The sequence below is a fragment of the Manacus vitellinus genome, unplaced genomic scaffold, assembly GCF_001715985.3.
Source record: "Manacus vitellinus isolate BGI_N305 unplaced genomic scaffold, ASM171598v3 scaffold_70_pilon, whole genome shotgun sequence".
Classification (NCBI taxonomy): domain Eukaryota; kingdom Metazoa; phylum Chordata; class Aves; order Passeriformes; family Pipridae; genus Manacus; species Manacus vitellinus.
In genome coordinates this window covers 1,965,858-2,037,946 of record NW_021940754.1, presented here as the reverse complement: position 1 = coordinate 2,037,946, position 72,089 = coordinate 1,965,858, and the positions used below count along the sequence as shown (strand labels likewise).

At 43.1% G+C, this 72,089-nt stretch overlaps 2 protein-coding genes across 4 annotated transcripts in view; both read right to left on the bottom strand.

The window, feature by feature from the left end:
* The window catches only part of VPS54 (VPS54 subunit of GARP complex), a 47,321-nt gene extending 34,695 nt beyond the window's left edge, over window positions 1–12,626 (bottom strand). The window contains exons 1-5 of one of the 3 annotated variants that reach the window (XM_018084407.2): window positions 12,530–12,626; window positions 3,601–3,762; window positions 2,652–2,757; window positions 2,516–2,560; window positions 957–1,035 (exon numbers count right to left, since the gene is read on the bottom strand). In XM_018084407.2, coding sequence (XP_017939896.1) covers window positions 957–1,035; window positions 2,516–2,560; window positions 2,652–2,757; window positions 3,601–3,736 — 366 coding nt within the window. In that variant the 5' untranslated portion in view covers window positions 3,737–3,762; window positions 12,530–12,626. Of the gene's footprint in view, window positions 1–956; window positions 1,036–1,929; window positions 1,977–2,515; window positions 2,758–3,600; window positions 3,763–12,529 lie in introns of those variants that run through there. The other 2 variants (XM_008929020.3, XM_018084408.1) reach the window with 2 other exon arrangements.
* Window positions 12,627–27,977: 15,351 nt separating this feature from the next.
* On the bottom strand, window positions 27,978–70,407 carry PELI1 (pellino E3 ubiquitin protein ligase 1). Its single transcript, XM_029964401.1, has 7 exons — window positions 70,362–70,407; window positions 36,198–36,342; window positions 35,559–35,688; window positions 33,873–33,974; window positions 31,699–31,896; window positions 31,399–31,587; window positions 27,978–30,435 (listed from the first exon to the last, which is right to left on the bottom strand). The coding sequence occupies exons 2-7, from the start codon at window positions 36,266–36,268 to the stop codon at window positions 29,869–29,871; spliced, it is 1,257 nt and encodes a 418-aa protein (XP_029820261.1). The 5' UTR covers window positions 36,269–36,342; window positions 70,362–70,407; the 3' UTR covers window positions 27,978–29,868.
* Window positions 70,408–72,089: the final 1,682 nt, after the last annotated feature.

The following is a 72,089-nucleotide window of genomic DNA, read 5'->3' as shown; positions in this document are numbered from 1 at the left end:
AGTTGAACTATTGCCATAAAATCTTGAAATTCAGCCTTGCTACAGCTGCCCAGTTCTGAGCTCCCCAGTACAAGACAGACCTAGACATACTGGAGTGATTCCATGAAGAGCCACAGAGACAACTAAGAGACAAGGAGGAGAGGCTGAGAGAGCTGAGATTGTTTAGGCTGAAAAAGCCCAGGGGAGATCTAACCAATGTGTTTAAAGATCTGATGAGAGGGTGTAAGGAAGACATAGCATGTTTTTCTCAGTGGTCCCCAGTGACAGGACAGAGGGCAAATGGGCAGAAACTGATAAATGAAAAATTCCATTTGAACATAAGGAAATCCTTTTACCATGAGGGTGGTCAAACATCAAAACAGGTTGTTCAGACGGGTTGTGTAATCTCCATCTGTGGATAAATTCAAAACCTAACTGGACACTGTCCTCCCACTGGTGACCCTGTTTGAGCAGATGGTTTGGACACTGGACCACCTTGAGATGTCACTTCCCACCTCAGCCACCCTGTGATCCTCATAGCAGAGGCACAGGAATGGCCCTGCACTGCTGTTCTTCACTGCCAACACAACGGCTGCCACAGATTTGATGCAACAGTTTCAGTGGATGTTAAAATAAAAAGCAGTTAAAGAAAACACTGCTGGGGACACAATGACCTGCCATGAATGCAAACATGCCAAGAAAAAGTTTCAAAGCAGATATCACAAGCATTCTGACCTATAAAATATCAGCAATGTTCTTGAATAATTCTAGTCAACCATGCTTGAGTTTTCAATTACTGTTACAATGAAATCATCACCAGCTACTACTGCACATGAAGCCCTTGAGCAAGTAACAGATGATCAGTATGTTATAGAATCAATAATGAATAACACTCATAACATTCATTATTGATGACATAACATACTCATACAAAAAGACATTACTTTTTAATGACTAAAGGACGGCTTTGACTGTACCGTGTGTGTGTAGTAGAGTCCTGCCAAAGGTATCTTTAGGAGTACAAATATTCTTGCATCTTTCATGAACCTTCTCTCTCTGCAAAAGAGAAAATATATTAAAGAATTATTCTGAGGCTTAGAAACCATTTTTAAAAAATAAGTTTTTTTCTTTCAAGTAGAACACTCAGTGAAATACAACTGCATTATGCCAAATAATTCTGACAAGTTCACAACATTATTTTCTTCCTTTAATAAGCTCAGACAGTTTGTCCAGGTAAAAGGTACCAAAAATTTCAACCTACAGTAGATAGGTTGTTTTTTTCCTGTATCTTTACATTTGAAAGAAAATGAACACAGAAATTATTGAAGAAGTGTAATAACTTCTCCACATAATGATATATAAACATAGATCAACTGTAAGTACATAAACAAACATTTATTTGATGTCTAGTCCAGAAATCACACTAACACACAATGAATGCTTTTTCATTACTAAATTAAATTGGATCAAAGTAGAAATTGCTTCCATATCTTACTAATGAGTACCTTGCTGAAACCACATATCTTGTTTCATCACGCTGAGCTTCAAATTTCATACACCACCAGAGACCATAGTGGTGAGAAATTATGTTTCTAAAGAACACCAATGTTAACTAGATTTCTGCTAGAAGCTACCCCACAGGTCAGCTCCCTGTTTTCAAAATCTTCTTTCATTTAGCAGTCACTAATGAAGTGCTAATTTTACAGGATGAAATCTTAAACATTTAAAATGCTGAATATGTGAGTTAATGGTGGCAATAGTTCAGTTGTTGTTCAGTTATAGACAACTCACTTCCAGTCTTTAACTACAATTACATAAGTAACACTTCTGCAGCTAATTCTGAACCAGCAAAAAAATAGGGAAGTTACAAACCAAGGAAGCAGAAAACAGCAGGAGACTTCTACATGTTCTTTCAGTGAAAGAGGAAAAAAAAAAAAGAATACTACATACTTACTGACACCTGTATTTTAAGAGTTTGTAGAAGTCTCCTACTGGTCCTGGTGTCCTTAGATGTAGCTTAAACCTTCCTGTTACAAAAGAAATCATCAAGATAATAGGCCTATTTATAGCTTAAGAACTTCATGTATAAAATGTTTAAATGTTTAGATTGAAGAGACTTAAGAAAGTATCTTCAACCCTACATGCTGCAGCATGTAGTCATTTGACCCAAAGGTCTGAGAATGCTTTGCTGGCACTGTAGAGCCCAACCACTAAACAATTCTCACAGAAAAAAAAAGGATTCTGAATCAGAACGAATAAATATGAACTGTAAGCCTTGGTGCAGAGCTCAGTATTCAGAGACAGAAACTAAAAAAAAAATATATGAAATTGGCTTGGGACAATTCAGACAGCATTTTCCACATGATGGATACTGAGATTATAAAACAAGAAACGTCTAATGAAGGCCCAACAAACACTGAAAAGCAAATTAATTATCAGCTAGCTGTATGATGGACTACTAGCAGGGACATTCTAATTAGAAGAAGGATATCTTTCTGGTCCCTTGCACTATGAGCATCTACCTGGGCATTCTTACCGGAGTGATTTCCTGTTGGTATAATGCAAAATGTTCCTTGGTGATCTGTGGGAGGTAGAATGAAGGCGTGACTTCAGTGTCCACAAAGTCCACTCCCCATGTTTTTGTAAAGAAATCAGATTCCCTTTTTGCTAACCTAGGATCATTTAGTGCTGCTGGGAGATTGACTTTGGAATGATAAATAGTCCATCTTTGCTGATCCACAACTAGAGATGGGCTGTCACATAAGTTACTCGGATCGCCTGCAGCACAAAAGACAAGAACAGTTTGTTAAGGTCAGAAACAAAGCTGTAGTTCTCGCTAAACTGTGGTTCTTAAGCCATGTTTTCCCAATTAGATAGTGGATTAGCATGATCTATGCAAAAGACAGATGATGTTCTTCGGCAACACTTCAACTTGCACTGCTATCAGATTAGCCAACACAAGTTTCGAACACAGTATTGGTGTATTGACACTCATTAAATAATTTAGCTCAACAGCATCAGTTTCTACTGAAGAGAAAAAAATTCGAACCACAAGCAGATTTCTAATATTCTGAACTTGATCAGAATGACAGCTGCAATTCATTACCATTATATATCATAACTCTGAAGATCCCACCCCACCCACTCATTTTTGTAAACTAAGCTTTAGTGCACCACAGCAGCTGGAACTGTGACCAAAACCTGGTTTTATGACAGCACTAGAGACTTATAACAGTACTGTAGACAAGTCTCTTGCTTCATAGTGCAGAAGGGCTGGGACGTTTCACAGAAGTAATGCAGCCAGACTCCAAGCACACTGGACACATCTGCTGCAGGCTCTGAAAGACTATACCCCCTTATTGCACGGAGCATGGATTACAGCTGCAATGTGGAATCACACCCCATCTATAATGGGACCACCTTAAAACAAGCTGCAAATAGCAAGTCTCTCCTATTGCTCCAAAGGGACACTGGGTGGTACAAAGCAGAATTACAGCACACTTGGACAAATATGACTATGGCTCAGTGCACTACACCCGCTACAACAAATGCTGACTGAACAACTGCAAACAGTTCAGTAAATTTAACTGCATTCTCACTCTCCCTGCACACCAACATTACCTGTGGGTTCCTTGGGACACACATCAGGCAGTGACTGCACGGGGCGAAAGCGTTTCGTGGCATCCATTTCTTTTTTAAAGAAAGCATCACTGCTGTTTGACTGAGGCACTGGTGAAGAACTGTGGCTTGATGCCATTGCATAAAATCACCACTTGATAAAAGCTAAATAGGAAACAATAAATATCAAGGCTTTAATAAGGCTCTGCTGACACACTGTAGCAAAACAATGACATTCCAGTATTTTTTTTAACTGCAATACTTCAACTGACACATTTCAACAACAACAGGAGAAAGTTTACTTTAAACATAAAAATAAAGGCAGAATATAACTTCATAGTCTGTTCCTTCCATACCTCTAGGTTTGGAGGATAGCTTGTTCTTGTGCACAGCACCAATAAAATGTTACATTAAAAAGAAAAAAAAAAAAGTCTTTCAGGTACTTCTTGCTTTCTTGTCATAGTTACTGCAGCCACAGTGCACACATTCATAGTAGAATTTCCTCTCAAATATCAGGAAATTTGGAACTTGAATCAGGAAAATTGATAATTCAACTTTTCATGGTTGCCTAGTAAACTACAGTTTATTTCACCACAAAAAGTATTTGCACAGACAAGACAATTAAAACACAGATCAAAAAGCTTCAGAGTAAGGAAAGTCCCACTAATTTTCAGTTCAATTTTAAGCTTCCAATTTGAAAATAAACAGCCTCAAAAAATATACATCAGGGCTGAACTTAATGAGTTCTTTCCATCTGTAAACAAACTGCATTTCCATCAAAGTATCAGGCAGTAGTAAAATGCAGAACTACCAGAGGTCTGAGAGTTTATTAAAACCCTTAAACAGGGATGTTTATTAAAACGCCCCCATAATGTACAGCTCAAAGAGAGTCTGTTCAAAGGGACTGATCTGGATCCTCGCCTTTAAGGAGAAATTAAATGCATCCAGCAAGATCTTAGCATTTAACTATCAACCCTTAATGGACACCTAAATTACTTACTACCCTGTGAAGGAGCACAAAAAGATAAAAGGCCTATTTTATCTTCAATCACTGAAGGAGGCACGAAGAGATGACTGTGCCTCACCCTGTCAGATTCTAACAGCATCACACACATTACAGCAAATCCCATTTGGAAGAGAAAAAAAACCAAACTTCTACATTCTGAATGAGGTTGAAAGTGTCCTACAGAACAATTCTAAAGACCAGTTAAGATATACAAGTACAGCTGTAATAGAGCATCCCAATGAAGAGGCCCATAGTAAAAAAACCCTACTGGTTGATGTAGAGAATTGCAACAGTCAGAAATAGAGAAAAAAACCTTCCCAGACATCTGACATAAATATCATAAAGCATCGGTCTCTCTCCACAAAAAGCCCCAAAACCTCCTTTTTCTCTACTACTTCTATTGCATGTTCATATTTTTATGTTCTTCCCTTGACATTTCCAAAGCAACTTCTTTCTTCATGAAGCTCTTCCCGGATGTTTTGGGGTGGTTTTGTGAAAAATCTAGGTTGCTAAAATGACAGTGTTTTGTCATAATATTCTTAAAAAACACATCCAGTGCTCTGTTGCAATGACCAAGTCTCCCATAGGCATAAAGTAAATTTATCTGCACTTGGAACTGCTTCAGAGTGCTGTATTTGCAGCTTTTCTCCTGTAAAAGGCTCTGTAATATGAGACACAGTCTGCTCTAGCCAGATGTATGAGCAACTAGGGCAATTTGTAGAAAGCACTGAAATCTTGTACTCTTGCTAGCAAGTCTTTCATTAAGCCTTGCTCCTTCCCCACAACAAAGTACCACCTAAAAGGACTGTCTAGGATGTGAATTGTCTCAACTACATAAATCTGAGTGGAGAAAATGCTAACTGTATTATGCTAGTCAAAGATTAAAAATAAATTTAGAAGACAGTTTAAGACTGAAGTCTAGCTCAATACATCAGCTTTTCAAAAACAAACTATGCCCACTCTTGCACAGATATTTTTGTTACTTAGCACCATAAAATATTCACTGACAAATCTTAAAATAGAATGAAAGGAGTACAATAAAATATCAGTGCAAGCAGTAACCTCCATATTACTGAGTGAATTTAAACAAGATATAAGGCTTCACAGGCAGAGGCCTTCTTAAGTGGCACGCAATCTGATGCTGTACTAAATTATTCATAGTTAACAGCTATTCTAGTATCCTCATAAGTCAGGACCTTATGGATAATTAACCTCAATGAACAGCCACATTTGCACAGGAATAAACCCATCTGTACTGCCCCAAACCAGGCATTCCTCAAAATGCAGTCCTTAAATTAGGCAAGGAAGTGTAGCTTCAAAGAGAGAAAGAAAAATGGACAATAATGCCTGAATTAAATTCAAATTAGAAAGGAGCATTTGCCAAGTCCATAAGTAGACAAAAATCCTGCCCCACACCCAAACCCTCCTCTGTGCACTAACTCTGCCCACAGCTGGAAAAGTTTCATTTGTTCACCAACAGAACAGTTGTTCCTTCTGCTCCACTACAAAACATTCTATAGACAAACGAACCTATAACCAGCCTCCTGAATCAACATTTTAAAATATGCAATAATACACAAATTTGCTGATTTAAACATACCAAAACAAACGAAACGCAATGTTAACACAGAACAGAACTGCTGCAGAATATTTTAACTCGTTCAACTTCCCCTGCAAGTGAAAGGCAGGTAAATGCAGTTAACTGCACAAACTGTGCAGAATGAGTTATGAAATGGTGACTCCCCATGAGTCTCTTACTCAGAAGAACATACGGCCACAGTAAGAATATGCAACCGTGTAACTTCATGACATCAGTATTTAAATTGTATACAATTATGTGTTACATAAACTGTGTTCTCTCCAGTAATCACCATAAGTTACTCACATTTTGTCTAGCAATGTGTATTAAACTAAGACAATTAAAAAAAAAAACAACTTTAGAGGTTAGATACAAGAGTAATGATGGAATCTGGAGCCCATGATTATGGTTTTAGTTACAACACGCCTTCAAATATATTACATCTATTTTGTACACAATGTATTAATTTCCTTAGTTAAAATTAAATTACACTGTTACTGTAATGACTTAACATCGCTGAAGTTAAACCAAATGAACCGTGGCAACAATGAAAATATCTCTGATGGGTTGAATTGACAGTTTTCTTACAGTCTGAACACACGAAGGGTAACCTTTCATCTTACAGCTTCCTCTCTAAAAGCATTCTTGTTCAATAACAGGCTCAGCAGCTGCGGTATGACACAGCTGTACAACTCACAGCATGGAACAAAACGGCTGCCATGACGAAAGTAATAACCACATGCTTGGGTATTTGTACAGTCAGCAAAACAGAAGATCTGTGCAGTTAGTAATGTATTAATCACATGACTCTTAAGAAGTTATTTCTGTGATGACTACGCTCTGACTCTGGAGTTTCACACCCGAGGTTTCAGCTGTTGGAAGAGAACACAACAAACAACCAAGTGTGTTACTCAGAAGTAATTGCCCAGGGCAGTTGTAACTCTTGTTGGACTTGTACAAAAGTTCTTTGGAAACTGTCTCTCCATATTCCGAGTGTTATTCACATGCTTTGTGTCTATGATGGTGAGTCTTCGCTACCGAAACATCCAGTACTATCACAATATAAACACCTTATTAGAGAAGGTGCAAACTAAGCCTTGTCTATTCATGGATACTAACTTCATATTTCTTTATTTTTGGGTAGATTTTGATTAGCATTATCAACCAATTTTCTATTTCCTACTTAAGGTGACAGTTTTGCACAAGTTAATAGATTTTACTGGGAATTTTCACGTGTGCATACTTTGGTTTCTAAAGCTTTAATTTGTATTAACAATGCAAATTAGAATTTATTAAGCCAGCATAATCCCTGCAAGGTGCCTGAAGTCTCCATTTATGCATTAAATAAACTTATATTTCTCCTTTCCCTGCGCTCTCCCTCCCAAATGAAAATAAATCTACAGCCCACTAAGTAATACCTTCGACTTAAACTGGCAGTTTTGATAAGCTAGCTGGTACTTCAAAGGACACCCAGGAACATGGAGTTTATAAGCTTCAGCTCTTCAGACACCTCTAGAACCTGCTCTCCAAACTTTACTTCGGCTTCAAAAGCAGTCATATCAGAGAAGAGACACTAAACACCCAAGGGAAAGACAGCGGGGTTCCAACTGACCATACAGCACTGTGCAAGCTTCCCTTTAGGTATTCCACATTGTCTGCTGTGTGCCCATTGGACACCAGCAGGTACTTTTGAAGAGGTACATTCTGCATCCCAAAAGTAAGGCAGGAGAAGTTTCTCTGTGAACACAAATGGCACGGGAAAGTCCCCGCTGCTTTTCACGGCTTTGGCAACAACAGGGTGAAATGAAAACATTGCAAGTACTGTTCTGGTTATCCAACACCCTTTGGAAGAGAAAACCATCAGAAGCCACACACAGATTAAGCTAAAGCAAAATATTTCACCTCTTCTAGAAGACATCATAAATACCAAAGATCCTTATTAAGAAAAAGTATACCTGAAACATAACTAAAGGAGAAAAATGCACAAGGGATTCCTTCCAGGGCCTCAACAGCCAATAGCATGTTGTTATTGATCCAACGTATTTACTGTGTCCTCAAAAGTTTAGGTTTCCCTACCTATTATTGTGCAGCTCTTTTTGCTAAATCAGCAGGATTTACCCTGTAACAGGGAAGTCATGGTACGAGCAAAGTACACACCACCTTTGCAAGACAATGCGAACCAAACTGTGTTAACACAAGCTTTCAGGTTTTTTTCCAACCACCTAATAATTCCTCAGGCTGAAATTTCCACACTTGTCCCTGGTGCCCTGAGACAGACATCCCTATTTCAGAGGAGGAGCTGAGAAGATTAGCGTGGAGCAGAAATGTTGAAGCAGTTTCAGAGAATGAGCTGTAGCTGTTCTGCTAAGCCAAGCTCTTTCTGAACAACCTACTTCCACCCTGGGCTTTCAGACTAGGAAGCAGATGACTGTCAGGGGGATGATGAGGCTGGAGTCAGAGGACAGCTGTGACTTGTCCCCATGACAAGGCATCTACATTTGGGGCACACTCCAACATCAAACCTCTTTACACGACCTGGAGAGGAGCCTGGGTCAGCCTGGCCTTTCTGAAAGCCTAATAGATGTACATATATTTGTATTCATAAACACATGTGTATTTTAGTGCATTTTGCACATCCAAATAGTATCCCAAATCTCCTGTTCTCACACTGAGGGTGTGAACTTCTCTGCAAAGTTAGCAGGAGTGACAACCACACAGATTAGCCTTGCTGGGATGAAAGCAACCCAACAAGGAAGCTGTGTATGAGTTATCTGCCTTTCTCATCAGCCCTGCTTAGCCACATGTGCTGTCACAATCCAGCAGATTCTGTAATTCCTCAGACCGTGCTGCATAATGGCGACTGTGGAAAAGCAAGAGCATTTAAATAGCTTAAAGAGTAATGCCACCACCCTCCCCTTAAATTGTCTCTTTCATAAGGGCATCTCAAAATGCTCTCCTCAAACAGGGAAACAGGGAAGAAAGAACAGTAATCTGACTCCAGAGAAAGAACTGGACAGCTGCATCCTCACTGTAAAGCATCACGGATAGACTACAAGGCCAGGATAAAACATCTGATTTTCATATTATTATATTTTGTATTTTGTTTCTTTTGTCCTCCCCAGCTGAAGACACCACAACAGCAGATGAAAAAACCAAAAACAAACACAAACTAAAAAAAGCTTTAGTTGAGCTTCACTTCTTTAAACCCAAGAATAAGATCCTCTGAAAAAAATTACCCGAGAAGGTCCCATCACTGAATAACTTCTTCTGACATTTTGTCAGAAACTGGAAAGCAATTATCTCCTTATAGACAAACTATCTGGAAAAGTAGTATTTCACTTTTGTTCAGGTACTGAATAAAATAATTACATGAAACATCTGTGATGTACCCAATGTACCAAATGTACTTCCTCTCATCCGGAAACCCAAGCTCCCAGCGCTGAACACTAATTTGAAATCGGAAGGCAGCTTCTCTGCTGAAGGAACAGACCTTTCTACAGCTATTTAGGTCATTATGCACCAAGTTCTTCCATGCCAGGGGTGCTAGAATCATTCAGAAACCATCAGCAAAGCAGTAAAAATATACGCCAGAAAAGGCCCGCGGTTAGTTGCCCACACTTTCACACAAGATGGGAGTGAAATCCTTTTGTACTCATTTTTTTCAGGCATCAGCATTACAGCGTGTATGATCCTCTTGGAAAATGGTGAAATATGAGCATCTTCTCCAGCTCCACAGAGGCCCATGCAGCTGAACAAAGACCATGGAGCCCCGGCAGGCATTCCTGCTACAAGTCTGTCACGGGCAGAGACTGCAGAGCAGTGACATGTGGAGGAAAGGCAGAAGAATTTCACCAGCCCCAGCAAAAATCCCAACACTGAGGTCCTGACTGCACAACAGGAGTCTGACAGAAGCTCAGGGCAATTTGCATCAACAGCAAGTTTCCCTGTGCAGCCTCTCTGCCTGCTGTCTTCAGCAGGGTTAGGCTCGTCTGAAACCAATCTTTCGAAAATGTGAATTTTCATGAGAATTGCATCTTTCCAAAGCCTTACCCAAGCCCTGAACTGCAAGTAGCTATGAAGGAGTCAAATTAAAATACGTAACACCTCTGACATTATGCATAAAGCTGAGCCCAGAGACCATCAAAAAGCAGGCCCAGCATACCCCAAATCAACTCTTACTGAGCAGTCTTGACATAGGATGCCAAGTCCACTGGCATGAGGCAGGAAGTCACTCTACAGGGCAGGTCCTCAGCAAACAAGGCCATCCAAACTTCAGTTTGGTGAGAAACAGAGTGTGCCACCCACGTTTGCTGATAGTTCTCATGGTACCTAATACCTGCCCAACAGAAGGTCAAATGAGACTCATCACCTCTGTTCACATCACCTCCTTTTCATCCCTCAAATGGCTTCTACTGACACAAAAGATAAATAATTCTATAACCTAAAAACCGGGATGGTTATGCTGCATCTAGAATGCCAAAAAACAAATGGGAGGCCTTACACTGCTGCTTACAGCAACTGTAAAACTGGTGGGAACTCCCCTGGCATATTGCAAAGCATCAGATACGCTATTCCAACTCTAATAACCCATCTTAAACATGCTCCCACACACAGCCAAAGCAGCTCCTCTTTTTATTTTTTATTTAAGAATCAGATTGATAGAGAAAAAGTTGGGATACTTCAGCTATTACATATGAGTACTTCGGAACATCTGATCAGTAAATAGATCTGCCATTTTTGACTACGAGGGAAATACATCAACAATTCTTTACCTTTTGAAAAGAATACTCAGTTCTTTTTTTATTTTAATCTAGCACCTAGGTGAAGTGGATGCAAAAAGTTAAAAACATGGGGAAGATAAATCTTAAATGCGCCAGTAAATATTTCTTTGGACTTAATCACATGAGGCTCCAGAAACACGTATGTAGAGCCTCCACATTCATGCTTATCCACTTGTTTTTTCTGTTCCATTCATAAAACAAGACGAAGAATAAACAAAGTGTAAAGAAAAAATAAACCAAAGGAAAACTGAGCCTCCCAACTGGAAGGATAACATGATGTTTGTGGCCCTTCTCTCTTCTTAAGAGACTCACAGTTCCTCGTTTCCCCAAAGTCTGAAAAGGAAAAGCAGAAGTGGCTTCTACACAGAGTTGCTGCCCCAAAAGAAGAAATAATATGTACATGATTCCATTTCCCAACCTCTTCCCACCTAAACTGCCAAAGAGCAAGTCTGCAGTCTGCTTCCTCCACTCTTTCTAGTGCCTTCTGACACCTTCCAGGCAAACAATATCCTCCTTCAACCTTGGAAATGCACATACTCTTCTCCTCCCATGAGGTTTGTGCTGTCAACAAGGCAAAATTCCAACACACACACACCAGACTCCTGCTACAGAGAAAGATGGTACTGAAGACACAGGGACACTCAGGACAGATCCTGTTACTGGCAAATCACATGGCAGAGGTAGAGATGCTCCTTGGTGTGCAACCTTCTGACCCCACTGTGAGGCTGCCTACATGATGCACAGTGACTTTTGCTTAAACAGCCATGGATCTCCTGTCTGTTAGTCCATTTCAGGCATTGTTTTCCTAACCAACAGAAGCACTATCCTATCCCCAAAGAACTGCAAGGGAACTGTAGCTTTTGCCTATACTACAGTTTGGCCAAGAGTCACACTGACTCCCAGGCAAAAATAGTAATTACTGCAGCCACTACAACAATTAATGTACTACCGTCAGGTCTTTTAGTAAGAGTGTTTTTTCACAGGGTTGCAAAGCAGATGTAATAGCACAGCTACAAGGAGGTCCATAGGACTTCTCATTCACAACTTCATCAGACAGGGTACAGGTAACACACTAAAGACACTACCTATGCTTGAAAAATCTCAAAAAACCCACATGTGCAAGTCTGAAGTCCAATGATTATTTTGATGTATACTCGATGTCATGTAAAAGAAACCCTAAGTATTTAGAGAATATAAGAAAAACAGAGAAGGAAAAGAGAACCAATAACATACTAAGGCCTAAACCAGACAGTCGGAGAGGGAAAGTTTTGGTTGAGCGTGCAGAAGGCTGGTATTTTACACACACATATGGGTATTTCTCTCAACAGGACACACTGTGCTTGAAAAATTACAGTAAGGGAAGGCAAGAAATTACATTTGCCCATGAACACAATTTTAGGATCATTTACAAACCCGGGAACCATCGCAATCCTAAATGGCTCATGGAACCAACAAGCCCTCCAGCGCTCCGCAGCCCAGTCTATCCCACTGCTGCTGCCATGCGCCAGCGTTACAGAGGAAACCCCAAAACACTTGCTCTAAACCAAAGCCAGGAGCCGGCCATACCTTAGGGAGAACACGCCGGGAGTATCTCCGGGAGGCCGTCGTCATATCTGTCCCCGCAGCATCGCCTGGAATGCTGCCGGGGGCTGGGGACCTGCGGGGGGAGAGTGACCACATGAGGGAGGCCCGGCCTCCCACCGGCACCTCCAAACACGCCGCGCCGCTCCCAGCCACGCCGTCCCCGCCGGGGGTTACCGTGGAAAATCCGAACCGTGGATTTGCAGGAAAGGCGCAGAGAAAAGCGGGCAAGAGCGGCAGCCACCCGCCGCCGCCCTCCCTCCGCGCCGCCCGCACCCCCAGGCGCGGCGCGTCAAAAGGGGCCCCCGGGGAATTAAACCCTTTCCGGCCGCTCCCCGGCGGGAGCCCCGGCTGCGGCGGGGCGGGAGCACGGCGGGCCGAATGCGGGCGGGCGGGCCGGGCCCGGGCGTCCCCGTGCCTCACCTGCGCGGGTCGGGATGCGCGGCTAGCGCGGCTCCTCGCCGCGACTGTCGGTGCCCGCGCGCGCAGGGCGGCGCAGGAAGCGCCCGGGCGGGGGGCGGCGGGGGAGGGAGGAGAGAGCCGGCGCACCTCTGCACGCGGGGGAGAGCCGGCGGGCGCGCGAAAGGGGCCGGCGGGCTGGGGTCCGCCCGTCGGGAGAGGGGCGGCTGAGTGTGGCGTGAGGCGCGTCCGCGGCGGGGGCGCCGCCGTTTGGGGCCCTGCGAGTGAGCAACGGCTTGTGAGAGCCCCGTCAGTGCCCATCAGTGACCCCATCAGTGACTCACATGAGTGACCGCAGGTGCAGCTCTGACCCCGACCCCACAGCCACCGCCGTCCCGGTGGTGAGATCCCCCCCTCGGTGACCCACAGCTGCAGCACCAGCCGTCGTCCCCCGGGTGGACGATGGGTGCTGCTCCACAGCCGGTGTTATTCAGATTTATACTTATTCATTCTTCATCAGGTCACAGGAGATTCTCAAGTACGGGGACTCTGTTAGGTCACAGTTAAGCGACAGCAGCCTCGCGCCTGGTCGTGCCTTAGACAATGATTAAATCCTCGGCCACGGTGGCACAAGGAGGTTCTGATTAACAGCAGCGATTCTCGGTATGTTAAATGGCAGAAGCGTGTGAGCACGCGGCCGTGGGCTGTGTAAATGGAAGTGTGTGGAAATCCGTGGGGTCACGCCTGGGCTCGTGGCTCACTAAGTCGTGTTCGTGTCTGCCCCTGTGCTGACACCAGACAGACTGGGCTGAGGATGTTGTTTTGCTCCTCGGTGGTTATGTTGGCAGACGCTTGCTCCGTACAATTTGTTTTGCAGACTCAGCAGATAACCCCAAATGAGTCACCAAGATCAGGTGCTAAGAGCCACAGGGACTCCTGGACTTCCTTGGGAGATGTGTCCGACCTGACCAGTGTTTACCCTTCAAAAGGATGAGTTTAAAGAGCAGAAAATGTGACACTACCAGACAGAAAGACCTGTTTATTATTACTGTTACTTCATAACTGTGGCCTTCAGTGTCAATGGTCGTCACCACCACTGCTGCATGTGCATCCTTTATACCTTTTGTAGACAAGCTTTAGAAAATAAAGATGTACTTTCTTTTCTTCAAAATTGAATCCTTGGCTTTCCGGAATTATTATCAGCTCAGCACAGATCAAACAGACTTTATTGGAAGCTGGAACAGCAAAAGCTGTCAAAAAAATCAACTATGTTAAATTTTAAATGCTTGTTAGGAAGCCAATGGGAATTTCCCTCCAGCAACCTGCAAACGTCACTCACAATATTTTCATAGCATGTTTTCCACTACCTGGCAGAAATCTCTTTGTGCCTTACAGCCTCTGCTGTGCTCAGACTGCAGACACGCATTTGACACACTCCTCATGGGCAAAACATGGTGGTTTGGGGTTTTTTCTTGTTTTTCTTTTTTTTTTTTTCCCCTTGGGGATCACATTAGTTGGCGTCTGTCTGTCTTCTAATCCCTAAAACCTGCACAGCAGCAATAAAGTGAGAGATCATGAACATAAGGTAAAACTGATCCCTGTGTATCGATCCAGACAGCAGAAAGACTGAGTTTGCAGGATTTGGTCATGTGGATAAAGTCAAGGAAATCGAAGAGGCTGTGGGAGGGAGGGAGGTGGTGTTGGCCCTGTCCTACCTGCTGTTCTGCTTTTTGTCACTTACTGTTTTCCCAGAGGAGTGTCCTCAGCCACGTGGATTAGGGATAGCATTCCTGCCTCGGCATTGCTGCCAGCTGGCTGGGGGTGTCCCCATGGCTTCTGCAACCACTCGCAAGTGAGTCAGAAAGTTTGGATTTGCCCAAATCATGTTCATTGTTTGCTTTCAGAGGTCTGACTTTCTGGAATTGAACCTGGGAATATCTACATAACTGCTTTCCATTAGGAAAGAGACAGATGGGAGGGGATCGGAAGGGAGGGGCAAAAAGAAAGGGAATCCCCAGCAGAGAAGCAGCTGTGGGTGATTATTAACTACAGACACTGGTTTTGAAGGGAAAGCCCTTCCCACAGCCTTGGTGGCAAACCAAGTTTCCCCTTTCCAGCCCTATGGGTCAGGCTGAGGCTGAAGGCCAATCCTGCAGGGTGGATACTATTTTCCGTGCCTCCCTTGTATGAATCATGGACTGATCCACTTGCTGCTGCAATGTGTTTGGGTCCTGGTGAGCAAACTGAGCCAGAGCCAAGTCCAGTCATGCAGGACTGACCTCAGTGCTCAGCTGGTGAGGTTCACATCACCGATCTTGAAGCATCTTCACTGAGTCAGGGAGATACCCTGCCGGGTTCATCTCAGTTGATTACTGAGAGCAGCTCTAAAAAAAATTTTGCATCAGTGGTTTAGCATGAAATGTCCTTTATGTAGAGCTGGGCTTACCCCACAGTTGACATTTGCCCAGGAAGCCCTGATCTGGCTGAAAAACGTCAGGTCTGTGTTTCTCTTGCACCAGAGAGGTACATTCAAATCCAGTGATTAATTGTGTCAGAGACACACGGGAAAGCCATACCCTGGAAGTGACCTTTTAACCATGCACCCTCCCATGACCTTTAATATTTTCCAGTTGCAATGAAAAGAGTCTTGTTATCTGCTCACACAGGGAAAGTAACAAACTGTTTGATTTTCTACCTTATGCTTCATTGACGTTCTCTCTGAGCTGAATGTTGTTACTGTTCTGCTGCATTTTGTATTAACAGCAAAGCCCTCTGTTCCCCTTGAGAAAAATAAACTAGTGCTGCATCATAGTTGTGGATTAGAAGGAAAGGGTGACAGCCAAGCAGTTACCTCCTGCTGCTTGCTTTTCTGACTGTCACCTTTCAGCTAAACCCCGTGGTGGCAGTGACAACACCAGTCCAGCCTGAGATATCTCCTCCCCTCTGGACCGTAGGATACTCAGTGGGTGATTTCTAGAGACTTTGAGAAGAAAGGCTGCGGTTTAAAGCATTAGAAAACCTCCCCAAGGCACGTGGAATGGCTGGCATCGTGAGCTGTCGTCTGAATGTGCTGACGGATCTCTGCGGGTAAGAGCAGCCATTGCTTTACCAGCAGGGTTGGTGAGGTGGGGGAATTGTGAGTCAGCAAACCACAGTTCACTTGATCTGCCCCTTCAAGTACAGCTTCTGTCCCTAAAGTCTGCTTTTATGGTGGCATTTCAGTTATCTTTGCTTCCTACTGATTGCCAAGGGCCACGTCAGCTTTGCAGGACAGCCGCGACTCAGCCCTGCCAGCGCTACAGTGCCCGGGTGACATAAACCAACAAACACTCCTGGGCATGTGGGACACGGTCCTACAGAGAGTCTCTAAGGGAAAAAGTACGGTCCCAAGTAGTTTTAGCCAGGAAAATATTTCTACCGCTACTTTTTCAGCGACATGAGTTAAATTGGCATTCTTGCAAAACAACAGAAACATGACGGGGGTTTTTCCTGCGCTCACACAGGTTCCGGAGTCTTCTGCGGACTCTTCCTGGGAAGGAAATGGGAAACAGTGGGTTTAGTGCTGTGGAAAATAAACAGTAAAAAGAACAAAGTAGCTCAATGTTTTCCCAGATATGAGAGAGAGCAAGAGACAATAAAAAGTAAGGAAATGCTTATTACTGCTCAGTGGCAGAACCAGCAGCCAACTGTTGTAGCAGCTGGGTTATCTCCAGGAATATCTGGGCTCCTTTCTTGGGATGCTATAGTGTTTTACAGGGTCCTTGGTTACAAGGTCCTGGTACCACTAGCTTTCAGAAACTTCCATAGGAAACCTTTGCTTGGCTTGTACTGCAAGTGAAAAAATTAGGAAGGTACTGTGATCCATAGGGAATATGAGGGAAAAGAGTGATTAAATGTAATTAGAGGGCAAGTCCCCTAGGAACCCTGAGTGTAGTGGGTAATCTTGTCTCTAAAAGAGCAGCATTAAACAATGATAGGAACAACCAAACTTCGAGGAAAAGCTCTCCCTGGAGGAAGCAAGGGATATAAAAGAAATATGTAAAATAATGAACACTGCAGAGAAAGCAGATGGAGAGTTTCTGCTCTTCTTGTCCTAAGTGATGCGAAGTGATATTAAGACTGAATTTTTCATGCCGATAGCAGGGAAGATATTTCCATGCCTTGTGTAAGTGGAGCGCGGTGCTCAATGCCACGAGAAACCTTTCCAGACAGGAGCTTAGGAAGATGCAGAGTGGGATGGCAGTTTTATAGGGCAACATTTCTGGCTCTCAAAATTAACACAGATGACAATTTTGAAGATTATTTTTATAATGTCAACCAAAGGCTAACTATTATAGCTCAGGGTCAGACCTGTGTAGAGAAGACATGACTGGCCTACATCTACACTCATGGGCCACCACCTGACACGGCTCTTTCTGGGACAGTTTCTTAATGGACTCCATGAAGACACTGTCATAACCTAAGGACAACCCATAAAACTGGGATGCCAAGTCTCTCCTGTTGCTCCTAAATGCTCTGGCACATATTCCTCCATGTTCCTCCTGGCTCTAAGTCGTTCCTCAGCACGTTAGACATGCTGCATATGTGGCTACATTTCACGCAGTTTCTTCTTGGTTCTCTCTGTCTCCAGTAAAGAGGCTGTGTAAAATTAAAAGCTCTTTCTTCTGTATCTGGATTGAGCCCAATTTATCACATAGCAGTTTATTCTGATGGAGTACATTAATACCTGAGTCATCAGGGGCTCTGGCTTTTTTTATGTCAGCTTTCCAGGCTAGCTTTGTTATGTGCAGTGCTCCCTTTGAATCTGGACACTGCCACCCCAACATTACAAAAGGAGGGATTCTGGTGGGATGTTTTTAGGAAAGTGTAATGGGAAACAGTCTCATCTGAGCAGCACCTCAGGCAAGGAAAAAGCTCTTGCTTCTGAGATTAGTTGTGAGTCAAAATGTGTAGTTTCAAAGCGAGTGATGGTGTGGAGTGAGAACGAAAGTACAGAAAAAGCAGATCAAGTTGGTGATGTCTAAAGAAGGTAACAAGGAAGCAGGGCTGGGATCTTATGGACTTTCAGAGATCAGAATTAGATTATAGACACCACAGAGTTCACTACAGGTTTTATTTTAAAGATCAGAGATAAAGGCCTGGAATTATAGATGTTTTGAGACTTTGCTCTGCTCTAGGTTGCAAGATCTGTGGGCAGAGGTACAGCCACTGGCCAAGTTCTCTCACACACACACCCTGCTGAGAGGAAAAACACACACCTTTCTGCATTTTAAAATTCTGTAACTGAGAGGCTGTTGAATGATGTGGGTGCCCAGATTAAACAGAGGGAGCAGCACCCTGTCCCCTCACTGCAGGCTCACCCAGCCAGCAGCTTTCTAAATAGTGCCTCAGTCCTCTGTCTTTGACCTTGAGTGGAAGTCGCAGGGATTAAAGCAGGTGGGGACCACAGGGAGGATTCTCTTCCTCTAAGGGCATGATAGGTAACAGCCATTATTAGGAGAGGGATCTGTGTGGAAAGCATCACCAGATTTTTAAGCACACAGTTCATCTTTGCTTGTCTTACCCCGCTGTTGCCCTGAGCTCATCACAGCTTCGGTGTGACTACTGTGATTTGATTTAGGTCAAACATATTTCCAGGAACCGCTTTGCGTGACAGCAGAGGGCAGCCTTTCCCCAGACTTCCAGAAATGACGAGTACGTGGATTTCAGACAATCTTTTCTTGTCTCCTGGTGTCTGCTAGCTGCCAGCAGAAGCCTCCGTAGGAACAGAGCAACTGATTCAAAGCAAGCAGAGATAGAAACAGCACTTCAAATCGTATCCTTGCATTTGCACAGCTTGGCTTCTCACCGGAGGGTGATCAGCTCTTGCACCTCCTCATTATTCATCTAAGGTGATGTTTCCCTTCCAACTTATATCAGAGTTCAACATCAAAGTAATTAAAAATCCACGCTAACTCTTCACCTTGACAACAACGCATAACAGAAAATACATCATTCTTGGTGGGGAGTATGTCAAAATCAAAGTGACATTTTTCAGTGCTTGACATGCTGCATTAAAAAGCACCTCTGTTAAGAGACCTACGCAGCTGGCTGAATAAACCGTGGTGTGGGTGAGGCCTCAGATTACTTCATCTGCTGGTGACTTTTCAAAAGAGCCTCAGATATGCTCTGTGGATTCACCCAGCCCTGAAAAGCAAGGAGAAAAGTGATCAGCACTCTAATGTCCTGCCCCTTTTTATTCCCTGCTCGCAGAGCCAGAAGAGGAACACTTCCTGGGACAGGGTGTTTTGAGATGACCAGGGCCAAGCTCTTTCTAACATCTCCTGGATCCTGTGGAAGCATTTCTTATTACCACATGGCAACAACCTTGTCCAAACTGTGTTTTTGTACTTACTTGACTGATATTAGTCTGGCTGTTTCACAAGCACAAGAAAGATGCAAAGATGTCTTCTTCTGGGAGGTTGCTCCTGATGCAAACACAAAAGAACACAGATTTACTTCTATGTAGGATCTGCTTTCAATTTCTACTTTTTATCCTGCTTCTGTTCTCTCAAAACATGTTAATGGCATCCAGATGCTTATTAACACGCTTCATAGTAAGAACCAGAGACAGGAAATACAGGCCAGATGAGGAAGAGAAAAGCTTAAACAACAGTTAAGAAAGCTGAGAGGAATCCAGAGTCAGCAGGACCAAGTTAAAATTTACTCTGGAGCCTTCAAGAAACTAATCAAATGGTTGTCAGTGAGTGACAGTATAAACTCCAGGGGACAGAAGAGGTCCCACAGGACCAGAGAACCTATTATTAATACTTAGAGGGACATCCAAATACAGCATTAATTAATATTAAAGGCCCACATGAGCCTTAAAGCCACTGCTATGGGCTTACAAAAACAGGCCGTGTCTAATCAGCTCCATTCCTCTCTTTGATAAGGCAGCTGGCCTGGAAACTAGGAAAGGGAAGTCACAGATGTGCTGCATCTTCACTTGAATCATGCTGGCTAATGCAGCCACCAAAGGAAATGGCCTAGACAGCATTACTGGGAGGTGAACAGGCAATCAAGTTGTTTACACTCAAGGTGTAACATTCACCACGTCCCCGGCTCTGTCTGTCCCATCAGCCACTGCCACGGGAACATCGGCTCCCAAAATCTGACTGAAGAGGTGGGAGACTGGATTTCTGTGCAAGCACCATGCGGGGTGGGAGTCACAGGGAGACATTTATTTTCACACAGGAAATCACCATCAGCAAGGAAATTACACCAGGTCAAGGTCTTGGAATTCTCGAGCATCTTTTCTTTACAAGACATACGTGCAATTCACCCCCAGTTCAGCTTTTAATGAAAGAAACACTTAAAACACTCTTCTACCAATCTCCCCAGCCCACAGAGCCTACTGCAGCCTGCTGCTTCCAGCTGTCCCTCACAGGAGCCTTCTCATCCTTTGAAAGTTGCCCTCTTCTTTCCCAGCTCTGCAGAGAAATGTGGCTAACTAGGGATCTCAAGGCCATTCTAATGCTGTTCTCCTCTCTTCCTGGCTGCATTCATTATTAATAGCTCATCATTAAATGTTAATACATTGAATATCAGAGGTTTAAGGCTTGTTAGGCACCTTTTCTCCCTTTTTTTTCTTCCAGGTCTATTTGTTGGACAAGTTCATTCAGTGTCACGCTGGGGAAGGTGCTGATCGATAACAGACACACCTTTTGCAGGAAGCTGCTTTTTTGCTTTATTTCCAAGCTCTGCAGAAGTGCTTGGAATACAAAAGCTTTTGCTTGGAGCTGTTTCTTTTTCTCTAAGAAAACAAACCCCAAACAGTAGGTAAATATTGGGTCCCAACTTGCTCCTTGGTTCATTTTAGTAGATGTGAGTTTATGAGTTCTATCTTTGTTCACTGATGAGTTGGTTTCACAGGGAAGATGGGCTGTGTAGGACTGATCCTAAGGCAGGATCTGTCCCCCGAAGAGTGTGAATGGTGGGTGCTCCAGGAGAAGCACTGAAGGCCATGGTAGGGAGAGAGCCTCTCCATCATGTTTTTCAGGATGGAATTTGCTCCACCCCCATCCCAGGGGTGCAGCAGTGACACTGTCAGCAGCACTAATATTTGCTTGCACAGGGTTGTTTCAGTGTGGATCATCCCCCTCACCTTGCAGTTAAAACCTGACAGGAGGACTCTGTAGAAGATCCAAATTGCTGAATGGTCGGGGCTCAGGCACCCAAAATTGAAATGCTTCTCTGTGGGCAAAAACGTACTGAAACAAAGAACCATCGGGATATTTTTCCTCAGTGGAGGAGGTGGGTAAGTCTTTGAAAGGACATACAGCACGTGGGACATGGGCAGGGACCTCCTCTCTTCACTCAGCAAGCAGAGGGGCCTCAGGGAGGATGAGGTGAAGCTGAAGACAGAGTTCAGGAAACAGAAGCAAGAACCTGTCAGTCTGGCAAACACAACCTATGAAGAAAGATCAAAAGGACTGCTTCAGCAAAGAGAAGAACAGGCTGAGGAGAGACATGCTGAGAGCCTTAACTAGGTAAAATGCTGCTAGAAGGAGCTATGGCCTCCACGTGCTCTCAGTCCTAACTGCTTTAGTCCTAATGTGCTAAAGATGTCCTTTTGGGGGGCTTTAGCTTCAGGAAGAGGAGCCATTTTTTCACTAAGAGGATGGCTGAACCAAGGACCAGGCTGTCTGGAGAGGCTGGGGAGTCTCCATTACTGCAGATTTTGAAAGAATAAGCAAGTGGCATGCTTGCAAGCAGCATTTGGGTAGAACTGACCCTGCCACGGGGCAGACTAATGAAGGAGAGGACCTTCCATGGATCTGTGGTTACATTATGAACAATATGTTCTTAAATCAGCTCATGCAAAGGAACTTGCATTTAAAACTTGCAAAAAAATTGTTTCGTACAACCTGGGAACTCTTATTGGTGGTGGTTGTTTATTTTTTTTTCCCTTTGAAATAGTGAGTCAATTCCAGATACACTGATGTTTTGAGTATTAAGAGCAGAGTTGGGTTAAATATTGCCCATCCTAGGGACTCCCAGAACTGCTCTTCTCTTCCTCTGCTGTGTCCTGGGGAAGCCCACCTCAGACATACCACCTTTATTCTTCTATACTGTGAATTAGCCCCTAAATTACAGTCTGAAACGTTGTTTGGGGCCAGCAGAGCCTAAGCCTCTTGCGTGATACTACTCAACGTATTTTTTTCACTGCAGAAGCATAAATAGAGCCTGGCTTTATTAACCATTAGCCTATAAAGTTAAAAGTATAACAAAATGCAGGCACACGTGGTCTATAAATATATTTATGCTGTTGTGAGGAACATTAACCCCAGGCCTCCACGGTATGAAAAACACTCCACCATATAAATGATGAGCATTTGGCAATACTGGTGCAGGGACAGGGGGACTGGTTGGGTTTTTTTTGCTTTGGGGCTGGCAGGGGCTCTAGGCAAGCCCCACTTTGGCAGAGGCACTGGCCCCTGCTCCAGCCATGGCTTCCCTGGCAGGCAGCTGCCAAGGAGTTTGCCGTGAGCGTGATTCATCATCACCCAAAGGTGCTTGAACACACCTTCTGCTTCTCCTGCTCCGGAACAGGTGGAGTGAGATTTTCAAGTGATAAAAGAGTGACGCTGGCAAAAAGTGCTGAGTAACACTGAAAACCCCCGGAGCGGTGGTGGAGCCGAATCTCTGGCATCGCTTCCCCTGCCCCCTCAGGAAAGCTGCTCTGGATCCACTTTTAACGTGAAGAAGTGAAAAGGCATCACATATCCGTGCCCCGGGTGGTTATGTGGTATTTAAAGACCCGCTGATTGATTTAGCTCCCCTTCAGAAGTGAAGCAAGGGCTACTTCAGTGACCTGAGGCCCTGGCAGCTTTGCTCTGCTGGTGTGTTCACAAGCTGGGGGAAGGGGCAGAGGATGGGAAAGGTGCCCACATCCCTGTGACCTATCTCAGGCAGCATTTATCCCCCAGCACTGGTGCAGGGTGACACCACAGCCTCATTCTGTGGTGGGAGCCATGGACATGTCCCCTTTACAGGGCAACACAAGCTGGGCAGGTAAGACCATGACCTCTCAATGCCCTGCAGCTTGGAGCCTTTCATCCCCTCTGGAGTCATAACTCAGGTGACTGTCCAGACAAAATGAAAGTGGGCACACCTGCACCACAGTCCTACAGAGACTTTGGAGACTGCCAGCCACTGTGCCAAGGGGAAGCACAGGCCAGAGAGAGGAAGGAGGCCAATTAAAAAGCCAGGCTCTGCCTCCGTGTTGCTCAGGGCCAACTGAACAGTTGATGGCATCGCTGGAAGCTGCATTTGCTTTTAATTGTCCTCGTTCCACTGAATAACTAATTCTCTCCTCCTCCCACACGACAGAAAAAAAAAAAAAAAGAGGCATGGGATTTTTGGAAAGGATGAGTTGACTCAATTCCTTTCATCCAGCACATGACAGCGAGCTGCAGTTTTTAGCTTTGCATCCAGGCAAGTTTAGAATATCGCTGCATGCGTTTGTTTTGTTTCAAATCTTCTGGGATCAGCTAAAAATATTATTGTGGAGAGATGTAGATATGGAAGCACTAAAGGCTTCGTATTCATCCAGCTCCTGAATTACAGCCAGCCAAAGGAAATTACCCAGGTAGATCCCTTTTGTAAGATGGTTATATTAAAAAAATGATTTTACATGTGTCAGAGGGCTGAGAAGTGGGAGGTGCTGGGAATCTGAGCATGATCCAGGGAAAGAAGTGTATTCCTTCAAGCCAGAGACAGGCTTAGCTCATCCTTCATGAGCTGTTGCCCAGGAAAGCCATTGCTCTCTCCTTATCCTTGACCAGCTCGTGTTTCCAGCCTTTTCCAGGACAGACTGAAGGGAAACCCTATCTAGGCTGAAGACTAGATGACCAAAAAAACCCTCAAAATACATTTTGCAGGGCCTGAGTGCAGACAACATGGTTCAGTGCATTAAAAGCCACATATTTCAATAGAATCAGTTAATAACCACAGCAAACATGACGGAAACTTTCAGATAAGACATTTGCAGAGAAAAGTGAATTTAATTTTTTTTTTGGGGGGGGAGAGAGGGGATGTTTTGAAGCAGAAACAAATACAGGGGCCAACAGAATGAGATATAAACAAGCAGACAGTTAATCTTGGGAGTTGGTGGTAAAGAAAAATACACCTAAGGAAGCTTTTCCCACTGAGTGATTGAACTGTACACTGCACTTACATCTACTGTCTGACAACGTGAACTATCATTTCCTCCCTCCTCCCTCTGTGCTGTTCACGCTTCGTGTGGTGTTCCTGGGGAATCCTCAGGAGTCCAGTGTGCGCTCTGCAAGGGCTGTAGAGAGGAAGCCTTTTCATGAGACCTTTCCACTACAACAAGGAAAAACAGACAAATCCTGGCACGAGTTCTAACTCCAAAGGACTCCACTCTCATTGTATTTCTGAAAGGCAGCAGATCTCCAGTACCAATCTCAGTACAGGACTGGTATTACAGACATAGACAAGGTAGAGGAAGGAAACTGGAGCACATTCATAATTTACTCTTGCCTCAGAGCTGTTTAGGGACACTAAATCAGCCAAGTATTCAAAATAAAAACATCACAATATTGCAGGCATTGCCAAATTACAGAGGAGTTGCCTCTGACAGGAGGAAAGTCCTTCTGGACTTGATCTCTAAGGTCATTTGCACCCCTGCAAGGTATCTGAGCCCCTGTATGGTAGCGATGGCAGAACCCAGGACCTGCCGGTGCCTTTGCTGCTGCCAAAAACACATCCCCACCAGCAGAGCCAGGCAAACAGCACAGGTCAGCAAACAGGGTGACTGGTGCTGGTTCCCATTCCCTCCTGCCAGCCCTGCAAAAGGGGCAGTAGGACAAGAATGGAGAACTGGGCACAACAGCAGCAAAATCAAGAGTGGCAGGGAGTGGGCAGGAAGCTCCTGACTGCCAGAGCTGGCATTTTGCCTCTGGTTACTCATCCTCCCTTGAGCTCAGCCTTGGGAAACACAGCCCCAGGCGATGCCTTACCTGATCCCACACAGGCTTGTGCCAGGCAAGGTGAACAGGACCTGCTTCTGCAGGTCCTTGCTCCTTGTGGCTGCATAATGGAGTGCATCTGCCAAAGATGGAAGGCAGGAGGATGGGCAGCAGCTCACAGGGGGTCCAAGGCAAGAACATGAAGATTCAGGCACTGGGGCTTACAGCTAATGCCATTCCCTAACGCTGCCCCAATGCCCAGGCACGTCCAAAGCCACCAGCCCCGCTGCAGGCTGTGTTTGGGCTGGCTGCTCTCACAGAGGCACCTTAGGCTTGAAGGAGTAACAGCCCATTTTTCCTGCTCTTCAAATCTGCCCCCTTTTTGCTTTCAGGACAGGACATGGGACCAGATCAGACCAACAACCAGTAGCACCCAGCACAGCTGAAGAAGGAGGCAGCTGTTCCTTGTGCACCCATCAGTGTTTCCCCGGCTCAGCTTGTGTCACCAGCTACGTTTCCATGGGATACTGCTCCCAGCAGCACAGCCACCTAGTGCTGTTCTCTGTGAGAAAACAGGGGCCTCTGCTCTTGCTGCTGCCCTGGAAGCAGCACCTGGGAAGGGGCAAGGTCTGCTGCTGCCCCTGCAAAGGCCACACTTGCCAGAGAACCCCTGACCCACGTCACAGGAACCATCACAGCTCCTGCAGAGATGCTTTTCCAGATCTTCTTTACAGGATGCACAACAGCACTTGTTTAAGTGATCTCCTGCAGCCACAAAGGAGCCTTAGAAACTGCATTTCTAGGATGATCACAGCCCTTGGTTAAAGCCAAGCGCTACGATTAAAAATAGATGAGCTTTGCCAGCATTTTTACAGAAAAGGGATGAGCCAAGACTAGAACCAGGAAATGTGGTCTAATCCAACAGCAACCAGGCCTGATCCAGGCTGAAAGACAGCATGCAAGTAGCTGTAGTCATGATGATAGATTTATATTGCAAAACTGGATATGTATTTTTAGAATGGAGCCTGGAAAGTGTCACTTCATAAAGCGATCAAGCACGGCACGGCAGGATCATTATGAGATTTGCAGAGCACCTTCAAACACAGGAGTCTCCTGAGGTGACTTCATCATGCTGTCAAACCTTCCAGGAGACTAGGCTCATTCTTGCAGGTGTAACAAGCCTAGCACAGATGGGATTAGACCACCTCATCCACAGCCTGCACCAAACAGCTCAGAGCCACAGGTCCCACAGGTGCATGTGGGACTGCTCCAATCCAATGGCTGGGTTGGCCAAGGAACCAGAGCGCTCCGTTAGTGCCAGGCTGCCCACCCAGGGAAAAGACCCCAGGAACCTCCCCAGCAGCTCCTGCCCTGCTGCCAGCCAACACACTGAGCTGCCCCACTGCTGCTTTGGGGGGGAAAAAAACCAAACAAAACCCCCAAAACAACAAAAAGCCTTTGTTAGCCAGCTGCTGTGCCAAGCTGCTGCCTCCTACCACTGTTCAATCCATGCAATTTCTTACAGCTGAAGAGCAAATTAAGTTAATTAAATCACATCTCACTGCGCAGGACAGAGCAGCCATGCACAAACCAGCTGCAGAACACTGGCTGCTGATTTCCAGAAGCACTTCTGCAGCACTTCAACAAACTTTAAGGCTGGAGAAGCACCTACACCTAACCTCATTTTCACATGCACCCCCTTATCAATTCCTCCTAATGGCAGTGCTCTCCCAGGGAACAGTCCTGTCCCATCTGCTGTTTGCATCACCAATGCTTCTGCCAGTTGAGCAAACCTTTAAAACCAGGTGAAGGCCACAGATCCCACCTGGGGCTGGTTTTTGCAGGTGCAAGGGGCTGATTGAGGCTGTCACAAATGGAGCTGTGGTTTGTCTCAAAGCCAGCATGGTGCCGCCTCCTGCACCTCGCCCAGCTCCAAAATTTGTTCAGAAGCAATGGCCTTAAAGTTCAGAGTGCTTCAGTCAGCTGGTTGAGTCTAAGGGATCATTTTACTTTTAATCTGATATTCATTTTACCGTTTACAGAGGACTATTGTTCCTAACAAGAACAGAAGCCTGGCAGACCTAAAACAGGGAACCCCAGTCAGAGCTGCTGCTATTAGTGATGGAACTTGCTCCTCAAGTACTCAACCTTTGCTATCCTGCTTTTGACAGTGGGATCTCCCCATATCAAGCATCTGAATGCCCATGTTCTGCCCTTTTAAAAATGGGATTAACAAGCCCAGCTTGGGTCAAGAGAAGTATGCAACAGGCAGAGAGCATGGGGCAGACTCTGAAGACTGACCTTAGCCTAACACTCCCCAGAGACACAGCCAGTTGTGACACCTTTGTATGGGGAGTCTCTTTCTGGGGGGGTGAGGGTGGTGTAGGAAAGTACAGTGAAAGCAGAATGTATCATCTTAAAGAGGGTAGAGGCTTAAGGATGGCTGCATGTTGGGCGTGGATCTTTCTTCTTCCCCTCTGCAGTCTGATGTGCCTCTACCCAACGGCACCACTGGCTCCACACCAGCCTCCAGCTGTGCCTCCAACACAGGGTGAGTACATCGCTCTCCACACTCCTCCTACCATCCCCTGCTCGGTCTGTGCCCACGGTTCAGCTCTATGTTACTCACACTGCTTTGCAGCTTTCATCGTGTCCTTTTCTGATTTTTCATGTTCCCATAGTCAACAAGATCAGGGCCACGGAAGTGTCAACCAGATTTTGTGGAAGATGGAATCAAGAGTTCTTATCGCTTTAGAAGAGCCCAGACATTTAGTTCAGGTTTTGCTCACATTTCAGTATTTTTAACTTACTCGGGGAGGAGATCATTTAACTGTGTCTTTTAAACAACACTCTCACCTTTGTTAACACACAGCTAAATATAAAATATGTTAAGAGGTCACATCTGACAGGAACCATTCAAAGCCATGACCAGGAAAATGTGCAAAGTCTTTACAGCTGCTGCTTTTCTGTGCTCTTAACCCACATGCACAGTACAGACACCTTAGGTGACAAAAGAAGGGCCATCCCCATCTCTTGGAAACAAAGCCACAGACAATCCCAAATTTCTGTTTTTGAAAAGTGTTTACTCATGTAGTTTGAATAAATTAATTTGCAAATAAAAATTAAAACTACAGTATACTATAGTTTGAATAAGATGATTAGAACAACTACAATACAGGGATTTCTTGCTGCATAAGTTTCATTACTTAATGCATATAATCTGCAATATGTCAAAATCAGTTATATTTCTATGGAAAGGGAGTAACAACAGTTACTTGTACATGACAGCTAACTGAACTTATAGTACAGGTTTCCTGACACATGCATTTCCTGAGTGAACCAAACAATATATATAATTTCTTTTTAAAAATGGAGAAATAATTGACAGTCAAAGTAAGTAATTTATGACATCTAAGCAACACAGGTTTCTTTAAACCAAGAAAATTTTAGAACAGCTTCAAAAGAAAAATGAAAGCTATGCTATAAAGTACAGAAATTTGCTACTGTCAATTAATTATACAGTACATATTTTGGGAAAAAAAAAAAAAGTACGAAGCTGGCCGAAAAAGCTCAAATCAACCCTAAAAAGGTCAGGTTGTGTGTTTGCCTTGAAGCACAGTGAGTCAGCAGCAAAGCTGCATGTAGTGCACTGGTCTTTTCTGGTGGATATGGAGGGAATGGAAGGGGAGAGAGGGGAGAGCAGAGAGAGACCAGTTAACCAGAGCCCAAGCACAGCATCCCACACGGAGGGGTCTGAGCCCAGCCCAGCCCCAGCTCCCTCCCACAACAGACAATTGTGACCAGCTGCCCAAGGGTGCTGGGACATGGGCACACATCCCCTGGGTACCAGGCTCCACCTGTGTTCCAGCTATGGCCTCGATGAGCATCTGCACATGGTAAAAGCCCCCACGTACCAGTCTGAGGGTGGAAGGCAGAGCATCCACCTGACAAACCCCTCCCAAGCTGGGATGTGGCCAAGTCACAAGTTACTCCCCACACTTGTGCCTGAGTGCCTCTGCCTCTCCCCTCACCCCCACCCCAAACAGCAAGGAACAGAACAAGCCTCCTATCTTTCAGGTCCGTTCATTTTAACATTGGAAAAACCCTCACAAATGTCACTAATGCTAAATAAAGAGAAGTGTTAGCATGAAGGGAGAAAAAAATCCTTAATCTAGACTAAGTTGCATATTCAAAGAGTCTGGTAAATATTCTCCTCATAGCCAGATCTTGAGTACAGTCCTACCAAAAAGACATTTTAAGAAGTCCTTCTTCGCTACCTTTCGACACGGTTAAAGTACAACTTTATGCCATCATAATTTGCATTAGCTTTGTTTAAAAAGCATTTTAACTATTCTAAGAACTCAATATTTTAGATTAAAAGATTTTTCTACCATTTCCATCTCACGTTCTTCTCCATCCAGAACTACTCTACACATCCAACTGCCAGATGTAACACACTATGACCATGCTACTCTCTAAACATTCTACATATGTTCAATAATAAAGATAAATAGAAAAGAGTTAATATACATGTTATATTTTACAATGTTTGCATCCAAGCTGTAAACTAATGTTCTTTGAACTTTTTACCCTCCATATACAAAAAGAATGAAACAACTTTCAAACACTTGTGGGCATGTGATTCAAAACCATTAAACGGAAGGCATCGAAGTTCACTCTTACAACACTTCCTTCACCTCTTCAGAAGTAGTTATTAACTAAAAAAAAGCAGGAGTTCTCCCCCTTCTCCCCCCAATTTCTTCTATTTCCAGACTTTTCTCAACAGAGAGGGATTTAGCTGTTGTAACAAAAAAAAAAAACCAAACAAACAAACCCAAAAATTCTTCATCTTAATGCAAACCAGCAAAGCCCAGAGAATATGAAAAAACAGTTGGTTTAAAAATCAGAATCGCTTAGCTTATCAGTTTACTGCAGTCCTTGGTAACACCTGTGTTAGTCAAGAGGTCCTTGGAAAATGAGTCTGATGTAGCCCTGCTCACCAGCCAGCTGATGGGCACAGAAGGGACAGGCTGCGTGGAAAGTGTGAGTACCGTGAGGGAGAGGGATTTGGGACCAATATGCAGTTGTCTTTTCCGAGCACACGTGTCCGCAGGGGCTGAACGCGTGAGTCGGAGGTCCGGCGTCCACGTAAAACCCCGCCTCGCACCCGAGCCACAGCGGCACGTAGGGCCCGACGGAGCGGCACATGGGGCACTCGCGGTCCTTGCCGTCCCTCTCCTCCTTGTTTCCCCAGTTGTGGTAGCCGTGCACGTGGCCACAGTTCAGGTACACCCACGGCTGCTTTTCATCCACCACATCTTTCCTCTTCATGCTGGGGAAGGCCAGGGTGTTGAAGCCCACGGGGCACTGGGGCCTGGCCGCGTTGATCTCCTGCCGCAGGGCCTCCAGGTGCTTGACGGTGGGGGTGCGGGACAGCCCCTCCGCCGTGCGCCACAGCAGCGTCGCCCCGCACAGGTCGATCAGAGACCCGTCCTGGAGCTGGTTCGTTTCGTTCTCGACCTTGTGGTGGACAGAGACAAAGAGAGGTGTCACCTAAGGGTGCCTGAAGAGGAACATCGTGCACTTCCATAGCACAGATCCAAAGTTTCGAGCAGTTCCTGACTGCCTGTATAAGATGCCCATGGAGAGCCCAGTATCAGCTTCTCCCTCCCCTCTTTTTTTTTTCCTGAAAAGAACTTCCACCCCAACGTCTTAAGAAATCGGTGTGTGCATTAAAATAGACCGCATTAAGTCATGGAAAGTTCCTCTCCAATCTCAACTTCTCTCAACCCCATCCCTACCTCAAGCAATCCCAACTATGCTACTTCAATTGAGGAATGGCACAAGCCTTCCCTAGTCCTCCATCATATTTTAGACTGTTTTCTTCAAACACACCTTTACACATGGCCTTCCCTTCCTTCAGAAAGTCACCTGTTAGTGCTCCAAGATAAATACTTCACTGAAAGTGTTCAGTGTAGCATTTCTTTTTGCTGAGAGATCCCAAAACCAATTATCTCCTGAAATATCACCAAAGCTTTGTATACAAGAGGAAGGGGAAAACTCAGAATGCAAAGGTGGGAATTAATATCCAATGAAATTATAACTATTCCTTATTATTCTATAAAAAAGGAGAAGTGGGAAAACCTTCAAAGCATACACTCAAGAGGTAGAATCAGAAAAATACTCTTTAAAATGTGCACAGGACTAGGGCAGTTTGCAGAAGTACATAGTAGACCAGCAACTCAATTTAGAAGAGCAGTCTAGATGTGCAATGAAGTACTAGTTTGCAGATAAACTCAGTAATTCAGGTTGAGCAAGACATCTTTGTGTATGAAGACAAGACACACGGAAGTCGGTGTAACTAACTGCAGAGGTGACAACTGCACTGAATTACAGCAGATTCCAGCTCTATGCCCAAACTTTACCACTTATGGCTGTATCCATTTTGAACAGGTTGCATAAAACACTGGTCACTGCTCTCACCATCTTTCCCCTCTGCTGAGCCGATCTGGTTTCACGGAGGCTGAACACATTCCCACACACAGAGATCTCTCTCCACACCCCTGGCTTGGAGTCCTCTGTGAATCCATTACGAGGATGCATAACAAGAACCCCATTTGTTGTCAGTCCATCCATTTGCCCATCTGATGTCTTCCACTTCGCAGCTTTCTCCTAGAACAAATTACATCAATGAGAACTTTAATTCTTCTGAAGCGGAGCTATGAATTAATTTTAAAATAAGCCTGAACTGAACTTCTGGGGGAGAAAAAAAAGTCTCCTTACCCCAAGAAAAATGTTTTTCGAGGAGTCGAATCCTGCAGCATATATTCTTGCTGTGAAAGGAGGGTTACGTTCACATATGATTCTGCAGGCAAACCTTGATATAGTGCTCTGCACAGACTGTGTATCTGAATTACTCTGACTTCCAGGAACTGTGTCTGTTACTACAAAGTCTATCGGGCTCTCCGTTGACCGACCGATCTGGAAAGAGATTTAAAAAAAAAAACAAACGGTCAGAAGTTTGTCTTTGGGTCTGGGAATATTCAAATTCGAAGCACTTGTGATAATATAAAAATCATGATGTTATAGTTTAAAGCATTCCCCTCCACCCATCTAAAGCCTAATCCGAATTAATGAATTATTCTGCCTTCAAGTGATCACAGTTATTTTGAAAGCTGGGTATGGCCAACTAAAGGAAGGGGAAGTAAAATGATGTAATTAAGTGAATTCTGAGATGATTTCCCACTGAAGGCCTTCTCATCAGAGAGGTTACACTTGGGTCAGGTGGAAGAGCTGCAGCAGCACCAAACAGCCAGGAAACAGCAGTTAGAGGGAAGAAAAGTGACATTCAGTCACTTTGCATGCCTGCAATATTCTGAACAATGCCAGACTAGTGGAGGTGTAGATGTAGGAAAATTAGATAATGTGAGCTGTCTCTTCAGCTCTGGTGGGGCACTGAGAAGCAGCAAAACTTTTGTTAAAGACCAGGTACAAGGTGCTTGTGGTAGAGAGGGGTTATGAAAACACTCACAGAACACAAGAATTCAACATCTGACAACAATCAGATTTTTCTGGGAGCTGGCTTCTTTTCAGAGAGTTTTGCAGTCCCACACAACTGTACTGAGTATCTGTACGGGTATCGCTGCTTTTCCAGTCAAATCACCTTGTCCTTTTTCTTTACAAACTAAGGAGAGAAATAATATCCCTCTCCCAAACATTCCCTTAGCTGGGTTTAAAGCTCTTATACACTACTACTCACTCACTGCCAAAGCTCTCAGGCTCCGTGAAAATAGCGGGTTATATTAAGACTGATTAACTGCTGAGCAGGACAACCCAAAAGCTTGATGTGCTTTTTTTTGGTGAAGGCTGGAGAGCTTTCATGAGACCAAAACTGCTTTGTCAGAATGTATTTTTCTATTGCTTCTTAGGCAGGATAACCCATCAGTACATGGGGATTTGCCAGGGGCAATTTCAGAGCAGCACACATGCCACAGCATGCCTGAAGAGAGAACACTCACACAAACAATAGCTTATGCTGCAGTGAGTTCATTACAGTCCTTTTGCTCTGTTGTAAGTATTTGCAGTTGCAGAGCAGCTTCCTCCACCACTTCCCAACACCTCCCACCTCCTTAGATCTTGCAGTGGCGTCACAGCTAAATGCTGTGACAGCAAAACTCCTTGCCATAAATTAGTGACAGTAACGGGGGGCAGGGGGGAAATCAATGCAAGATCAGTCTGGGAATCAGAAAGAACAAAGCACACATTAAAAAAAAAACAAACCAAAACAAACCCCTTCCTTTTGAGAAAAACAGGAAACAATTATAAGATATGAGTGCACACCACAGCTGTAAATGTGTTTGTGGTCCCTTCTCAGACACACAGGAACTGCAGCAAAGTTGCTCTGAACTGCCAGTGTCAGCACTGAGGCTCCTCTCTCCACACCTCCCAGCACTTCAGACATTTCTGGGTTTGCTTAAAGAAGTTCAGGGTATTTTTCATATTAGTTGTGCTAGAAGCTTTCCTGTGTTTCCACACTGTATTTCTTCTACCCTGTCTCCAACTAGCTGATCCCAAATCCCTTTGTAAATTCCAGAAGCAAAGTTCCAAGTGCTTAAAGAGAACTGTGCGCTTTATTCTTCATTTAGCAGAGAGGGACTAGGAGACAGGTTACAGGACTTGCCAACCAGCAATCAAAGGCAAAACCATAATCCTGTGCATTAGTCACACCACCCCCCCCCAGCTTTCACCTTTGCCCAAGTCTAAGAGAGATGCACAGACACAGTCTTGTTCATAGGATGGCCTTGGGAACAAAACAGAATTAAATTGTTCCGAAGAGTAAAATGTAGAAACTTGACACATGTGAACTTTTAGGTCTGAGGGAAAAAAGCCTTCAGAGAGGATGCCTTGTTAGAAGCCCACCAGAAGTGAGAATACACTTACATGTTTACTTCACATACCTGGAACATATCTGTGTTGCTGTCATGTGTATATTCAACTACTACTGTCTGGGCCCGAGACAAAGTGTAAGATATGCTGTGTTGGTCCTTATTACTTATTGCCTATGGAAAAATGCCAAATATTATTGAACCAGTGCACAATGACTCTTCAATATACAGCAACAAAGTAGACTACATAGACATCCATATCTATATAAAAACATCAGGCTCCTATTCTGCTAATTATTGCAGATGGTTGTTAGTAACATACCTGTAAGTTAAACTTCACAAAACCCTGTCCTGACTATTAAAAAAAAAGCTGCAGGACTGATTCAGCAACAGACCAAACTGGTCTCTTCACCACATGCTGCAACAAAATACACTTAACCAGGGCATATTATTAGTCATGTTTTGTGTTAAGGCAATGCTGGCCTTAACACAAAAGAACAAAACAACCAAATGCAAAGGCTAAAACTGAATGTAACACCTTTGTGGCCATCTCAGCCTCAACCTGTCCAACAGCAAAGTGAGGACTGAAACTTAGGGACTTCATTCTAAAAACAGGACCCAAGCTCATACTAAAATCAGTGATGACTGATAACATATATAGACTAAAAAGTGGTGGTAAATAGGGTAAAATGGAGCAACTCAGCACAGGAGTTGCAGAAGTTGTAGCAAAGCAATCTAGGTTTCAGTTTGTTAGTCTGAATGCTCATTCTGCAACTCCCTAGTAGGAACTGAGCAAAGACTATTCAGAAGTGCATCTAAACAGCACTTAAGTTGAAGACCATGAAGACTTTGCAACAATAAGTGTTCTTTTCACAGATCTCCTATGAATGTAATTCTACTAAAAGAACTTGGGTTAGAAAAATGCTTTTGATTTCAGAAAACTTCATGGCAATTTCCTGAATTTAGGGATCCATATTTTTATGTATCAAGGTATTCAGAAAGTCAAACACTCAACACTACAGTATTTGTTTAAGGGCCTGATCTTATCACTGGCAATTTCTAACCAACCACCAAAGCTCCTCAAATTCCATTGTTTTAGTAGAAATGCTCGATTAGTTTTTGAACATAATTGCACACACACTTGAATAGCCACAATACAGAAATACTGCATGGTTACTACCTCAGCTATAATGTAGTTTTGACATGACAATTCAATATCAGGACCTAAGCTCCTCCTTTAGTGCTTCTTTATTGCTACTGCTTATAAGCTCTATGAACCATGTCCTGCAAAACCCACCTGACCCCATCCCTGGGGAACTCCTACCCATTGTATGGAGCAGCAAATGCACATGGAGCTTTGGTAAAGAATCATTTAAAATTCAGTTTTAGTGAAGCAAAGTTAGCCCTAAAGCACGGGTGAGTGCAAAAACACAAAGTCTAGAACAGATGTCTGTAGTGAGTTTGGAAGGAAAACAAAACACAAAGTTTTACATGACCAGTCTGTGCCCGGAACATTCATGTTTCAAAAATAATTATTTTTCTTTCTAGCCATAGCAAGGACTAGGCACCAAATCTGCCTTGCTGAACTGTTTCTTGCCAACCCTGACAGGTACCAAAAAACCTTGGATAAATATGAACCATTCTTTTCACAGCCAGAACTTCATACTTTTTACACTGTTTCATAACAGCTCTGACTTGATGGAGCTCTTTATTACAGCACTAGGAAAAATCAGACTTAACTAGAGAAATGGAGCTTACCTTTGCTGCTTGAGGGGTACAGGCAATGTGCACAGTGCTAGGTTTCACCCCATTTGCCTTGGGTCTTTTAAATAAAGCAAACCTACTTTTTCTTCTTCCTCTATCTCCATTTGGGAGAGACCCATTGTACCTACCAAAAAGCACAGAACAAGAACAGTCCATCTTCCTGTATTGCTTAGCTCCTCATGAGATACAGGCCCACAAGACCTTTCATTCTAAGCACAAAGTATCCTTAATGAGTACAGTGTTACTAATCACAGATTTTTAATTAATCACACTTAAATCCAAGAATCGATGAACACAATATATTGAAACATGCCCACAGAATCACAGCACAGACACACAAAGCTTGTAGGGCAAGGAATGCTACCCAGCTGAATCTCAAATCTGCTATCGACAAGCCAGTGAGTCTTGGGTCCCAAACATGAAACCAAGGAAGATTATCTGCCTTTCTGGGGCTTTACCCATAAATGGTGTGTTCATGCTGTAAATGAAACATTCTAAATATTCACCAACCCTGGTGGAGAGACAGTATTTTAGAGACTTTTGATTGAAATAAACCCCTTAGATACACTGTCCTCCAAGACTCCAATGTAACCCATGAGAAAACCCTCAGACTTTCACACTCAAAACACTTACCCTAATACAATCAATTCACCATATTTGACTGGTGCTTTTGATGGATGATTATCTTGATCAGGAGAAAACATGAGCTTAGCTAATGACTTCTTCTCAAATTTCAGGTCTCTGATCAAGAGTTGTGGCACACTTTTTTCATTATTTCCTGGAAAAACAAAAACAAATATAAGTGTAAGAGAAAATACTCAAATCCATCAATTACACAAACTTGCATGCCTATCTGGTACAGTAGGTACAATATTTTGTGTTTTCCATATTTTGGTTTGGGCTGAAATAATTTTAAAAAAACATTTATATAAACCCACATGAATTAAGGTTGAATTGCCTTGAAGAACTAGCAGGTCACAAAAAAGTGCACTCAGAAAATTCCACTATGGCCTTGAAATACCCACACTGCTTTTCCTTCCTGCTAGCTTTTAGAATAAATGGTACATAGCTTCATTTACTATATTTTGTTCAGCTATTAAGAAGTAGAGCCAGATAAGCACTAAATGTAAAGAAAAAAAATTACAAAGTAAGACCAGTCCATTAGCCAGAGAGGTAGAAGCTTTCATGGAAAGTGTCTGATTCAGAGCTTTCCAAGAAGCTTCTGGATTTGCAGACGGAAGGAAGTTGTTTGACAATTTGATACTGAGCCTGCCATACAAGTGTAGGGTGTGCAACATGATCTCATGTTTAACCAAGAGACAGAAGTCATATAAACATGTTTGAAGGAAATTTCCTGAGGGAATTCCACATAGTTCTTAATGAAAACAGTCTTGAAGTGCATTTTTTCCCTCAGATTTCTGCTTTGAGGAACAGTTCATACTATTATATTTTGCAGCTTCTCATTAGGAGCATTTCCAGACACTCCTGACCTATCCAGCACATCTCCGACCTTCCTCTAGAGAAAGCCTGCCCAGCTGAGCACTTGGTCGATAAAGAATAAAGCTTACACCAGCCTGTTTGAAGCTTTAATAGAAATAAGAACATTCCCTTCCTTCCAGGTAAGTTTTCACACCAACTCAAAAAGTTACTCATCTATTTTAGTACTGATGGTTAACATCCTGCCTTCCATGCAAATATACTTTTTGACACACACAGCATTTCTTGAATCCTGTCATCAACTTTGATCACAACTACAGTGCTGTATCTCCATTTTCTTCTGCCTTAACTAGACCATAGTTATTAGCAAAAAGACATCATCATGCAGATTCTATCTACCACCAACTTATGTCGTAAGAACAGAGAAAAGGACGTGGCAGTGCTTGACATCTTGCTTGGATTTGTTCAGTGCGAAGATCCCACTACTGACCTTATCTCTACACCCTCTCCCAGTCCTCTTTGGTCCTTCACTGAGAAGCTTGGCCTTCAACATGTGTTCTCAATCTTCTCATCCAGCATGGACATATTGATTGCCACCTGCAATCCACTCACAGTGCTCCCTAAGAACTCCGTTTGCTCCTTCATGCTATTCCACATACTTGTGAGGGCTTCACACAAACACAAAGACGTCTGACTGTTCTACAGATGTTTGCTGTGATGCCTGCAGAACACAACCAGGAGGATTCCTCCTTTAATTTCGCATTATTTTCCAAATCTTTTCTCCTTTGTTTTCAAGTATGAGCACTGTAGATTTCATAGTGCTTGACACAAGTTAACTGCAGACTGTTTCTGTGGCTAGCACATGTGTAACATTATCACAGCTTTATCCTGACCCACTGCCATATGTGCAAGTGCACTGCAATAAACCTGACTGGCACAACATTCCCATGAAGTGTCTGTGCCCCATCTACACAACACTTACACCAATATATTTTTGTTGCATAGGAAGCACTGTGCATTTTCACTGGGCAGCTGTCCTGATTCAAACCCTTGGGACCCATCACTTTGCTGGTGCTGAAAGTGCCTTACACTGATGCAAGAGTCCCCATCTGTCCCCCAGGAACAGCAGCAGCAGCACAGGAGGGAGCAAAGCAGTAGAGTTTGCTCCAAGGCATTTCTAGATTGCTGATCCGAGTTTAGCAGTAACTCCACTGGGATTGTGAAGGTATTTACTGCTGTAGGGTTTGCATTTAAAATTCTAAGATAAAGAATTTAAAGCAAACTTATCCTATGAAAACGAGACCTTAAGCCTTTATCTCGCCAGTAATCGCAACACATCGAAGTGGGGATTGCCCCATTTGATAAGAGGAGCCCCACAACATTAACTGTTCACAATTTTCATGTTCATGTCTTCTAGAGTCCTCCTTGCCCCCTGACATCACACCCCACCTTGGAGCACCACACACCAGCAATTCTCTGAAACTATGTGCCTACAAAGACACCTCAGGGCTGGTTTACTGACAGCACTGAACTGTATTGATCTTATTGTTCTATAGTGCTCAGTTCTCTAGCCACATCTCCTGTCTGAAGTATTTCTCCTTCTCAAGAAGTGAGGATAAATCTTTATGCTTTACCTGTATGTAAAAATAAGGATATATTTTCTATGAAGTATTTTTACTATCAACTTCAGCATTTCCTGTTTTATTTTAAAATCTCACATTATAGTTGCTTGTATGATTATCATCTTAAAAACAGCTCATGTTTTCATCTCCTCCCCACATGATTAACCTATTTTCTACTTGAATATTGATCTTCTCAGCAGGCTCTCCCCTGCAACTCAGTCTTCTCCACATAAAACTAATTTCATCTTGGTCAACGGTTGTCCTTTGCATTGACATTTAAGAACTCACAAGAAATACTGCTATGAAATCTGGAGCACTGCCTACTAGGAAATAGCATAGGACTAGTAAATACCATGACACAGTAACCAAAGATTTAAATAGTATGACCCCAACATTGCAGTGTTTGATAAAGTGCTAAAATCCTTTCACTCAGACAAGGTGGGAAGGCAAGCATTAAAAATAACTTTAGCTATTAATACAAGAACAGGTTTGGTGTAGCTCCTCCTCTTCCTCTGTTTATCCAAATGAACAATTTCACAGAAAGCTAAAAAATACATCTCCCAGTGTGAATCAGCTTCCGAGTCTCATTAAAATAACACATGGACAGCTAAAGGAGACTCTAAAGTGTTACCTGAGCAAATGGCCAGTAACCTCCTCTTAAGAGGTAACTCAGAAGAAATGATAAACAGGGTCAACAGTGCTCAGGGATAGACTTCGGCAATACAAGAAATTATACAGAAAATCTTAGTATAAGGAAAAGTGTCCAATGTCTAACACTCAACTCCTCCTTAAAACATTTTCTTTTGTTTTACACTTAAAGAAATCCAGCCAAGTTTACTTTGTACATATGATGGAAACCCACTTCTTATTGGATTCAAGGAAGGTTCGAGAGAAATCTGGAGCTATCACCAAAAACACAGCTTGCTCATCCATTTTCAAAAGCCTGGCTTGAATGTTAGAACTCTGATTTTTTAAAAAATACATCTCAGAACCTTTATGAGCTGCACACATCACTTTCACAACTACTAACACCTCCAGATTACTTCAACTCAAGCACATACAAAATTCAGCACTCCTGAAAAAAAAATAATCAGCCCAACATACACACTACTTCTCACCCAGTGTGATCTGCCTGGTACCCAAAAGGAAACCTTTTCTTGTTCACAGAAATAACAAAGATCAAGTGCATCCTCCCAATGAGATCCTGACGACTAGTCTGAGGGAAATTTGTTGTCTGCAAATAAAACTCAAGTGCTGTCCCACTAGAGAGGAGTCTAATCTAGCCATGGGATAACATTTCCACTCCTGACACAGAGCAGGCTTATGGATCGTTTAAATCAGAGTAAAGAAGTTACAGGGAGCAATGCTTTTGAGAGGAAGGATCGACTAATATATATAATGGGTCTTCTCTTGTAGTATAACCTGATCAGTTTTTATTCCTAGAATACTACAGGAGACTTCCTCCAAGTGTTAGGAAAGGCTAATTAAATATGTTAAAAAGACAACTTGGCCCTGAAGTGACAGCTAAGGAACCAACTGCTTGAACAAAATACATGCAAGTTACAATTTTTGCAGCAGCATTTCCAAACATCACTGGAAGATGCTTCAATGGAGCAGGCTCTGAACAACAAACCGCTCTGAACTCCTCCAAACACCTTCAATGCTGATGAGGAACAAGGCGTCGATTACAAGATCCCATCTCATCCAACGTTCTTCCAAAATCACAGAACTGGCAGCAGCAAACTTTTCATGTCAAGACCTCTGCTTCTGCCAAAGAGAAGAGGCCAAAGCCTGAAAACCCCTACCTGTGCACAGTCCTGTACTACAGATTTGAAAAGATCTTCTGAGTAATGCAACTTGCACGGTTAAGAGTTGAGCACAACTGTTTGCAGTTAGCACAAACCCACAATGGGTACCAGTTAAAATCCTTCAGTCTCAAAAATAGGAAACTGGACCAGAAAGAACTCATGAACAAGCAGTACCTTTTTATTCTTAACGCTGGCTCCTCTGGAGGCAGGAAAAAGCTCACTGAGGGCAACTTGCTCAATACTATCATGTGAAACTGTTTTGAAAGACTGGAAAGAGATAACAACTAAGCTGAGAAAAGTATTTGTTTGAGGAATGTAAATCTAGTTTCTTACAAGCCTTCCTGTTCTCCAGTACTCACTAAAGTCACAGAAGGCAAAGACAGAAGGAAGCAAGCCACAGATTTCTGACTACATTCAAGTAGAAGGAAAAGCCATATAATTCTAGTCTCTCCTGTCTCATGCAAGCCCCAGTCTGAACCCAGACTATGCCCTGGAAAGACCTTCGGAGTACATGAGTTTAAGAGCTCACTTTCACTGAACACATCATTTTCAGTGGGGGACAGGCTGAATTTGGGTTGGTTTTGAACTATCAGCTTTAGTTTACCAGCTATCCTCAACCACTCAGCTGCCTTTTCTGACCAGGAGACTCACATACAACCAGCGTTTGGTGGCTTTGACAGCGAGTCTTCAGGTCTTGTTTGCAGGAAGGCAGAGCACCTTGTGAATAAGTTTGCTATTCAGTAGACCAAGTACAGCTTTTGGAATTGCAGCAGGAACAGCAGCATCTTAATGGTTAAAATGGGGCAGGGGGAGGGGAGAACATAAATTCAATGAGCCCAAGCAGAGATTCATTAAACACTCGGCTGTGAGCTAAAAATACTAGAATAAAAGTCTCTTTGTAATAAATTACCGTCATTTTCTAAACACAGAGCAAGCATTATAGGCTGCTAGCAACTGTAGCTAGTGCCAGACTAGCCCTTTTCTAAAATACTGCATAAAAAACCACTTTCACAGTATAGAAAGAAGTCCTCTGTCAGTGAGTACATTAAAATAAAAATATGCTGATTCAGATGCAAAACCAGGAATTTTCCCCTCCATTTTTATAACGTTATCTTCTTTACGTTCTATCTCTACATATTTTAAAGTCTGGATTTTTTTGGCTTTTAGAAATAAAGCACAAGGCATCTTGTCTATTACTGGTTTTATCTTTATACATTTTGCTATTTGCTGTTCTCCATTTACTATCCTTGCAATTCTCACATCCAGCTCTTCCCTCAGCAATTCTGTGTTAAATCAGGGGGGGACACAGATGAAATAGAATCTAGGTATGCAGTGACAGAACAAGAGGCAACAAACAAGCTACAACCCAGAAAATCCTGATTAGCTATTGAGGGGGGAGGGGGAAACAATCCAGAGAGGCTGTGAGATCTCCATCCTTGGAGATCAACCTCAGCTGCATCTGGCCCTGAACAGCCCGATCTAAAACAGTCCAGTCCCACTCTGAGTTCAGGGACTGAACCAGACAACCTCCCAAACTAAATTACTCTAGGAATACAGTTAATTTTAGGAAGTCCAACACAATTTTATCAAGCAACTGAAACTTTAGGTGCACTTTTGACCAGTTAGACATAAATTATGAGTAACTCCATTACCAATAAAACACAATTTTGTCCTTATCCTCCTGAGATTCACCAAGCCCAAAAGTAATTCCCAGCAGACTGACTTCTTGTTTGAGTTCTCATCAAGTCCAGGTTGTCAGGTTTCACAAACAATGTCAAAGTTGTTACTGATTTCCACTGGTGTGAGCAACAAGGAATCAGCTCCTTTGCATCACTGTGTTTCTGAAAGCTGAGACAAAGGTTGAGAAATCACTTTCTTCTACATGATGGTTAAATCACCACTGGAAAGTTATTCCCCTTTCACTGTTTTTCCTATCAATCTTTTTGTAAACTTGTATTGAAATAGTTTTTACTGAAGCGATCACTAGGTGAAAGAGCATGTGTTTATCAACCATAGTTTTCATACTTCTTCCAGTTTCTAGTTAAAAACAAGCTCATGTTTCCTTCAGACACATTCTTGCAATTTTAAGATCAGTAGGTTTTATACTCCACTTTTGAGATTAGCCAGTTTCTGTTCACAGCTCACATCCTGCACTAGGGATGCACAGGGAAGGTATGGTGATGCAGCTGACAGGCATTCAAACTGCACTGTCACTTTAGATCAGTAGCCATACACTACCTTTCTAAGGAAGGATAATTCATTTTCTTTCCAGAAAAGGGAGCTTTTCAGCATAACCCCCCTCTCCCCCCCCAGAACAAGCCTTGAGAGTTTGGAAAAATCAGTCTAGCCTTCTGCTTCTGTATGGGTCATTATTTCCTTAGTCTACACTGTACACCTTTTCTTTTATAACTCAGAATAAGCTTAACCATCCACTATACACACAATAGTGTCTTATGATATGAAAGCATCAAAAATAAGACAACAAGGCCAAGGTCTGAAATGAGCAAGGAGCCTCTCCTGACACAGGATACCAAGCATAAACCAATGCAAACAACTATCTGCTATTGTGCCCTGAGAACATCTGTAAAGTCTCAGTAGAAGAGTTTTTCATTCTCATAGACAGAATGAAAGCATCTTTTTACCATGGACATCTGCCATTAGTGGGTTGGTCATCCTGGAAACAAGTCATGCAAGAGTCAGAGCACACACACACACACACACACACATAAAAAGGGCCGTTTTGTGTAGACACGTTCAAAGGGGCATTAACTTGATACACAAGAGCAAATCTACTGTTTTGCTCCAAGGCTACAGTTAACTTTTTCCAGGCTAAGAAACAGCAGTTTTGGTTGAATTGGCATCCAGCATCTTGCTTCAAGTTCTGTTCTAGCCTCAGAAGCAAGTCTGAGCAGTTCTCAGCAATTTTAGGAAAGACAGGAACAGCACTATGAGGACAGGCAACCTTGCTCAATGAACAAGGGAAGTGTTTTAGAACAGGACTTCTATTATGGGCCCCTATACGAAAATCTGTACTTTATGATAGTACTCAAAAATAGCATTCCTGTTCAGAAGATGGAAAAAAGCCATCTAAGCACAGGAGGCTGGTTTCAATCAGACCTCTGCTAACTTCAGTTCTCTTATTCTGAGCTGCCATTGATGAGATGAGAATGTGGTTGGGTGTACTAAACCTGGAAGATTTATGTAACCAATAACGATCCATTCCGACAGACTGACAAAAATCAATCCTGAAAATATTCCCCTGGGAAAAAAAAAAAAAAAAATCAAAAGAATCCAGCATTTTTTTCAGTTATGAAAAAGTAACAGCTGATCCTCCCCTGAGGAAACCACGATAGCCTCCTACGGGTTATAAATGATGTAATTCAGACTGCGTGTGGGAAGCCAAAAACATTTGTCTTTTAGCACAAGGTGCCTATTTTAAAGCTGTCACCGCAATATTATCTCTGTCCTTAATTAGCTGAGAAAGCTCTTCACCAGTGCTACATTTCCACGCAGTCTAAGCCCCCTTGCCACCTCTATCCTCCACATCAGCTTTTGGATACACTGGTGAGGATGCACAGACTCTCACACAGGGCATGGCCCTTCTGCCAGCGCTCCCTTTTAGCAGAGGGACAAATGCTACAGCCTGGACTTGCTCCATCAGCTGAACTACCTGTCAAAGTTACTCACAAAAGCTACTTCAGGAGATCAATTTGCAGCTGTCTCCATGAGGTTTTGGCTGCACCTGCACTTCGGCTGTTACTACAAACTCTGTAGGCTACATTAAAAAAGGTATAGTTTTGATTTCGTTTCACTCAGATTATCAAATGAAGATTATTTATAATCTCAAGAAGCCATAAAACAATGCTACACAGAGCCCTGCTGGGAGAACATCAGGTGTTCATTAGCCATAGCACTACCTATTTGTACCTTCAGGGAGTGCCTTGCCAAAGTACAGGCAGGAAAGAAAAAAAAAAAACAGCTTTGTTCAAAATGAGTATAATGTGGCAAAAGTACAGTTCTCATAAAGAGAACTCTGCAGGTAGAAACCTTTAAAATTATCGCCTCTACTGCCTTCAGACAAATTACAAAGTATTACCTTAAAAATAAGCAGACCCAACTTTCATTTCGAGTCAGTGACAAAAGCAAAACTTCTTAAGAGTTTAGACCAAAAGAGATGTGTCTTATTTTTAAGAGGGTTGTAACACAAGTCAGCTTTGATGAATGAATCCAGGAAGATTCACTGTCTGATGTACCTGTACTGGACTATATGGCTGAGAAGCCTGTAATTGCAAAAAACCACAATGACTTCTTGTTCTACATTTCTGAACATTACAGCTTTGGCTTTTATGAGCCTCTGACTTCCTGATGAGGCAGTTCATGTACCAAAGTATCTGCTAAATAGGTATTTGTATTACATTAAAGCCTTTTCACATAGCATACTGCACCATCTTACAAAAACAGGAGTTACAGTTACATTTAAAGCCTCTATTTCAGTTAAGACAACACAAATATTTAACAGCTCCATGAGAAATTCCCTTAGGTAAATGATGACAGTTTCAAGGCATCTTGCTCTGCACCCTAAAAATGAGAAGTGACTGGTGCTTCCTGCGAGCAAACAGCATTTATTATAGTGGGCACTTTGAATGCCTCTTCCTCTCTGAGGTGGAAGGGCAGCCTGCAGACACACTGCCCGCTCTCACATTTCCTTTCCACCACACCACTGAAAACCACTGCAACTGAGGAGGCTTTTGAAGACAGACTGAAACAATACCACGCTGAAAAGGGAAAAGCGATGGCATGCAGAGCACTTACCGGGATCTTTGTGTCCTTTCTGTATTTCCACACAGTAGAGAAGAAAAAACCCCAACACTTCGATCTCGTTAAAAACCAGCCGAAAACCACCAACTCCTTTAAACCTCCGGCAACTGCCAGACTGAGTGACTCTGCTCTGAGTGCTTTCACTTCAGCCGTGGGTAGCGCCTTCTGCCTAAAGAGGGGCTGGCTCTGCCTTGCGTAAGCCGGGTAAACACGGCTGCACCACACAGCATTGGCTGGGGGCAGAGCCGGCATCCTGCTCCCGCTCCATCAATTCACCCATCCCTCGCCCCGAAAAGGAAAAAAGGAAGCGGAGGGTGTGCTGAGAACACTGCTGCGGCCCAATTGCCTGGCAGCTCTGTGGCTGAGGTTCTCAGAGAAACACTGATTTATTTCCTTCTCTTACATAACTGTACCCATGCATCCTATACCTTTTCTTTTTTTCTTTTTAAACCATCATTTATTAGCCCAGCTAGCTTTCCTCACCTCCCACACAAAGAGTAATTTCTTAATACAGTCAGTGTTATACCGGCAGAAACTCTTCAGGCGTTGCTACCTCGGCTTTCACTAACACCGTAGAATTGGACACACCACACACCCGCAGACACCACCTGTGGCCAATGACTCTAGAACAGCTCATTCCTGTAGGATGCACGTTTAGAAAGGCAAATCTGCACGTGCCAGACCAGGTTATGAGCTCATTTCTCATTCCACCAACATCGAAATCGCTGCATCGAGCCAGTGGGTGGGATAATTTAAATGTCTGAGCCATAAAGTGGTGATCAAGTTACCACAGCTTCCAAATCGCCGCCTCTCGCAATCAATCATGCAAATGCTCAAAGGCTGCTGCAAGCATGGTATGACACAGCAGCTTAACCTTTACATTAAGTTTTACATCACAGTTGTAGTGGGCCAAGAAGGTGTACCTGGTTAACCTGGCCAGGCTGACATTTCGCATCCCCCGAGTTCTACAAGTGACTGTTGCTCCTGTTTCTGCTGCTCCCCCCTTGGCTTGCCACCTCAGCTTTCTAAGCACAGTTTTGTGGCCTGATCTGTCAACATTTTTAAAAGTTGGTATATCCACTCTGTTGTTTTTCAGCTGGATCTCTTTCCTAGTTCAGCTCATGGTATAGTCATTGGGTAACCCTTAAATCTAAGAACTGTCAAACAAGCTTTCTGTTCATAATGCCACGACACAGCATAAGTTGCAACTCCACATATGGCAGCCTCACTGCTGAAAACCAGGTGAATGCATACCTGTTTTCTCTCTCCTCAGCCTACCCTCCACAGCCAATCTTCCCCTAAGTAATACTGTATGGCTGTCCTGTTACAGGATCTTGGCACCTACCTGAAAAATTCAGCTGCAGAACACCTTGCCACAGGATATTCTGGATAATAAAACCATACATAGGCTCAAAGACACTTTTTTTTCCTCCTATCATAGATTACTAAGCACAAAGATACCACTTTGCTCCACAGAAGTGATTGAGCCACAGCTGCTGAACACTGAGAAGCGCCTGGAGAAATACCAATGTACAGGTGCTCCCTCATTTCCACTCTTCTAGTCACCAAAAAAATCGTGCTCCTGAACACTGATCTGAGATGGTATGGTCATTATCACAGCTATCAGATTACTAAACTGGCAAAGGGCTAAGGGAAAAAACCAAAATAAACAAACCTCCAACTATTTTAACCCAAATAATTTTGCTTATCTGTCAGTGGGTTTATTCTGTAAACCTGCTATACCAATACAAGTGAGGGGATAGGGACCTTCTGGATCAATCTCAACAGTAAAGCCAGAGACTCATCAAGTCCCATCTTGAGACTAATGTTGAGTCCTCCTCCCTGCCAAAAGTCAGTGGCTTCACCCTACTGGCACACGAACCCAATTCTTCCACTGGTAACATGAAGATCCTTAAAACAGCACTTTTTACTGGGTTGGAAGAGTCACACAACCCCACCTCCCCCATCACTTTCAAGTATTTTCTATTTTGTCCTGGCCTATACAAAGCTGACAGCTTTAATACTGTTTTAAGCAGGGCATAGGGTTTGCTTTCGCAATTTTGTTTTTAAGAAAAAAAAAAAGAAAATCACATCAGGACTGCATTAGTATCACTTAACACATAGATATGGCACCAAGAGTACAAAGGGTGCTCTGTATTCAGGTATTTAACAGCAGAGATAAGTTATTGGTAGGACCACTTCTACCTTCCATTACTTTTCTCACACAAGTTGCAACACTTGCACTGTTTCAAAAGCATTCATCCTGAAAAGCACAACTCAAAGACTAATTTGTTTCTAGAGCTCCTTTATTTTCTCATTTTACAGACCCAGCTGTTCAGAGTTCAGGTTAATAAGCTTGTGGATTACTTTATGCCACCTAAGAAGCTCCAGAGTGAGCAGCTGCAGGTGGATATGCCCCACCCAGCCTCCTTGAAGATAACAATCCTTCTCTCTGTGCCCTACCTGCCTTCCTATTAGTGACCCACTGTATTCTGGAGCACAGGCTTCTGCTATCAGGCAACACCAGATAATGTCCTTTCCATAGTTAACCATGCCCCACCTTAATGCAGTTTTTTTTGAGGTTTATTTTGCCCCTAGGCACACTGCTGTGTGGCTGCCTCTGAATCTCACTCTACAGTTTGAACCACTTCATTTCCCTGCCTGTGTTTCCTCACAGCCATGCTCTACTCAACTGTTCCTGTGTCAACAATGTCCCTCACTTCTATGAGGAGGAGGGTTTAATGATTTTCACTCCACACAAGACCCAGTGCTCTGTCTTGTGTACTGAAAGCAAATGCCTCCAGCGTGCTGTCGCTAGGCAAGCCATCTGATTTCTCCTGGAGCAGAGATACCATGCCAGACTAAAACAATGGAATCTGTAGCCCAAGATATCATTGCTAATTTCATGAAGTGATGCTGAACTGCAGGGGAGGTTCTTTCCTTGAACTTGTTAAAAGAAATAAAGGGCTGTATCGTCATGTTCCTCTATCTGACTCACGAGCAGATGCTGTACAGTTTGATACAATTACGTGATTTCACATGACATTCAACATGAGCTTTGAAGAGGAACACACTTCTAGCTGTTCCAGCTAAAAAGACAAGTCTTATTGCTATGGCCTCTGGTGTCCACACTGCCAAGAAGCCTGAATGGCAAGCTCTGCACCCTGGAGTTAACCTCATCAGTGTATTACTGCCAAATTTCAAGGTGGACATTTTCAACAGCTGTTGATAATTTTATTTAGCAGAACAGGCAGGGAGTGGAATAAAAGCCCCGCACAGGATAAGTGCTTGAAATTGCTGTACACAGGTACATAAGAACTGAGTCTGAAGGAAAGGAAACACTGAGAAAAGGGAGCAAAAATGTGGAAGACCAGGACCTGTAATGGTCCCAAGGGGGAAGTAGGCTTGTAAATTCAATACTGAATGCTGAACATGCACTATACACCACCTTAACTCTTCTTCCCACAAAGTCAGTGGCTGAACTCTGAGCAAAGCAAACAATATCCAAAAAACCCCAAATATTTCATGTGTTGCAAAGCATTAACACTGTTAAGGGGTTCCCAGAAGCCTAACCCTAGGTGCATGAGGGAAGAAGAAAAAAGGGAAGATTCCTGACTTACCAGCCCCATTAATCTTTTATCGTGTTACGTCACATGTAATCTCTGTTCAAGGAGTTCCCATGTTATACAGTTAATAAAAAGTCATACTACAGTGTTTTAAGGAGATTATGGGGGGGAAAGGGGGAGAAGCAGCTTGAAGCCAAGAACATGCTATTTAGAGTATACAATAGAAATGTTAATCAAATAATCTGCAGGAAGAGGAGAAGGGAAGGAAATGACCTAATCCTCTGCACTACTCTGTGGTGGCTTATGGTGAGAAGTAAAAAAATTCTTGAGCAAACAAAGGTCCATTGTTAGAGCTACAGCTTCCAGATAAGAACCCTTTTCTGCATCTCAAGTTTGTGTGCCATGAAGGGTAGATGGTACTTCATGAACTCTTCTACACTGACCACTTCAGGAGGGGGTAGAAGAGGCTAATTAGATTTCCAGGACAGCTGAGTGAAAGACCCAAGTAGAATCTCAAGTTCTTAAGGCACAATAAATGCTCCTTCAAACGGATCTGCCAACTCTAAAATGTCTTTCATCCAGCCATGGTGATCCTTGAGCAACAGTAGAGCAATTTGTCGCTGGGGCAGGCTACTGACACAGAGGCAACAAGTCCTCATGCTGCAGAGAGGCATTTCCCATGACACTAATCACCCTTTGCCATCAGACAAACCTAATGAGCATTTCTCATCAAGTTCTGTTCCACCCTTCCATCTTCATGTGCCTGTTGCTCAGGTACACCAGAGAAGCCCTTCTACTCAAGGACAGCCTGTTGCCATCAATCCACATCCCATCCTGCAGACTGCAAAACACAATTGGCCCTGTCTTCAATTTGATCTCTGCTCACATATGGCTTTCAGCACTGTACCAACTCAGTACTTTCAGCTTCCTAGGGGACAGACCCCCATCAGGAAAAGTGCAGGCAAGATTTCTGACCCTTGGACTGAGAACATATCTCAGGCAGGAATGAAGGAATACCTTCAGGACAGCAGGACAGCTGACTTTTAGGTGCTTATGTGTTTTCAAGAGGCTGAGTCAACTCTTTTCCTCATAGGGATTTCATGGAATCGCAGAGCAATTCAAGAGATCATTTAGTCCAACCTCCTGCTCAAAGCAGGAATTGGCTTACCAGATATGGAGCTATCATTGCAAGAGACTGGGAGCTTTAAGTATGAAATGGCCTCTCAAGACACACATTCCCTCAGAAAATAGTAAAGGTGTACTGAATGCTGGAGAATAGCAGATGACAAGCAGACTTGCACACCAGTCTGGGGTTTTGTGTTTGTTTACAGCCTTCCTATGACTGCTGGATCCAACCTTTGCTTAAAATAAAAACAATTCCCAAAAACTACTGCAGAGAGCTTGCTGTAGCCACACCAAAGATTGTTTGGGCTGATTAAACACTTGAAAGGGTGAGATCCACACCGTGTTTTAAAACAGCTTCACAAGAGAAATGTGGCCCAATAAGCAGTTCATTAATAAGCGGCAATAGTTGCCTCAGTAAGGCATTTAGGAATTCAGCTGCTCTCAAGATGGTGTTGTGGTTTAACCCCAGCCAGCCACCAAGTACCATGTGGCTGCTTGCTCACACCTCCCCCTGTCCTGTGGGATGGACAAGAGAATCAGGGAAAAAAAGGTAAAACCCTCAGGTTGAAATAAGAACAATTTAGTAATTTAACTAAAGTAAAATAAAACATAATAAGGGAAAGGGAGAGGACATAAAAGGAGAGAGAAATGAAACCCAAGGAAGTGATGCACAACACACCTGCTCACCACCCACTGACCGATGCCCATCCCATCTCTGAGCAGCTGATCAGCCACTCCCAGCCAGCTCCCCCCAGTTCATATACTGGGCATGACATCCTATTGTATGGAACATCCCTTTGGCCAGCTCAGGTCAGCTGTCCTGGCCAGGGTCCCTCACAGCTTCTTGTGCACCTGTTCACTGGCAGAGCATGGGACACTGAGAAGTCCTTGATTTAGAGTGAGCACTGCTCAGCAACAATCAAAACATCAGTGTGTTAACATTATTCTCATCCTAAACTCAAAACACAGCACTGTACCGGCTACTAAGAAAATTAACTCTATCCCAGCTGAAATCAGCATGGATGGTCCTTCACCTGGCTTTCTCAAGTACCTCCTGAAGAATCAGACACACTCAATTCCTAAAAATCAAAGACTGAAAGAAGGATAGGCAAGGCCTCATTCTGAGGCAAACACATTTGTTTCCCAAAAGGCCGAACTGACACGAGCCATCTGCCAAGTCAGAAACATGCAGATGTAGCTGCACCAGGCTTCCTTCCAAGACAATAAACTTGAGTTTCCCAGGTACCTGGAAAAGGCTATTGTTAAAGACTTTTTTTTAAGTTCTCTATGATCTTTCCTGGTTCAGTTAACCTCGGCCATGAACAAGCACTTCCTCAAAGAATCTTTTAGCTGTTGTTCTGCCATCTTTCAACATCAGAACTCAGACTCTCTGAGCTTCAGGTATTATGGTTTCCCCTAAATAAAGAAAGAGAGGCCCAATTTGAATTCATTTCCAAGACACAGTTTTCATACTTGCAAAGCCTTTTAAGGTACCAGCAGAACTAGCTGAACCTGCACTACCTGAAATTTTTCATTACCACAAAGCCAGATCATTTGACCATGGACTTCTTCAGGGAATGTTAATACAGACAGTTGCTAGAAGTAGAAACACTTTCAGTGATGAAAACATCTTTGCCTCACTTTCAGTGATGACAAACATTTCATACAGACCAGCAAAAAATAGACAACAAAAGTATTCAGCTGTAGAAGTTCAGCTCTTACTGGCTGTCTCCCCACACTCACATTGTAGGGAAAGACATCCTAGGACGGACAAAGTTTAAAAACTACACAGTTTCTAATCAACTCCCACATCACACAAAAGGATCTCTTAAAAGAAGGCGAATACATTTTCACTCAAAGACATTGTGATGCACAAAATCAAGTTTATCAGTTTCCCTCTGCTTTATCCTAAATTCCTAACCACACTGTATGTGTGTACTCTTGACACTCACCATTTCAATTGTAGTCCATCTGCAATTCTGGTAAAAAAATGTGCTGGATAACCTCCAAATGGCCTCCTCACCTCTGCATGTGAATGTCCCAAGACTGTAGTTCACACCTGAATATTCTGTAAGTCACTGCTAATAAACATACCACCTTACCATATTCCTCCTCCTCACTTCAAACTCTGGACAGTCTTCATATAAGGTACAAAACTTGGCCCTTTTTAAAGGTATCACCTCCAGCATTTACACATAAAAGCATATGACCTACATACCTCTGGAGAGTTGTCAGAGGCCTCCTCTCTGAAAGCCAAGGGTCAGGTTTTTATAGTGGCCTGCAAGGATATATTAGAGTTCTACACAGAAACAGCTGGTTCAGTACCTCCTTTCCCTGTATTTCTGACATTCAAGCACATCTTTTTAGGAATATTTTAAATACTGTTGTATGAGCTCAGGTACAGAGCAAATATTACTTTAGGCAATAACCCAAGAGAGCAAGAATTGATTGCTTTTCACATGCAATAGGTTTCTGGTAGAGGTATACTGAAATATGTTCAGATACATTAAAAGCTGTCTCTTAAGGAGTCAGGTGAACTGACTTCTATGCTAATACAACTTGTATTTATACATGAACACAAAACTAACTTTTTGCACACTTTAGTTTCCAAGTTCATCACCTCCTACAGTCAGCAATGCAAACAGGACAGTCCAAATACCTCCTCATGTTAGACCACCTACCAGTTCCCAGTTACTGCTCAGAGAAAAAAAATCCCATGCTAGTCAATTATATCTTTTTTTTTTCCCCTTTCTAATCCCACAGGCAATGCATGATTTAGCATATCTAGACAGGCATAATACTTTGCTTCCTACACTTCTAATCCAATTTGGATAAGAGGTTTGCTGCTTATAAAAATAAACAGGCAGTTGCATTTTGCCTCTATGCCGGCACTGACACCTAACAACAAAGAAGGTCATTCCCAAAGAGCAGTAAGAATTCAGTGCTGGAGATGCCATCTCTAAATTCTACTCCTTGGTTGAGAAAGTAATTCAGTTACTTCTTTAACAGGTACAAGAGAGAACTGGCAGGTACTCTTGGTTCTTGTCATATGCAATTTTTGACGTTATCGTACCAAATATATTCTCAGCAAAAAAGGCCAGGACAGAACACCTCAACATGGAGATGGAGCTGTACTATTCCTATAGGGACCCAAGGGACCTTAGTCTGACCATATGGTCCAGTTTTAATTAAGAGCTAAGGAAATCATTATGTTCAACATTTGACTTACAGCTGGAAGTTTTCAAGGTGTCGCTAAAGTTTTCGATTTGCTACGTACACAGGAAAAAGTCACCCTCAAATACGAGAAAGTATATAGTTCTATACGGCAACTTCATGTTTTGTTCTGGGAAAAATAACAAACAAAAAACCAAAAATAACCCGCGCTTAAAGCCAGGGTTCAGGTTCTCTGTACATAGCAGCTCATATGTAAAAGCTACCTGAAGAAGCACGCAAAACAAATGTAGTTGAACAGTTAAAGACTGAGCTAGATTTGAATTGCCACAAGCGTGAAAGAAAACCTACATTTCTCTCTCATTTCAGGCATTTCTCTGACATGCAAAAGCCTCTTAACACTTGCAAACTCACTTCTAGAAATGACCTTGGCTTTGCACTTTGTACCTGTATGCACTGAGAGGCAGGCTTTGAGCAGCAAAGAATCACTTGCTTTCTCTCAAAGAAAAATTTTTCTGTTCAGGAAATAGGAAACACCAATGGGCAAATATCCCAAAAAGAGCATACAGCCACAAAAAATGGCACTTTTGACAGCACCATGACCAAGCCATTTTTGAACAGTACCAGACAATCCAGAACACAGCAGTACTTTACGGAGATTGAAAATAAATTTCACATGATTTACAGCATCACTTATTTATTAACCAAATTGACTGGTTAATATAGTACAGATTTCTTCCCTTCTCAACCCTGAGAAAGAGATTGAGAGAAGCCTCCACCTTAACCTACGGTGTGCACTGCATACACCTACCTAGGCTACATTTGGGTATCTTCAAGTGCACCTTTTGTGTACCATGGAAATCTTAAGTCCTGTTTTTCTAGTAGAGCAAAGTTAACAGCAATAATCTGTTCTAGAGGAGCTGTTTCACTTGCCCCTTTTCAGTCAGCCACTCAGAGCAGACTCCAAGAAATTCATTCCAAGAAATCTGGCTCTTCAGAAGTCATCCTTGCAAGTTTTCAGGGGTAGGTTGGCCCTCTCTGGACTGACATTGTTTATGAACATTGCTTCAAATTACAAACAGCTGCTCACACTGAGCACAGCAGTGCCTCATTCACACGCACAGAGAAGTCCTGCTCATGTTCTATTTGTCATTGCTCACTCTCCTGCTTAGGGATGTCTCCTGCCATCCCTTTGCAGAGCACGATGCTCAGAGGGTATGAACTGTCATGGGCAATGAAGAAGTCACTGCCCAGACCTGGCAGAGATGTCTGACACACTTCTTGACCAATACAAATTCAAAGTGAAAAAAAAAAAAATCAAGCCAAACAAGCGCCAGGTGAGTGGGACAAAGGCTACAAGTCTGCCAGGCTGATCAGCAGAGCTGCCTTTAGCAGTAGATACACTGTAGTACCTCAGTGCAACTTATGGGCAGAAGTTTTATTTAGAATTTCAAAAACGGACTTCCAAGCACGCTCAGTTTCACTTCAGCAACATCAACCCCAGCTGTAGAACATATATTCTCTAAACACAAAGGAAAGAAAACCCTTTTCTCCGGGTTAGCAGCCACTGTTGCACTTAAGCTTTTCAAAACACTGAAGTCATTCTGTACTTCACTGATGGAAGCGTGTGGATTACCTGTCCCCAAAATAAACTAGGAACTATACAAATAAATACAGCATTGTTACAAGCTCACCCTCCCTCTACTCTCTATTTTATAATAGGCATTCCTTGTCTGCAAACATGACTGCTAGGACAAAAAGATGCAAGGTCAGCTACACCAAACAACTCTGAAATATTATCAACACTACACAGTGTTACAAAACCAGCATGAGGAAGGTATCAGCTCCAATAATTTTACTAGTTTCTGAGGTGAAGCATTTTTCTTTTACTAATCACTTCCAAGCTGAGGCTTTTTTTCCTTGTTAGAAAGGATGTACTTCATTTTAATTGCAGAAAAACAAAAAAAACCACCACCACCACCAAAAACAGGCAAGCACAAAAAACCTATTTTCTTAAAAAAAAAAAAAAGTCTCCACTTTAAAACCAATCTGTGGCCTAAGCTCTTTATTTTGAAAGTACGGTTTAAATAACATGGTGGGAAAGAACTTGTGTCAGTAACTTTAGATACACAGCTATTTAATTTTCATTATATTTAAAATCTAACGAAGTTATAGCAGCTATCTCATATTATTAGAAATAAGAAACACTTTTTTTTTAATTACTTAAAAGAGTGATGCAAATATCACAGCCCAAAATGCGGACATGTAACTGTTGACACAAAGCCCCAGTCCCAAAACTCGCCCAACGAGAAGTGTGAGTTGGATCTCAGAAGCACCACTTCTGGGAACGAGCACATATTCCCAGTTTTGTGACAGAGAAGCTATTTTACTGCTTCTGGGATTAAAACCTACAACTAAGCATCCTCATATTTGCTGTACTGGGATTTGGGAAAGTCCAGCTGCAGGAGTAACTGTATGTTTTGCTTGTTCTAGGCCCTTCTTTTTAAGAACAGAACTTAGCCTAAAAATGAAGGGGTGCAAGTTTAGGAATTACTGGGTTTCTTTGTATATCTACTCCTGTCTTTTCAGGTCATCCTCCCTCATTCAGCAATATGAAAAGGTTAATACATCCTCACAGGCTACTTATTAATTTTTTTATTAACATATTTAAATAAATGCCTCTGTTTCCCCAAAATGTAGCTTGGTGCTTAACTTCTGATATGGAAGTCTACCTAAAAATTGTATAAGTAAAAGAAAGGCTGCAATCCTAACCCCCAAAGCAACACCACTAAGGCTGTACACACTGAAGCAGCAAGACTTATCCTTACCAGCAAAAAAAAAAAGGTCCAGAATATAAAAGTTAAGCAAAGATAACAGAAGATCTAACACAAAGGGGCATTGAAATATTACAGTCGAAACTCCCAGTGAAGTGGCAGCCAACTGAAATCAAAGATCATAAGAAAAGCTTTCTTGTTAATCGAAAGCAACATGAAATCTCTTTTGGACCACAAATGCACAGAGTAATCCACACTAGCTCCAGAGCAAAGAAAACGGAATCCTTTGACAAAACTTCAGCCTTCCAGACAACTGCTTGCAAACTCAACATGTTACAAAGATGGTTTTTACTGTGGCACAAATGAAGACTCTCTAATTAAATTTAAACAAAGTAAAAATATACTTGCAGCCTATAAGTTTAGCCCAGATTGGAATTCTGCAACAAGATCCTCTCCCTTAAGTGTCTTTTTTAAAGCGTGCCAAAACCATTAGTTAAAAGGATAATCTAAATAAAGCCATTGTTAAAAAAATAAAACTACATCATATCATGGCTGGAACAGCTAAGGAACTGGTCAGGGAGGAAGGATTATTTCCTGGCACAGTAATGAAGCAACAGACTAAGTTCTCCCTCTCTCTTTTTATTATTATATTAAACCTTCCCAATGCTTTACAAAAATAAAACTGAGGTTTGCAGCTCATCTGATCAATTGCACTGAGCAGGAGGACTTTGTTTCTGTGCAAAAAAGTAAAGGCATGCTTAGCAAGGAAAAGAAAATGAAGTCCAAACTCTGGTTTTCTTCATCCACCAGGTCAGTTCACCAAACCTGATACTTGAGCCCAATTATGCAGGTGCAAGTAAGGATTCAACTGCACTGAAGGCAACTGAATTCAGCAGCATAAGCGAGATCACTATCAGCCTAACTAAGCAAGACTGTACTAGAACAGATCTTGGCTGGACATGTAATTTAATTCACCACTCTGATTTTGGATAAGCCCCAGACCTTCAGAATAATTACACTGCCGTCAGAGACAATGCTCAGTGTCAGTTATAGTATTTAAGTTGTGTATTGTTTGTCTGAAGAGAAGAAGCACTTATATGCCAGGCACCTTCTAGCTTCTCAAGCCATTATACTCAACTGTGTTTCACAACTCTTCCTATGAGTTTTTTGCAAGTATTTTTGGCCTATATACAAGTACTTGAACATGGCAAGTCCTCTCTGACCCACCAGGTTTCATTAGAAAGAAACGTCTTCCTACCTTATCTTCCAACGAGACTCTCAAGTTGATAAAACAAAGCTGTAACAGCTACATTACTATCAAAGCTCCAGACCATCCTGCACTATCTGGTGAGTTTCCCCTTGAAATACACTGGCAGAGTTCAGGAATTTTGCAGTAAGAATTCACTCGTGAGAGAAACTTGACAGAAAAATCAGGAAGCACAGTGGAATAATACGGAGCTGATCAGAAACTAAAATAAATATGCAGCATGAATTCAAGTCAGCAAACTCACATGAAATAAATAATGAAGTGGTGTTTCCCATACCTAAACCATTTCAGGCTGTTAACCACCAATACTGACTGCTCATAACCAGTTTCAGGATTCTGGCAGCTGAAACACAAATAGCAGCCATTGAAGTACTGATACCTTTGATCATGAAAAACATTATTACGATTAGCATCTCCTGCCTATTTGCTCCAATCCCCTGAGATGTAAAATGAAACTATAAACATTTTCAAAGTTATACGCCAGAAGTCCTCTCACTATTAATCACACCCTTTGTACTTGAGGTTGTACTCTCAATTTCAGTAGCATTAGCTCCATTTGAAAACTGGTCTAAGCAAGGAAAAGTTGGTGTTCTCACAACACCACATTCATTACTCCTTTGGTTCAAGCAACAGTGAGAGGAGGAAGCAGCTGCTGTCCTCAAACCAGAGGGCCAAGGAAAAAGAACAAGACACAGATACATTCACAGACAAATCTATGGAAAGCAATGCAAGAACTTTAAGCCTACCATACATCAGAAGGATATATAGTCAGTCTAATAAAAAAACCTTAAAGCACAGCTCCCTGAAAAACTCCCACACTTCATTTGTTTCTCTTGAGTTAGTGAGAAAACTCAGCTCGTGGAAAGCCTCTGGTCAGCAGGTCTGGAGCAAAGACAGGCCCAGGGCTGCACAGCTCAGGGAGGGGTTGCTACGTGTGTGCAGAGGCCAGGGAGACGAGATGGAGAAGGTATTGCTCTCAGCAGGCAGTAAATAGTGTATTAGCTTAGAGCCTCTGGAAACAACCTTGGGTAGAAATCCAATATTAGGGCATGGGAAGGTAAATTTGGTACAGCTTAGGAGGCATCTCACTAATATAATAATCCCCATTTTTATAAAAGCTGGGAGTGGTTGCTGTAGAGAGATCCTGTCCAATGAACCACTTAAAGCATTCTCTCTCCACTTTCTTTTTTAAAAAATTAGTGCTTAGAGAACAAATACCGTTACGGGTGGTTACAGCAAGACAATACTAATAGTTTGTATTGTTCTACACTTGTACTTCTAGCAACTAATCTCAATCAAAATCTTCCAGAGGTAAACAAAAGCTCCATTTTAAAGGAACTCTAGAAGTAGTTACTGAATTCTCTGGATGAAAAAAAAATTGAAAAGAAGTTGGTGTGCAGGAGGAGAAGTTTGTTCTCGTAGAACAACTGCGTAGATGCAAACTCACCGTGTCCGAGAACCTCGAGATTGTAACCGCACTTCCACTTGGATTTACGATACATAATCAAGAGCCACACTCGCAGAGGGGAAATGACCTGTTGATGATGGTGGCTGTCAACAATGAGCTCAGATCAGTTTAGCTGCTAGTGGAGACAGGGCAACGGTTTTCAACACTGCGAGAGAAAGCCAGAGTGAGACCATATGGTTAAGCCCCATCAGCAACTGAGAACTGTCAGCTGGGACAGGCAGAGGTGGGAAGCCTACCTGTCACAGCCCCTGTAAGGAATGGTGTCCTAGAGGTTTATCAATGTTGGCTCAGTGTCTGCTGGAATAAATGTATGTTGAAAAAAGCACCAATAAAGTGTCTTTGAACACGGCATACTCCCTTCTCTCCAGTCAGTATTCCCAGTGCAAACTAAAATATTCAGTTGGTCGAAATTAGTCAGGGAATTCAGTTACCCACTGGCTGGTTTCAGTGAGCTCAAGATTTACTGAAATTTAAGAACATGTTCTGGAATTATACTGGATAAGTCAAAGTTTTACATTTACAGAAATGCCAGTTGCAGGTAAGCTTTAGACAAGCACTGTCAGCAGACACCCTGGCTGTGTGTTATCCAAAACCGTGCAAAATAAAGGGATGAAAGGCCTGGCTTTAACTTCAAACTACTTAGAGCGGGGGGAGCTGGATCAGATGAACTCCAGAGCTCCCTTCCAAAATAAATTCTCCTCTTCGTTGACAAACCTGGCCATTTGCACAGAGGCATGAGCTCTGCATGCAAAGACAAGTCCTGCATCACAGAGCTATTTATTTATCGCCCATTCTCACGACTGCCTGAACTTAGTTGTTAACAAAGAGCGGGAGCACGTTCTGCAGTCAAACAATTTTAAGGTGGCATAAAACACCACTGCCTGCAAAGGCAGCAGGAACTGCCTGCTCCTTGCAGTTGGATAATAGAGGGTTTGTGCACAACCATGATTCACAGATGTGTGCCCCCGTCTGCTTCTCAGCTGGATTTACTGGTGCCCAGAGCACCTGAACAAAGGATAGGAACAGAGAGCTGGGACCACCTGTCATATGACTTTCTGTTCATTTCCAGAAAGATAGTAAAATTATGTATTTTTAAAGGCATAGCCTGATCAATAGCAAGATAACAGGAAATAAGAGTTTGTTCCTGAGGAGTACTTAAAAGCTGTGTTTAATCTTGAAAAACAATGGAACTTAACTATTTCCATTCTTAACTCCAGAGCTAATTTTGTTTTCTTTATATTCACTCTTCTATTCAATTTACTTTGTTCCTCTAGGTAACAGAAGCTACATTTATCAGCAAAAGACTGCTTAGTACAGGAATAATCTAATTAGCATGCATTCTGAGTTAACACTAAGCTTATATGAATGATGTTTTAAAATTAAGTTTGAAAACAAGCAGAGTAACAGCAGTAAATGAAAAATTTAAAATTCTTAGTTACAAAACCTCACTTGGAACAACCTATAGTTCTGTCTTCATCAGGCTTAGTCATTTCCCGTGCGTTTCTTCATAGGGCAATGTTTTTGTCAGAGATTTTGCTATGTTTAGGGGTCTAGGACTTAGGACAACTCCAGAGACAAGAGGAAGATAAGCACCATTAGTCTACTCAGTTCTGTAGCATTATGTACCACCAATTCTTCTTATGAGGAGCAACACCATGATAAAAATTACCAAAACACTTTCAGGAGGCTAAAAGATGAGGCACAGCCTGTCTGCTAATGTGAGTCACCTGCATAACCAGTTGCTACAATAAAACCTGGGGTACACAAACATTTACACACAGTATGGTCTGGTTGCCAAAATTCTTCCACCAAAAATTCTCCTGAACTGGTCATTTGGTTGCATGCTGGGAAAGCATCTTCTAACACTGCCTGGGCAAAGGTAACCTGCAGAAATTGGACAGGCCCCAACAGAGACTCCAATACAAGGAGTGGAATGAGAAGACAGGTGTAGGACAGAAAATACAGACTCTGAAGACTGTGAGATAATACCTAAAGACTGGCAATGCTTAAGTAATACTTCCAGAGACTAATCATCTCTGAGATGGAGTCTGAAACATAAACTATGTCTGAGGACTGGACAGCTGAAGTCAGACTTAAAACCCATGCTCAGTACTTCAGCATAAGAGTGAGGTCTAACAAAAACCACCGAGTGTCATGGTTAAGCTTACAAAGCAGACTAACTAGGAATTCCCACATACTTTATTACAATGACTACTATTAACAGGGAGTGTAGAACTCACTGGGATTTTAAGTCGCTCTGTATCACGAGACACCTCACTTCCTCACTTAGATGCAGGTCTTTGAAGCCCTGAGCAACCTTACCTTCTGCCAGAGTTGTTAGAGTAAAGCTGCAAAGCAAAAACCAAAACAGACTGTCATTTAATAAAAGGAAGCTCAGCAGAAGGAGTAAAAGAGGCAAAGGGGGAAAACCCAGGCTCCATCGAATGCCACGCTGCTCCACACCAGCACAATGGAAGGGAATCCTGTTCCACTCCGAGGGCTATGAGCCACCTGGCCTGAAGCCATGCTTATGCACAGCTACTTGGCCCTGAGGGTTGAAAATAAAAGATGAACAGCCAAAATATGAGGCCAGCAGACACAGCTGTCAGGCAGGGATCAGCAGACCTGAGGACTAGCATTAGGAATGCTCCAGCCCATGCTGGTTGGCTGTTTTGAACTATACCCTGTTCTTTCCCTCAGTTATTTCCTTCCTCTCTTTGTCTACCTACCATAACTCCTATTTGTGCTCTGCTTCTCTCCCCCTACCTCTTCCCTTTTTTGTCTCTTCAGAGTCCAAGGTCTTTCAGTCAGGCTTCTATTCATACAACTGACAAGAGCTGAAAAAATGGAAGTTCACAATTTTTGGTACGTGGAGCTTCCTGTCAGAGGAATTTTTATAAAATTCAAGTTTCTTGAAAGACAACTGATTGACTGTTTATAACACTATTCTCAGTCACAGCATACCAGTCAGTATTAAAGACAAGAGTTCACAAATAATGCAGTCTGATGATTTAGCTTCTATAAATGGAGGGTTTGGCCACTGCAGAGAGGTCTGATCTACAGCTCTCACTCACATAAACAGTCCCTGGCCACACAAATAAAGACTGTCATGATCCTTGCCCAAAATCCTGCAGGGAAAAAAATTAACATGATAGCAGATTGGATGGAACAGCTCTAAGAAAAATCAATAACAGTAGCTGTAAAATCTAAAATTAAAGTAAGTCTGGTTTTGATGCTTTCAGTACACACAGTACATTAAATTTGGCAAAAGCCCAATGGAACATGAAGTACTTGTGGACAATGTCTGCCAAGAGCTAGAAATATAGCACTTAAGTCTTTAAAGAACAAACAGAGAACCTCAGTTGATTTCTACTTTATGCATCTGAAAAAAAATTAAATCAAGGTGATCTTTCTGAGGGAACATTTGTATTAAATCTCATGGGAGTGCTTTGTGCAATGCTGAATGGAACACATGCAGACTGGCAGATAATCAGTATTTATCATTTTATAATCTGTTCCACTTGTGACAAAGGTTACACACAGATGTTATACTTCCCCATACTCCAAACCACTGTGCTTTCCTCCTTAGCATCAGGCTTGTGTCTGACACAAGCTCTGTACCTGGCTCTTGGTCATGCTGACACTTCCAAACATCCAACAGAGTGAAAGCAGAAGAAATGGGAAGTGTGAACTCAGGGAACTCATGCTGCACAATCAGTTTTTTCACCCACCTTCAGGTTTGTTGGTACTTCATTAGTCTACATGCCTCAGAGCAGAGCAAGATTTGATTAGTAACTGAAGACTAATTTGCATTTCTGTAGCAGCCCCCAAACATTAACAAATTAAGCATCAACACACCTGTGAGTTGCCTACCTTTATTAAAATAAGGACAAAAAAAAAAAGAGACAAGGCTAACAGCCATCTGGGGCTTTGGAGACATCATCCATCATCCCAGCACACAGGTTCCTCTCCCTGTCACCTCCCATACACAGAGTTCCCTCCTTGTTTGACAGGAGAGTTGAGCACAATTCCAGCTTTGTTATGTTTCAGCCTGAATCCTGCCATGGGAAACTGGACAGCAAGAGAAGAGGAAACATGCAATGCCACACTAACACCAGCCCAAAGCCAGGCAAGAAACTTCTCATGTCATCTCACTCTACATGTAAGCCAAGCACTATCTGGATCTCTAAAGCTGCTATTTCTTGATGATTGAGGTTTTGAAATATTAGAAACACCCAGATTATTCTGCCTGTTACTCCTCCTCATTAACAGCTATAAAATAACAGCAGCATGCCTACAACACTTGGTGCTGTGGACTCTAAGAGACTGAAAGGCATCAGACAAGTGATTATTGGCATAATAAATAAGCTCTTCACTTCTTCCTGTGACAGGTCTCTTTGCTTTACGGGTTAACATCTTGTTTGGCTGAGGCTCCTACCTCTGCTCCTCTCTAGGTATTTGCAACTTGAATGAGCCCCTCCCCAAAGCTGCAGAGTAAGGGAAAGATGGCAGGAAAAATGCTTGTAACACCCTCCCTCTCGGGTAGAAGTTTCTCTTGCTATCTATGCATATCTCAGAACAGTGAAATATGCATGTTTATTTCAGTGAGGGAAAAAACTTAATAGTGTATATATACTGGCACAGAAATTCAAAAGCAGTTGCTATATCTGAGTCACAAGTGGCTTATAAGCCCACACTTTCTACTACAGCATCCTGACCCTTCCCAGCCAGCAGTGAGAGGTACAAGAACCTACTCTATGTTCACATCTGCTGCTCAGAAACCCTCAGACAAAGCTAATACACCGGCCACAGCGCTGGCTGTAAAATTACACACATGCAAGAAGAGAAATGCATAAAAATAAAAGCTACTTGTGCATTTCTATGCCTGCATGATCAAGCTGACTTCCTCAATTTTGGCAGGTGGCCGATGGCCTCGACACAGTAATACATCACATCTTTTAGAAAGAACAAGAAAAAAACAGCACCAAGCTGTTACCTCACCATGGTACACTCCAGCCTTCTGGAACCATCTCGAGTAGTTTACAGAAACCTCACCCAACAGGCTTGTGCTGCACCAAAAGGGAAAACTCTACTGGAATGATACTTCACAGACACCATGTACAGGACCAAATAAATACTAAGACAACTGATGTGGGCTATCAGCAGCATAGTAATTACCTTATTATAAAAATAACAGCAACAAAAAAACCCAAAAAACAAACAAACAAAAGAAAAACCAAACACAACCCCCCAAAAACCCAAAGATCCAGTATGATGGATCCACCTTCTGCAGGAATCAAGAGGCAATGACTTGGCTGTGAAAGTCATCTAAGCACAAAGGGGTGACCAGCTGTCTTCAGACTAATATGCTTTAAAATATAATTTGTCTAAAGCTTTGTCTGCTAATCTCAGGGTATGAAGTGCATAGACATAAATATATATGGTGTGTATGTATATCTATATATATATATAGATATAAACACATTAAGAGGCACAAGGACAGCAGATTAGAGCAGGAAGCAGACCTTACCTGAAGTGTCAGCACTACCATCACAAATTTGCCTCAACATTATCACATGAGAAAAAGAACAAGTGAAACACTGTCTACTTCTGGGCCTCCTGGGTCTCTGCACTACCTATCTGAAAAACTGAAAAAATGTTACATCTTTTCCCTGTTAAAAAGCAGTTTTTACTGATTGTCCCCAGAAGTTTCAGGCAATTTGAGCTGGATCTCTCCCAGCTCTTTATTGAAAGTACATAAAATAAATATCCCCACAACTAGCAGGTGTTGAAGTTAAGTTTTACCACAATTACTTGTTTTACAGTTTGACTATCATCTTCTCCCCTATAACTATTCAACTGGACAGCCAATGTGCTCATGCCACTTCTAGGCATCACAGTTTTTTTCTGTGGAGTTCTAAAGGCAGCATCCCTAAATCTGAAACGTAATTACCAAGAAGGTTTGATCATGAAAATGGATATAGCAGTATTGACTGCACAGTCCATAACTCTGGCTTCTCAAACATTAGTAGTCAACAACTGTGGTTTCCTACACAGGAAATTTCTATCAGCAGGTTCTGTAGCATGTTACATTTTCCTTCCTAAATTCAGAAAAGAGCACTTGCCCAGCAGAAAGGACTCAGATTCAAATCCAAAATGCAGCAGATACTCTACCTCCAACATTAGTAAGGCTGAAGCCACTTCACTCTTTTACACTGCAGAACAGAAGTTCAAAGTCCTCTTCTGCCAACCTTAAAATACAGCAACTCAAATATCTACATGCATTTATTTTCTTCCATGTTGAACATTCCTCAGAGTATTTAAAGTGGCTCAGGAAAAAAAGTAAACCAAGCCAAACAAAGAAAAAAAAATATTAGTGGGAAACAGCAGAATTGACATATTTTTAGAATTAGCAGTTTATCCCAAGAGGTGCATTAAAGGAGGAAAATGAGCAACAAGTTCTTTAAAAGTAAGCAAATTACTTGTAGTAAGCCTCCATGTATGATGCATTTTGGATTTTTACCCCTAACCTCATACCAAATAAATTGTTCAGCTATGTGATCTGACAAAAGAATCATTACTGATTTTCCAAGTTGAAACCTGTGTTAAGCCACAATTAAGGTAATATTTATTCTTGTAAAAATATTGTAGTGAACTACAACTCCTTCAGATAAGTGGAAAGAATATCAAGGTAGCATGAGTCAAAAGTCTCAGTACACATATTAACACTTAAAGAGAAGAGGAGCCTTGAGATTTCTTAGCAGAAATTCTCCAGGGACCACTTTTATCATTTAACACAAATAATCTGTCTTAGGACAAAGAAAACACAGATGAAGTACTCAAGCTTGTATGATTTTAAAATCAAGTCTTTAAATACTGTTAGACTATGAAAGGCAGAATGAACTTAGAGCAGGGACAGGGGGCACTTTGGGGCAGCTCTGTAACCGTAGGAGAGGTATGATCTTAACACAAGAAAAGGAACTACAAACACATGGAACTCTAACACTAATTTTGCTGCTAGTTTAGTGTTAATTTACAGTGTCCCAGCGGACTCAATGTTTAAGGGGGCCATATGTGCAGCTTCCATAGGCACACCATTCCTAATGGGAGGCAGTTCCACCTGGGTGCCTTGTGTGCTGTCCCAGACATTGCTGATAAATCCCTGGGCAAAGATGACCAGCTGGACAGAAATATCTCAAGCCACATCTAACCCAAAAATGCCAGTTTGACTGCCCTGACCCAAAGAACAATTAAGCCATTAGTGTTGTTGACACAGAACAAGGGGTTACCATCCTAGAGGACAAGCTGGCAGGGACAAACTAACCCAACAGCTGCAACTTTCCAGTTGCTCACTACTCCGTTCAGACAATTAAGCAGAAACACCGAGGAGACAAAAAGGACAGTGTGAGATGCACAAATCACATCACTTAAGTTTGTTCTTACTATGCCTTCAGAAACTCTTGCAGGCCTTGAACTTGACCAGTGTCAAACCTTAACGCTCTTCTTAACAGAAAACAAACCAGTGACCTCAAATTCAGTCTCTACTTCCCACCTTGTCCATAAATTAAGGAAAATCGGTATCCCAGCTCAGAAAAGAATATTTTTAAGCACTTGTAAAGAAGCCCAAAGGGTTGTGTAGTTGCAGAAGCATTGCAAACTTGAAATACAAACAGCTAAGTACATCCAGGCAGATGAATCAATTGGCAATGGAAGGGAAAAAAATATTGATGGTGGTCTACTTAAAAGACAATTATGCCTAAGCAGGGTTTTCTGGTTTATTATTTTTATGGTTTTTGGTTCTTTGGGTTTTTCTTGATTTTTTTCCAATCTTCCTTTCAAGTCCTAGCTCCAAGAAACTATCCCCCAAAGAATCCTATTTGACTTTCTTCAAACCTACAAAGTATTTTTTAATATATCCCATTTACTCTAAACCACAGTCAGTCCACAAAACACCACTACCTAGTAGCTATTCATATTATCAACTATCCTAATAATAATAAGTATTCTAGAGATCACTTCTGGTTTGAGTCTTCTTCAGCCTTTCAATACCTTCCTGCCATTCACAAATATAAACCTACCCTAACATAGCCAGACCAGCACCTCTCCAGCACAAATATCTCTGTACTATTAAAAAAACTTCTCACAAGGAAGGCTTTTCTCCCTTCTAAAACCATATTTATGCAATTAACTGCTACAAACAGGGCTGGCACAGGAAAACATCTGGTTGACATAGCTGTATAGCCAACATCCAGGGAAATCAAGAGCATTTTTGAGCCAGCATGACACAAATCCCAAGTTTTCTACAACACACATTACTGGTGAACAGGGAAAGTGAGTGTGAATTTAACAGATCCTCTTCCCAAAAGAAACATAATTACTGGACCAGAGTAAGAGGTTTTGACTGCTCCTAATCTAAAACCTGCAATAGACCTTTAATTAGAAGAGTAAAATTATAGGACACTCCCAATCCTGAAACCGCAGCAAGGTTTAGTCCACTCTGCTCTCGAGTACGAGATTCAAGCCCAAAATTCAGCATTTACATAAGTACCACGAGTGGCAGTCAAGTCACTATGATTAAATTCAGCAGCATGGATTAAAAACAAGGTCAGCAGATTAACTTTTATTACCTGTTCACGAACTGAACCGTGCTCCTGCATGGCAGGCTCCAGGGAATACCATCAATCCTTAACTAAACACTTCCACCCAGGCACTGCGTTCAGTCTGAATCAAACAAGCTGCTGACTAGTTCACACTTGAGCCCACGTCCCACAGTGCCACCTCACAGCATTCCCACCTCACATGCCAGCCAGGAGGATGCTGCTGTAGCAGGACTGGTATTGATGATTAGCTACCTTCAGCGCAGGGTGCCAGCAGGGGACAACAGACTTTTCCTGTAAAGCCTGTCGTTTCCAGCCAACTATTTCACATCCATTCGTTACTACAGGGTTATTCCAGAAAGGTCATTTTGAGCAGTTAGGAACATTTGGTGCTCCCAATCATGTCACACGGGTCAGCAAAACAGTCCATGGCACAGGGCTTACCCAGGTAGCCCATAAGCCGTGCACTCACTCGGGCAAAGCACTGAAGAACCTCTTCCTACTTGAAGCAAGAGCTTCTTTTTAAATCAATATAAATACAGGATACTTGTAAAAGAACACACTCTCAGTGCAAGGCTGTAATTTTTCTGCAAATCAAGTTATTGTCAAGGGTTTTTACTGCTCTACAAAGGTAGAGCTTGCTTTTTTTTTTTTTTTAATTTAAGGAGGACTTCTAGCACGGCAAAGACCTGCCATCCTTTTTAACTTGAAAGGCAGGCTTTTCAACACATCAATTCAAACATCTTAAGCAAGAAACACAATCACTTGTAACTATTAATTGCTACATCCACTGCAAAACATCAAGGCCACTAAGAACGTGCCATGATGCTACCCTATTGTCACAGCCCACCCCCAACCACCCACTGGAGAAGAAAATCCACCCCATGAGCGGACCACAGCCTCTTAGGAGACACAGAGCCACTTCAGCTTTACCCCACTGACACCATTTCTCACAATTAAACCGCTGGTTTACCTTCTTCCCCACGAATCTTTTCATCCAGGTAGACTAACTGGGCCTGATTAGGGATGTAATGTTGCTTTCAGTAGAAACTGGGGAACTACAGGAAGAGTATGCCATTCAGTGGTGCATCTTGCTAACCGGCAGATTGAAAGGACACAGAAACTAGATCAGATGGAAACATGCTTACTTTTTTCCACTGAAACTCTCTCAGCAGCGTTCAGCGACGCTCGACCTACTTCCTACACCATCTCTTTGCTGTCACTTCCTTTGACAGATTGTCAGCACGCTTGTGAATCTGGAGATTAAGGAATGAATGCCTCGGAAGCAAAAGAGCTGGACTTTTTCTTCTTGATGTTCAGTCAAAACTTTTACAATCTAACCAGCAAGGCGCACAGCGACCAGCAAGGGAGCAACAAGTACCTCCAATTACTGGCATCCAGCAGGAATTGCTAATCAGCTGTGTAATTTCACTCACAAGTATGCACTTAAAGGTGACTGATTTCTCATGAAACACCCTCATTCTTCTTTTTTTAGCTCGGGGCCTGGATTAGCATCTACAAACAGCTTTGGGTTTTCTGCTTTCCCATGTTCCAGAGCTCCTGTCTGAAAAGACATTTTATATCAAAATATACTTGTAATTAGTTCCTTCCAAAGGACTAAGAGTTTTAAATACCACAGGCTCCAGGCAGATGATCCTCTATTTCACATCTACAAACACAGACGTTAGCTATAAATCCTGAAGTGAAAGGATCCTGTTTTCCAAGCTTAGTTTCTTAACAGAAACCGGCGTTGCTACCAAAATGCAAAACTGTCGTGGTAGATACAGTATATTAAGTTCTGCTCTAACTGAAATACTAGTAGTTACTCAAAACTTTTATTTCCAAGATGAACACTAGCGCGGTGACCTGCTGTGTTGAGAAATACGGTTCAGTGTTTGGTAAGAACGGAAACATTCATGAGGCGCACACACTTCGCAGGACTTTACTCAGGACAATGCAGGTGCTCCTACATGTTTAATTCATTTGAAACAGGAGATGTTGAAGCTTAAGGTACCCAGTAGCTGCCTATTGCATTCCTAAAGCTTCCTGCCAGGCCATTCACACGACTTCAAAGAGACACTTATCTTACGCAGCACTAAAAGGGTCTGATTTTCCAACTACCACTGCTCAATTTTCAAAAAAACCAGACTTTTTTCTTGGGAGAAAGGACCGTGGGGGATAGGAGAAGGGGGAATACCCCAGACAGACGTCTGAGCTTCGGCTCTACATTACTCACTCCAAAATTGTCGGCCTAAAACATTACAAAGCCACGTGAACCGCACAGCGACAGACAGAAACGAAAATCCGGGCAGCCTGCTCACATGCACTAACCTACAGGCGCCTTTCGGAACAAAAAGCAACCGATGATGTATCATCAACAGGTCATCCGGCTGTTTCTTTGTGGGAAATAACAAAAAAAATACGAAAAGCCGCTGAACAGAAACCGGAAACGGCCTTTTCTTTTTTTTTTTTTTCCCCGGGTCTCCCCCCGCCCCCCACACGCGTTCAAAATGGAAAAAATAAACCCATCGCCCTTCAGATGCAGAAGCGCCAGCACTGCCTCGCTGAAAGGCTTTGTGATTTTTCCTCGCCAAGTAGTGTTTTGTCAAGGCAGAGGAGTCCCAGCATATTAAAAAAAAAAAAAATTAGGAAAATAATAAAAAAAAAAAGGGGTGGCCTTTAAGGCCAGAAACACGAGTGTTACAGCCACACTGCGTTTTGCTTCCATGTATTCCAGAAGCTGCATTTTTGCAGAGGTGAAGTAGCTGCAATTTTTGAAGAGGTAGTTAACAACAAAAACAAAGGGGAGGGGGAAGAAAAATGCTTCCGGTATAAAAACGTATAAGTGCTTTAAAATATACCCTTTAAGAGGCAAAAATTATTCAGCTGAAAACACAACTGCTCCTCCTCTCCCCTGCCTTCAGAAAATATTCTCCGTGGCTGTTACAGGCGGAAATGTCCCCCTCCTATTAGATCTTCCTGAAAACGCATTATTTAACTAGGTGAAAACAGGAGTGAAAAGAAAAACCGGACACAAGTTGCGCTGGATGGGCAGGCTGCTCACAAAAGAGCCGAGGCTGGGGAGACGGGAGAGAAACCCTGTGATTCCCCCAAGAAGCTTAAAATGAAAAGCACACAACTTACCTACCGACTATCTTGGATTCTTCCAGAGTGAAACATCATCATATCTGGAAGAGCTAGGGATATTTTTTTTAAAAAAAAAAAAAAAGGGAGCAAGCTTTCCCACCAAGATCTTGCAGGTTAACAACGGCCAAACAAAATCCCCCTTTGTTTTGTTGTCACCCGCCTGCGTGCTGCTCCGGCACGGGGGGCTGCGATCAATGGACTTCGGGGAGGGAGGACAGGGGGGGACTTGTTCGTAGCCGAAAAAAATATATATAACACCACTGCTGCCAAAAAAACCCACACGCCCTGAATTCAAGAGAACCCCAGTGTCCGAGTACCGAGCGACTTTTTTTTTTCTTTTTTTTTTTTTAGTGATGTTTTTTTCGAGGGCAGACGGGCTCCGGCAGGCCGCTCCATGACAAAAGAGCTTCTCCAGCACATCAGCCCCAGAGCGGGGCCAAGTCCGGGTGGGAAGGAAATAGGATGCAGGGTTAAAAAAAAAAAAAAAAAGAGAAGAAAAAAAAAAAGACAAAAACTTCAAGCCGGGAAAAAAAAATAAGAAATAGAGGATTATTTTTAGGAAACGCCGCACGAGGGGACCTGCGAGGCGCGACAAGCGCGCGGGCGGCGGGAGGGGAGGAGGGCTGTGGGAAGGAAGAGGGGGCAAGGCCCGCCGGGCAGGCCCCCCACTCCTTCACGACGCGCCGCGGGATGTGGGCTGCTGTGCGTACAGGCGCGATACTCACCTAGGGAAGGAAGCAGCGGGCGCAGAGGCACCCACGCCGGCAGGGCCGGGGATCGGGGGGGAAGGGGAAGGCGCGCTTAGCTCTCGCGGCCGCAGGTTATAGGGCGATAGTTCGACTGGGCGAACGGCGGAGGAGCTCGCAGCGTTCCCGTCCCGCCAAGGAGGGATCGCAGTGCGAGCCACAGGCCGGGAAACTGCGAGCAGCAGCGGGCGGCGGTGGTGGTGTTGGTATCTGCGGGAAGCGGCAGGGAAGGAGCACCCGCTGTTGCCGGCTCCGCCGCCCGTCAGCCGACTGCGCTGCACGCGCCTCCGCCCCGCCGGCCTCGCGCTCCCGCCCGCCGCGGCGGGGCGGCACCGCCGGACCGCCCCGGCCCGCGCCATGACGGGACTTGTAGTGCCCCCAGCGTGAGCAGAGCCCTGTGTGCGCCCACAGATCCACATCCCTCTGTGTGTGTGTTCTCACAGACCCACCCGTGTGTGTGTGTGTGTCCCCACAGATCCACATCCCTCTGTGTGTGTGTCCTCACACACCTACACGCCTGTGTGTGTGTGTCCCCACAGATCCACTCTCCTGTGTGCGCCCACAGATCCACATCCCTCTCTGTGTGTGTTCTCACACACCCCCACGCCTGTGTGTGTATCCCCACAGATCCACTCTCCTGTGTGTCCCTACAGAGCCACATACCCTCGTGTGTGTGTCCCCACAGATCCACTCTCCTGTGTGTCCCCTCACAGATTCACACATTTGTGTGTGTCCCCACAGATCCACATCCCTGTGTGTCCTCACAGATCCACACACCCCTCTGTGTGTCCCCGCACAGATCCACACACCCATGTGTGTCCCCACAGGTCCACACATTTGCATGTGTGTCCCCACAGATCCACGCACCCATGTGTGTCCCCACAGAGCCATGCACCCATGTGTGTCCCCACAGAGCCATGCGCCCTCATTCATCCCCCAAGAGCCACACATACCCTTGTGTAGGTATCTGTACTTTTAT

Bases quoted from the DNA above. Each gene is read 5' to 3' on its own strand.
- PELI1 (XM_029964401.1), bottom strand. From the start codon at position 36,268: ATGTTTTCTCCTGATCAAGATAATCATCCATCAAAAGCACCAGTCAAA. The intron at 33,975-35,558 runs GTAAGCTCCATT...ATTTTTCCATAG, and splicing joins GTACCCCTCAAGCAGCAAAG to GCAATAAGTAATAAGGACCA. The intron at 31,588-31,698 runs GTAAGGAGACTT...AATTTGTTCTAG, and splicing joins CGAAAAACATTTTTCTTGGG to GAGAAAGCTGCGAAGTGGAA.